The following is a 66,964-nucleotide window of genomic DNA, read 5'->3' on the forward strand; positions in this document are numbered from 1 at the left end:
TGTTTAGTCTACGTTCACTTAAATCACTATAATTGTAATAATTATAATCATAGTAATAAAAATAGTACATTTCCCGACGTGTTGGTGTATTACTTGGCATAACGGGTTAGGATCATATGTATAATGCTACTGTAGGACCTGGTCAGAAAACCAGACATTTTTATCAGAGACAAATAATCCAAAACAAGCTTCATATCTATTTACGTGATACAGTCGTTGCTCCATAGCGAGACAATTAGTGCAAACTAACATCCTGCAATTTAACCCATGAAGATCATTGGAATAGCGTTGACATGCTTGAAGGTAGCGTGGGAAACGTGACGTAACAGAGAGCTGCACTTTGATTGGTCGCAGGAAGTGTCACTCGCGCGTGGGTCTCTCTTGGGTTTGCTCGTCCCGTCAGCACGCGACTGTTTAGACTGTTAACTCTGTTTAGGCAAGTTTGTCTTGTGGGCCAGTGTGGAAATGGCAGCAAGCATGATGTTGACAGATTAGAAACAAAGTTGGATTTTTCTGAAGTCTGAAGAGTCTGTTTGTAAACAAATGTACCTGTACATACAGTCGGGTTCTACTTGCAAGAAGTTTCGAGTTTATATGGAATAACGCATTGTCTTTGGATCTGAATATTATACAAGTCAGCTGTAGGGAGAGAAGCGGATCTGCGGGAAAATGAATAATTTGTCTTTTGACGACCCGTCACTGGATAGCTTGGATCCAAGTTTATCCCTAAATGATCCAAGTGATATTGACACAGCTCTGCTGAACGACATTGACGGTAAGATGAGCTGTTTGAGTCAGTTTCCTAACCTACTTATTTACATTTTAATCGTGATTAGTTAAATAAATAGTCAAAGATGTATTGTGTGTTTTGACTTGATCAAGCCAAGTCAGCCTGGCAGACAATTACACGTCTTAGACAAATGCAGAAACAACATGGAGGGACGTTATAACGTACATGTTGTCATTTTAACTGTTGATGCGATTATTTTGCTTGCCCTTATCTAAATATTGTGGTTAATATGCGTTATGAAGGGAAGGGTCGTATGCATAAGCACCTCGTGACTGTCTACAATGCCTAGTATTGCAATACAGAACCATATATTAGTGAGCACACATGCACCTGTACACACAGGGTGTCTATATATCAGTTCTGAAACACTAATAAATCAGTTGGCGTTTGGATTTTAAAAAGGTTTCTCGATTAGAAATTAGAACTGTGTCATGTGTAGCCATTGTTTGAGTTATAAGTTGCGTTGTCGTGGCCACGCCCCCGCGAACTTACGCGCATGACGCCACCAGAGGTTACTTCCGTTCATTCCCCTTACTGTGTCAGGGTAGTTAAACACCATCGCTCCTTGCAATCATTTCTGCAATTCAGACATCCGATTTCACGCTGCGTTTATCATTTCAATCTGAATAATTTCCATTTTATTTCTAATGCACAAATAATTTGTGTACCTGATGGTCATTTTTTTAAAATGATGTCGCGTTTAAGATTTGTATTTTGGTATGGTGTGAGGAACGTATAATGTTTTTGAGTATACATTTGAATGTCTGTCTTTCTAAAATGCGAGCCGTTGCACACAATGAAGCTGGATAACCGTGAGTAACCCCAGTGTCCGATAGTAACCCGTTGTCTGTAGAGCTCAGCGCGCGCTCCTCCCACCGCCTGTGTTACTTTAATGCTGAGCTCGCGCGCTCTCTGATTGGTCGAGAGCGATCACCTCATCCAAAACAGTGGTGTACAGATTCCTATCAGGGCTGTGCACAGACCTGTGTGTGAACGACATGCTCAATACATGCAAATATAACCTGCATGTAGGTTGCATAAATAATAAACAGATTAATGAGGTGAATTGAGGTATCTTTTTAAGAAACAGTAGGGAAATTGTAATGTATACAACTTCTTCCATTATGCCAAATATACCTAATCAGCCAAGATGTGTCTGCTTTACTTTCGCACCTACATTGCTAATGTTTCTAACAAGTACAGAATCTAATAAAATAAAATAAATATGTAAATCAACATGAAACTACACTGTTATCATATCAATCATAACGGTGGCTATAAAATCTAGGGTACAGATATTGCTTGAGGTGGCAAACAATGTTCTTCTATGTATTCAGCTTCAGTAAAAGCTGTATTTTAGTCAGGGTCAAAGAGGATCTGGAGAATATCCCAGGAACACTATTTGAATATGCCTTGGATGAGACACCAGTCCATTGCAGGGCACCATACATACACACACACCCCTCTACAGACAATTTAGTGTTGCCAATCCACCTACCAATATGTTTTGAAAGGCGGGAGGAAACCAGAGACCCCAGAGGAAAATCAAACAAACATGGCAAGACAGGTGAGAGACACACAGGCAGAAATCTGAGATCAGGATTTAACTAAAGGCCCTGGGGAAACTATCAGGCAGCAACATTACCTGCTGCACCACAATGCCTCCTAAACTATGTACAGAGGAAGGAAATGATTCTGGCTTCAAGATGGCTGCCACTATTTTAAGTGACAGAAGCAAGTAAGCAAGTCCATTTTAGGTCACAACTCGATTAACCTTCAGATAACTTGGCTGTCTGTATGTAGTATGAACTACTTATTGCAGTAGGGGAGAATCATGTTAATTTAGTTTGACATTTTTTGACAGACTAATAGCTAATGCTTCATTTGAAATGAAACCTTAAATAATTTACATGTGACTCTTCAAAAGCTCTCTTGCAAGGCACCTGAAATGCCACAGCACTTGGGAATTCTGCATTGAAATAATTCCTCCTTGGAGTATTCGTCTGATTGTGACAGAGCTTGAGAAAGTTAATGAGCTTGGCCAGCCTGTCTTTGTGCCCTGAATGTGAAATGTGTTCCTGCGCTATTAGTGGGCTCCTAGCTTTACGCAGTAAACCAACATTACCTACCCCAGTGATCAGTAAACTGTTTACATTTTGCAGTAGTTCTGGTTATGTTTGTACTAGAACTTCACTTGGAAGTATCATACAGAATTTGAAAATTGATGAAGATTCTAGCATTTTTTTTTTTGGTTATACAATTGCATTTATATGTACACTATGTGGCCAAAAGTTTGTGGACCCCTGACCATCAATGCCCATATGTGCATTAAAATGGAGTTGATCCTCCTTTGCTTTTATAATAACCTTCACTCTTCTAAGAAGGCTTTCCACTGGATTTTGGAGCATGGCTGTGGGGATTTGTGCTCATTCAGCCACTAGAGCATTAATGACATTAGGCACTAATGTTGGGTGAGGAGGCCTGGGATGTACTTGATGCTCCAGTGCATCCCCAATGTGCTCAGTGGGGTTCAGTTCAGGGCTCTGTGCAGTACATTCAAGTTCTTCAACAACTTATCTTTATGGACATAGCTTTGTGCAGAGGGTCATTGTCATGCTGGAAGAAGTTTCGGTGAAGGGATATCTTAATGCTGCAGCATATAAAGACATTTTAAACAATTAAAATGTGTGCTTCCAACAATTCTAAACAATTGTGTGCTTCCAACTTTGTGGCAAAAATTTAGGGAAGGCCCACATTTGGTTGTGATGGTCAGGCGTCCACAAACCTTTGGCCATACAGTGTATATGTATGAAGTCATGTTTTACTAGTCCGAGTGAATATTTAATGTTATAGTAACCACAATTTCTCAACAGCTTGCCTCTCCCTTTTACCTCTCCCAGACATGCTCCAGCTCATCCACAACCAGGAGATGGAGTTTAGCAGCTTGTTTGATCACACCTCCTTTCCACCACCAGCTCCAACGAATGACCTTTCAGCCCTGGCTCCTTCCAGCTTGGCTCCCACTTCCCGCACTTCCTCCACCTCTTCTTCCACCTCGTCCATCCTGAGCAACAGCCCACATCTGGACGCTCTGCTGGGTCCCCCTGTCAGCCGCTACTCTGCCACCCCAGACAAGACCTTCCATGCCCCAAACTTTCAGCAACCTCCCTCCCCCCAGGTGACCTCTCCACCTGTCACCCCAAGCCAGGTGAAGCAGCCCAAAGCTCAAACAGCTCAACCTGTGCTTCACCCACCAAGCCAGGCTCCCCAGAGCCCTACATTCACCTTAAAGCCTCAGCAGCCTGTGACCAACTACGCAAACCAGAATGGATTCACTGGTATGGGTGCTTTAGTTTTATCATTTATGTTTAAACATTAAGCTTGAGAGATTGTAGTAGAATATCCTAGATTTTAGATCAAGTTACATCATCCAGCAATGATGTTCATCAACAAATCACACAAATAAAATCTTGTTTAGCAATTAGAGGTAATCATTTTTAAGATCTTACTATTCTGTTTAAACATGAAGCTCCAATCATGACCTTTCGATTACTACATTTAGCTTGAGTAATAACTAGGTGCATTACATTTTGTAATGGCAATTACCATCGAAGTGTTTCATTCCATCTTTCCTGATTCTTTCATTTCTTGTTTTGTACGTGTTCCTTTTATCAGTTGAACTTGACAATGGGTGTAAAATATAATAATCACAAATACACTACCAGTTCAAAGTTTGGACACACTAGATTACAATAAATATGTGTTTTTCATTCTCTTAAAGGCTTATGGTTGGAATTTGTTTCCAAGACCAATGTTAATATTGAAGTTAATGTCCATGTGTAACTTTATTACTGAATCAAAATGTATTTTTAACAAGTAGTTTTTTTCATGAAATTAAATTGTTTTCACTTCAAACTTAGTAGAAGCAGTGAGGAGCTTGGTCTGTTTCAGAACATTCTGAAGCTCCCACATGAAGCTGGTCGAGAAGATGCCAATATAAAGATTTTAAAATGTATAATAGTTTTGATTTATTCACCACTTTTCTTGGTCAGTGCATAATTCTTTACATGTTATTTTATAGTGTTAATGTCTTTTTAAAAAAAAAGAAAAAGGGAAAACCCTTCCATGAGTAGGTGTGTCCAAAGTTTTGACTGGTACATCATTTATATGTAAATTACCTGTCCTGTAGCAGCTGTTGAGGCTGGTCAGTCGCTTCTCCAGTACATCTGCTATAACTGTTGTTTCTATGAAACACTGAATTGACTTTGGGTCTGTAAAAACCAGGACAGGAGAAAGCACCTTCTTGTCTAATCTGACACTCCTGTGATAAAACAAAATGTTAGAAAGGAAGGCAGGTGGAGTGGCCCTTTGCTCCATATTGCTATCAAGCCACTGTGTTTAGCTTTCAGACCATCAGTGTATTGCCCTCTGTGTACCTGTCTGTGAGTCTCTGGCAGTCTGTTAATAACGTAATGCTTTTAAAATGTAAAGCGCTTTGAGTGCCTAGAAAAGAATGATATAAATCTCAGGAATTATAATTAGTAATTATTCTTATGTAGGTCAAATTCAATCTTGCCTTGGAAAATGGTCCAAAGACCACAGAACAGGTCAAGGTACACAGACACGTAGTTTGATCACAGTCTGAGTCATCATTGTAGTTGATATGACTGAGGTAAATGTAACGTGAGATGCATTCATTGTGTATTAGTCATCAAATAGAGAAGATGTAATGTTCAGTTGGATTTTTATATGATGTGCATGATTTCTTATCAGCAGTAATTGTGGCTTGATTATCTTAATATTGCATGTTTATTGTGAGTTTTATTACCACAATATGCAATAGAACAACTGCTCAGACACCTGTGGCCCACAACTACATATAATTCACATTTGGCTTCAGATCACTAGTCTTTATCAGGATATTACTTTTTATAATGACTTAAAAAGTGCTGCAGTATTTGTGTTTGAGAACTGTATAGTTCATATGGAAAATGTGTTTTGAAACATCTTGGGCCATATTTCATAGATTCTAGATCCTGAATATCACTTTATTTGTTTGCACTGATTACATTTTGTACAATGTTTGATTCAGAGCATTGGAGGTCATTTGCCTTGTTACCTCATCCTTTTAACTATCTGATTCAGCTAAGGGTTTTGCCCAACATATTCATAATATTCATTTAGCTACTGGTCTTAATAAAAGCCCCATGGTAGAGGTAACGGTAGAGCTCCAGTGCTGTATGTGACCGTAGGGTGTGCACTGGCAGTTTTTCAGCATCTGGAGTTTAGGTTTTATTACAGTTTAATCACTATCATTACTGCAGACCAAACCAAATAATACAGAATAGCAATTAAATGAGAAAAGATCTTTGTGAAATTAATTACACTGTTTACAATGAAACTCTTGAATCCTAATGGGACTCTAGGTGAGTGCTTTATTAAAGGGTAAAGCTGCTAAGCCCATATATAAAATATTCGGACAATGCTACTGTTAACTGTAAAACATAAATATGTATCACTCTACAAGCCCAAATGTGGAGTGATAGAGATGTTGGTGTTTGGCCAGTTAGGTTATTTGAGCTCCTTAAGTAGGTTATAATTTAAATAATAGAAGCTGCGTACTGTAGTACAGCTAAATTACATCCAAAAATATAATGTAATCTTATAATTCTTCTGAGTATAAAGTGAAAATTACATTATAATAATAATTGATTTATCTGTTTATTTATTTTATTATTATTATTATTATTTTTTTTTTTACAAGGAATAACATTTAAATTGTAATTTGCAGTAGTCCCTCAGCAGGGCTCTCCCCAGCCCGTGCCCATTGCTGCCAGCTCTCCACAGAGCGTTCAGCCGGTTGCCGTCCAGGCTCAGGTCCAGAGTCTGTCCACATCTCCCATCCTCACCACCTCCTCCAGTCCTCCAGCACAGACTCACGTCCAGCAAGTTCCTGTAAGTGTGAATACATGCTGTGATGTTTACTGAGTTCTGTATTTCACCATGTGATTTAATATTGTGTGTGTGTGTGTGCGCGCGCAGGTCTTGTTGCAGTCTCAATTCATCAAAGCAGACTCTCTCCTCCTCACCACCCTGAAGCCGGACGTGTCCATGGTAACTACAGTAGCATCTCCATGCATCACTTCTCTGGTTACATCCACAGCTCCAATGCAGAGCACCTCACTGCAGGTAGCGCTCCTGAACCTCCATCCAGTTTCTCACTTATTACTCATTACAACAAAAGCGAACAATATCCTGTAGCATTTGTATACCAATGCTTTGTATCGGTATTGTAATCCAGAAGACTTCTCACCACTCTTTCTAGAAACCTCAGTAGATTATATCACTCCCTTCACTATTACTAGATATTAACCATGAATAATAAAGTGAACTTTATTGCACTAATCAATAGGCATAGAGCAATAAACTATGAATAACAGACAGAGACTTTATTTTCTATTAGCTACTCATGATGCATATTGTTAACAATACATAATGCGTTGTAATAAATAGTGCTGTGAAGTTTAATACATTTTCATAAATAATTATAACAAATTGTATAATACCTTATTAATGAATAATAACATATGATGTGTTAATAGTATGTTATATTATTTCATCCACTGTATGTTACTGTGTAGCATGTTGTTTTCCATATTGTTGGTTGGTGTTTTATTTATATTCACTTTGTCACTTTCCTACCTCTCTCTCAGGCTCTGATGAATGGCGGGACTATCCTGACCACAGTTCCAGTCATGGTGGACACAGAGAAGCTGCCGATCAATCGTATAGCCATCAGCGGCAAGCCAGGTATGCAGATCCAAAAAGGCGAGAAGCGCACAGCACACAACGCCATCGAGAAGCGCTACCGCTCCTCCATCAACGACAAGATCATCGAGCTCAAAGACCTGGTGGCTGGCACAGAGGCTAAGGTCTGCCTTCTACTGCCTTCTTTTCTGTTCAAATATAATGTGTATCCTGCCTTCTCCAGACATTTGGGCTTCAGTCGGTGAATGAATCTCCCTGCCTGTGTTCCAGCTGAATAAATCTGCAGTGCTGAGGAAAGCCATCGACTACATCCGCTACCTGCAGCAGGCCAACCAGAAACTAAAGCAGGAAAACCTGGCTCTCAAAATGGCCAACCAAAAGAACAGTGAGTCCATCGACGTAACATGCATGCACTTCTGTAATGCTTCAGAAGTAAAGAGAATAGCTGCTTTTGTGCCTCAATTTCTGGTTCCACCACCAGGTCTTTACTATGGCTGTCTTAACGGCTAAAAAAGGCTGAAGCATACATGTAAAAATAAAAATAAAAACTATGATAGCTGCTAAATAGCCAGTGTGCTCTTTGTTATATTGCTTCAGTCTTCTTCATTCTACAAACAATAGAAAAATATAACTTGAAGAATTTTTTTTTTTTTTATAGTCAGATTAAACATGAAACCATACTATAAACTTTAGCCTGCTGTTTTTGTGCTTGTGTACAGAGTCTCTGAAAGACCTGGTGGCCATGGAGGTGGACGTGAAGAATGAACTTCCCACTCCTCCACCCTCCGACGCCGGCTCGCCCGAACCCAGCGGCTCCTTCTCTCACTGCAGCAGCGACTCGGAGCCTGACAGTCCCATGGGAGAGGACAGCAAGGTAGTACGTCTGTCTAGGTTTTTCAGCCTTGTAAATGTTCCATCGATAAGAGGATCTTTTGGTTTTGTTTTTAGACAGTGTTGATCTTGTGACTGCTTTCGGATTAGCAGTGCTGTCTGAAGGAATAACAGTACAGTGATGATTTCTGCTCTGTTCCCCTTACAGCCTATGTCCAGTGCTGAGAAGGCTGCTGGAGGGATGCTGGACCGCTCACGGATGGCTCTGTGTGCCTTCACCCTCCTCTTCCTCTCTTTCAACCCGCTGGCATCTCTGATGTGTGGGAGCCAAAGCAGGACTGGAGAAGCTGTTCCTCCAGGCCACTCAGGAACTGGCAGGACCATGCTGGCATTTGATAACGCAGGTACCGTCACCTGGAACATACAGGATGAATTCTGAAATCAAGTGCCGTCTCGTTTATTTACCGTTTCGATATATGTCAGGCTTTTACTAGACTGGATATGCGGATTCGTACACTTTGACATACACTATCAGCACTTATGGAGTGTGTATTCTGCAGCTGATTCGTGGGGCTGGATGGACTGGATGCTGCCCACTCTATTGGTGTGGATGCTAAATGGTGTTCTGGTAGCTGGTGTTCTGATTAAGCTATTGGTGTACGGAGAGCCTGTCACTAGACCACACTCAGAATCCTCCGTCCTCTTTTGGAGACACCGTAAACAGGCTGACCTCGACCTGGCCAGAGTGAGCCCCACACACACACACACACACACACACAGAAACACTTGTTTAGATCTGGTAGGGAGAGCATTTTAATACTCGTGATAATGATTTTATTAAATTTAATTAGATCTGATGCCATTAATATCACTCAGTTATCTAAATCTCCAGTGTTGTCTGTTTTCCTCTCCTCCTTTTTATGCAGGGAGACTTTGCCCAGGCCTCTCAGAACCTGTGGACATGTCTGAAAGCTCTTGGTCGTCCTCTGCCCACTTCTCAGTTGGACTTGGCGTGTGCTGTGCTCTGGTCCACCCTGCGTCTGTGGCTGCAGAGGCTGTGGGTGGGCCGCTGGCTGGCCTGCAGGGCTGGAGCTCTGCGTGCAGATCGCCCCCTGCAGGAGGATGCGCGCAAGAGCAGCCGTGACGCTGCCCTCGTCTATCACCGCCTGCACCAGCTGCACATGACCGGTGAGAGAGAGAGAGTCTTAGCACATAGCTGATATCCTGTTATATTCATGCAGGTGCTGCTGAGACTGAACGCTTCGTATGTGTCTGTAGGGAAGCTGGGCGGTAGTCACCTGTTCGCAGTGCACATGGCTCTGAGTGCGGTGAATCTAGCCGAGTGTGCTGGAGACTGTCTATCTGTGGCCACACTGGCCGAGATCTACGTCTCCGCTGCCCTGAGAGTAAAAACCAGCTTGCCCCGCCTGCTACACATCACCTCTGTAAGAACACTCATTGTGCTCTCTTCACCCCCACCCCCTCTCTCTCACACACACACACTCTGACTCACTCTCCCTTTGTGTCTGTCTGTCTGTGTTAACAGTCTGTGTAGGCTAATCATCCATTAATAATCAGATTTAATAAAAAATGCATAAAGCTAAAGTGGAACAGAATAAACTATTTGACATTTCTGTCTGATTAACCCCTTAAACACTTGACTTTATTATTCAGTTGTTCTTCTAAAAGAATATTATTCAGTAATTAGCATGGATTATTCATTAAAACACCACGCTAAAACACACAGGAGAGGTGTGTAGTCCCTGAGAGAAATGTAGAGGAATGTACAGTAAGTCTGGACCCACTGAGGCATCCTGGGGCTTTATGGAGGATATTATATTTAATAGAATACAGATCGTTAGTTAATACTAATCGAAACGCTAATCAGTAGACACCAGACATTTGCATCTGAATACTTGTGTACTTTCTGTGCATTTGCAGCATAATCACAATACAAACGGACAAAGCTTTCGGAGATTTTTAAACGAACGTGAGGTCGAATTTGTGAGGCCGATGCACACGTGTTGAACTCGCTGTCCCTCCGTGCACGTGCGTGAATTTGGTTTGTATAACGTATATGCAAACCGATTTTTTTTTAACAAGGGTGCATGTAAACCGTGCGTTCAGTATCAACATTTAGAGCAAATTCCTTTGTATTGACACACCTGCACACACCGTGTACGCAGCCTGTGGGACATTCACATCTCTCTCCTTGTCCCTGACTGTCCATGTCTCCTTTTGTCCCTCTCTGTAGCGTGGCTTTCTGAGTCGTGCTCGACAGGCCTGTCTGTCCCCCAGTGGCAGTGTTCCTCCTGCCATGCAGTGGCTCTGCCACCCTCTGGGCCATCGCTTCTTTGTGGATGGTGATTGGTCTGTACGCAGCACCCCTAAAGAGAGCATCTATAGCCAGGCTGGAAACACTGGTGAGCACTTTTATATTTCATCGTACTCTGTGGTAAAGTCAAAAAAGCAGCCTGATATCTATAGCTCAGTGGTGGCGAGGTATTGTGAAGTGTGCACTTATAAAGGCTCACACTTCTGTTTATATTCTGTGTTCGTTTCAGTGGATCCTCTAGCTCAGGTGACTCAGGCGTTCAGGGAGCACCTGCTGGAGAAGGCTCTGTACTGTGTCGCTCAGCCATGCGGAGACAAGAGCCCCAACGAGGGACAAGGGTGAGTCACGGCAAGCTCTTTTTCACAGTTTCTTTTTTAACTCTCTGCACTCCAGAGCTCAGCGTTTTACTCCCCGCTTTTCTATCCGAGGTGTATTAGGGCTATCAGAACAAGTTTCCCTGATTGGATATTCATCTTTGTTTATCTATTGGGGGAAGAAAAAAACATCACAGGTTTAAGAGCCCACATTCAAGAGATATCACAAGCTTCCAATTTACGTTCCCGTCCAACTCAAACTAGTAATTAACTAGTTTTCAGAAAGCTCTGACTCAACAGTGTGTGATGTTGCATTTATATATATATATATATATATATATATATATATATATATATATATATATATATATATATATATATATATAAATATATAAATAATAATAATAAAAAAAAGGTGGCAGCTTGCCTGTGCCAGGATTTAACTCTGTACATGTCTTACAGACATTCTTTATCCTTTTACTAATATTGGCCGAGTGGAATCTTAAGCCTTCGTGTCGTAATTACTGGAATTCTAACATGATGTGTGAGCACAATGATGCGTTTTGGTTAAATAAATTCATGCCTGCTGTGGTTTATGCAGTATTAAAATTCAATGCAATTTTTAATGAATTTGATAGGCACTGTTTGCTTATACGTACGTGCACATGTTCTTCGGTGTGAAGGTGTAAACACATAGCTGTGTGTGGTGTTGTGTGGATGCTGTTTGAATCGTATATGTTGTCCCACAGTGAGTACTCGGATGCCCTGGAGTACCTGCAACTGCTGAACAGCGCCTCTGACGCTGCAGGAGCGACCACACAGGCCTTCGCCATTGGCTCCAACATGGCCACCATCACCGGTCAGTCACACGTCAGCTATTTTCAACAAAGCCGAGAGTGACATGTTTTTATCAGTCAGGTTAATTGAAGTTTTTGTACGTGTGTTTGGCATCTAGGCTGTGACCCTCACTCAAAATGGTGGTCGTCGGTTGCCGTGGTGATTATTAACTGGCTGCAAGGAGATGACGTAGCGGCAGAGAGGTTGTATCCAGCGGTGGAACACCTTCCACGCAGTCTTCAGTCAGACGAGTACGTATTTCTCTCTCTCTCGCTCTCACACACACACACACACACACACTCACACGCGTGCATATCAGTGCTTGAAAATTTATATGTACCTCTTTTTACTAGGGAGATAGAATCTTATTCTAATCATGATCATGATTATTGGCTTCTTCAAATAATGAAACATAACTTAGTTAAAGTTAGTTGGCTAAAGTCTGATATCAGCATTGACTGATGCTGTTGTCTAATTGTATTTATATTTAGCAGTTAAAAAGTGACTTAAGTCTGGGGCACATTACAAATGGATGCATCCTAACCAATGTTGAGAATGTGAGAGACCTCTGTATCATCCAAATCATCAAACCACTAACACTTCAAAATCTTCCCCGAATAAAACACCATACCACTGAGTCACAACCCGGAATCTTGTGATCTTGTCACTGATTATGTAAAAGGAATAAACCTGATGGCAGAGTGCTGTTATAGAAAGCTAGTCAGCGATAGGGTAGTGTGTCCGTAACACATTTTTATTAATTAAAGAACGACATACTTTTTAATCCATGTATCTTTACATTTAATGTTGTGGAAAGTTCATTAAAGAAAATGAATCAACTATTTATGACCAGTCAGAATTGAGCATTCGACAGCACTGTGGTATAATAGTCTTTATACAGTGTTTGTGATTTATAAAATGGATAACTATAGTTGTAAAACGGCTGAGCTCCATTCAAAGCCATTGTAAAATCCTTGGTGTGTGTGTGTGTGTGTATATATATATATATATATATATTATGCATGCTCAAGTTTGACTGCATCACACATGTTGCTTAGTAACCAAAGATTACTCTAAACAGACTACATTTACTGTGTTACTGGCACAAAATATAAAATAATCCTGCTCACATTTAAATCACTTCATGGTTTGGCACCTTTCTGTCTCAGTGCACTGTTTCTCCCCTCCAACCCGACCTGCTCTCTCAGGTCCTCTGAGCTCAGACTTTTCTCTGTTCTTAGATTTCGTCTTTCAACCATGGGTCTTTCAGTGTTGTAGCACATAAAATCTGGAATTCTCTCCCTCTCACTCCTCGCAGTATCACATCCATCTCCGAGGTCAAATCCCAATTAAAAATGGATCTGTTTTCTCAGTGTTCTCTGTCCTAATCTGTTATGCTGCATTTTCTGAGTGACTGTACTGTGTATTTTTTTTTTTCCTGTGTTTGGTTGCACTTTGTTTGTCACATTGTGTGTTTGTCCACAATTGTTCATTGTTTATGTATTGTTGTATTGTAAAGCGTCCTTGAACTCTGGGAAGGTGCTGTGTAAATAAAACATATATTATTATTATTATTATTATTATTACTGAGGAATTGTTTATTGTAATTTTTATTCGTGATAATAATTGAAATCTTCACAGTGCTTTTTATCATGGGTTTTATAATTTTATCATAAGGATGCTCTTGCCCATGATAAAATCTCTGTAAAGCATGCCCTAATGGCTTAATGCTTCAGTTTCAATCTGTGAGTAGCTTGGAAAAGTTAAGATTGGACTTTACAAACCCAACACCACAGGATGGTCTGGAAAGATAATTGTTTAAAACGAGAATAAAAAGGGGAGGTCAGGAGGGGCAAATCAACATCAAAATCCTGGTGACCATTTTAGACTTTATTACCTGTTCAACCAAAAAGGCCTTGTAATTCTTGAGATTTCGTGTTAATGCCCTCAGTGCTGATTCTCCATCAGACATCACTTCATCAGACATCACTTCAACAGAACATCACTTTATCCTTAAGCTCTGTATTTATGTCGAGGTCTTTTGGAGTGCACCGTATGTCTGAGCTGCTTTGTTCTCTGTCCCTCCTTCTGACTCTGTGTGTGTGTGTGTGTGTGTGTTGTTGTTTTTTGCAGAAGTTCACTACCCAAAGCCTGTTTGAACATGTTTAAAGCAGTGCGCGCCCTGCTGGCCAAACCAGAGAACAGACAGCTGAGCCTGAGCTACTGTGAGAAAGCCAGCAGCCTGTTCAGAGACAGCCTCAATCTGGGGCCACACTGCAACAGCAGCACTTTAGACAAGGTACCGCTATACACACGCACACACACACACACACACACACAAGCTGGGCTCAGTCATAACTAGTGGAAAAACCCTGGGGAAACTCGCTCACTATACAGTATGTGTGTATTTAAGTAGGACATCAGGAGTTATGAGTGCATGTACAGTTAGAGGTGAACTCGTCCTGTCTTGGCCTGAGCTGTGGTGCATTGTAGTTGCATTGCATGTGACTGAACAGAGTGCAATGTTCTTGCAGTGCAACACAGAGCTGAGCTGCTGCATAGGTATCTGCCACTCTCAATGGAGCATTTATTGAACACACACACACAACAATTTAAACTGTGTTGAAATATCTATATTATAAACATCTTGCACTATCTGCTCTTGTTTTTAAAATGATTCTTATTATTATTGTTCTTGAGGTCTGGATCAAGTGAACAGTTCAGTGAACTGTTTAGGCTTATAACTAAACATATACTTAGTTTGAGAACCAAGATGCTGCTTCTGATTTCATCCAAAGACACTGCTAACAACTGTGTTTGACACTTGACTCTTTCTCTTTCTCTCTGTCTCTATGCCTGTAGTTGGTGCAGTTGTTACTGTGTGATCTGCTGCTGGTGACGCGCACCAGTCTATGGCGAGAGCAGCAGATTTGTTCTCCAGCGTCCCCTCAGCAAAGCTCGACTTCGGCCGCTTCTCCTGCCGAGCTGCAGGGCTTCCAGCAGGACCTGAGCTCTCTGCGCAAACTTGCCCACAGCTTCCGACCCGCCATGCGTAGGGTAAGACACACACACACACACACAAACATGCGACTCATACATACACTGTAAATACACAAGTATACACGAGCACACAGATCTGCTGCTGCTCCACTGCTGATGAAGGATACCGAGACGAGGCATGTGGCCACAGCTGGACACAGTTGGAGCGGATTCCAGCTCTTGATCTGGATTTAGTGATTTAGAGGCTCTCATGCTGACACGCTGGTATTTTCCTCATGCTTAGCGCTGAAATAGGCCACCGCTCTGAAAAGCGCTGAGTGCCGGGGAGCTGTTTTTAACCGCTGTGGCTTGTGTGAGAAGTGGAGTTCTACATCAGCATTCTAGTCAAAAATAGTACTTGCAAGGCATAATTTGTCATCCTCAAGATTTTGCAAACTTTTCCCGCTTATGTTCCGTTTTGCTCCAATTAATTGTCTTTAAAAAAAAAAAGAAAAAGAAAAAATTAACATGGGCAATTGATTTTTGTAGTAATGTATGAAAGTTAGTTTATTTCCTGAATGGGCAGAGAGTACTGTACTCTGTGTGTTACGTTGCCCTGTGATGCAGCATGAGCAGCAGTTTGAAAAGATGCTGTGCTGAATTTTATTAACAAAATTTTAGATCCGGTAGACAACTGAATGGAATTTTGTACTGATATTGATATTATTTCATCAGTTTAGAATTGATAGTGTTTTCTGAAAACACTGTATCGTCAGTATAGTAGTGTTATTTCAAGTTGAATGAATGAATGAATGCCTTTTAATGTCACTATACACATGTACAATGAAATTAAGAGCCACTCCTTTTTGTTCCATGCCAACATGTACATCAAATAAACAAGAATAAAATAAAATAAATAAATATAACAACAGGAAATAAGTAAATAATAAATAAATAAATAAATAAATAGTACGGGGGAAGGGGGGGACTATAAAATGCACAGTTTTGAGACACTATATACATATACTGTGAAATCAGTACATGTATGTGTTTAGAATGGTAATAGCTTTTGGGGAGAAAACTATTCTTAAATCTATTAGTCCTTGTTCTGATGCACCTGTAACGTCTCCCTGAGGGCAACATATTGAACAGATCAGAGCCAGGGTGAGAGCTGTCCTTAATGATGGTTTTTCCTCTGCTGAGGCAACGGGAGGGGTAAATATCCATCAGGGAGGGGAGAGGGCAGCCAATGATCTTCTGTGCTGCTCTTATTATTAAGTTCAAGTTCAGGTGGTTTTATTGTCATTTCAACCATATGCAGCTGTTACAGTACACCGTTAAACGAAACAACGTTCCTTCAGGATCATGCTGCTACATAAAGCAACACACTAAACCACGAGACGACATAGAACTAAATAAGAGCTACACATTTCTACACAAAGTGCACATGATAAAACACAGGACAGTATCGTAACTATTAAAACAGGACACTAGGTACAGTAAGTGACCGTGTAGTGCCGACCAGTACACAGTTCTATTGTTAGATATAACAGGTAGTGCAAAAGATAGGTGCCAAAGAGTAACAGTATAATTTAAAAATGCTATAAATGTGAACATAACATGCTATGATTTAGTCTTCAGCAGATTAGTTTATACCAAATGTGGGCCTAGCAGTTATTGTGGTAGCAGCCAGGTAAAGAGTATAACAGTGACAGTAAATTAAATACTATATTTTTATAAATACAGTAGCAGCAAAACTGCAACAGACTCAATGCAGGAATGTGCAGCCTTCTTGCTAATGAAAAAGCTTTGGGGCCAGGAGCAATCACGATTGGTTTAAAGCATGGCAATCAATGGAAAAAGACCGGAGACAGAGCTTACTGTACTTTCAGTTAAATGACGCGTCTCGTCTTAACGTCAAAAAAGGAACTGATGTCAGTCAGATTTACACATGATTGACCTGTTTGCGTATGGTTCCTTACGGATTTTATATGTAATATGTTTCTTTTGTAATCACACCGCAGGACAGAATTACTGACACATAGTTCATATCGAGGTTCTGTGTTGCATATTATATTGTAATATTAACAGTTTGTTATATTACTTCAATCTAATAAGTACTGTAGCAGAGCAGAGGACAGAGAGAGCTGCTGGGGAAAGTGCTAGATAGAAGATGAAAGAGTATGAGACAGTAGAGAGCGGAAGAGACGTGTCAGCTTCTAAAGGAAGGATTAACCCCCATGGGTGTGCTGTCTGCCAGCTTGTTAAGCCTCTCTCTCTCTCTCTCTCTCTCTCTCTCTCTCTCTCTCTCACCAGTTGTTTCTGCATGAAGCCACTGCCAGGCTGATGGCAGGAGCAAGTCCAACACGCACACACCAGCTCCTGGACCGCAGTCTGCGCCGGCGTGTCACACCTGGAGGCAAAATCGGTGAGGACTTAGATGCTGAGCGTGGGTAGATGTGTTTGCATGCTTGTTTTCAAATATTCAGCCACAGAATTGTGTGTGTTCATGCATGCAGATGTTTACAAGTACTATGGAAAGAAGAGAAACCCCATTAACTCGACTCGCTTCTGAAAGAATTCGAGAGCAGATGGCAAACAATTTCAATACGTGACTAGATCATAAATTCATACCTACAGGCATTATAGTCTAACTGGTCTTAGAACGAGACATGAGAGACTAATCAATACTGTTCTTATATAGTTTTATCTTTCTAAGACCGGCACAAAGGAGTACAAAGTTGTTTGTTTGTTTGTTTCTTTATTTATTTAGAAATAATCTTACTTACACTTTCCCACATGACTACATTCATAACACAAAATTCATTGACATCCCCAACAACTGCCCCCGGACTTCCATTATAAGTAGGTAAACGGATTTTCCATACAGGAAGGAAGGTTAAATGATGGACTAGAGCAACTGAACATTAGACTGCAGATATAGTGAACAGTAATTAGAAAAACAACAGAGTATTCCTTTAACATGCTCAGTCCTTGTCCCCCGTTACAATAATGAATCTATTTTCATATGTGGGTGTGTCTGCTTGTATGTTCTGAATATTCATTCAGTACAGATGTGTTTTTCCACCTATGTGATGTGTAGATGTTTAACATTGATTGTAACATACATCTGTATTTAGAAATCTATTCAGTGTCTCATGGCTGTGTGTGTGTGTGTGTGTGTGTGTGTGTGCATGTGCGCAGAGGAGTGTGAGACACGGCCAGGCCAGCGTGAGCAGGCAGAGGCGGCCATGTTGGCGTGTTGGTATCTGCCTCCGTCGTTCCTGTCGGCCCCGGGCCAGAGGGTGGGGATGTTGGCCGACGCTGCACGCACTCTTGAGAAGCTGGGGGACAAACGCACGCTCCACGACTGCCAGCAGATGATCATCAAACTGGGCAGCGGGACTACGGTCGCCTCCACTTAGAGACAAATCAAAAGACTTTCAAACTCAATATCAGTTTCAAATTTTCTGTGCCACATTTTTCTGGCTACAGGCATTGGCCTTTATCAATTAACCAGCTCGTTTTAGTACGTCAGATTCCCCCCCTTCCTTACTTTTTAACATCTCCATTTTTTTTCTTTACAGCTATTATTTAAATAATTTAATAATTTAATTTGTTTGTCCTGACAAAATGCGGATGTTATTATGGTTAATGTTTTACATCTTACTTGAAGGTGCGGTCAGTAATTTTAAATGCAGAAATAGTTTTGTGAGATTTGGCAAAAGTTCTCATCAGGTTTTAAGCAGCAGACCATTAACCATCGGCTCAGAGGAGAAACTCTGTTCTCTGTGTTGCCGCGGGAGAAAAAATAAAACCGTATGGACACCAATATTGGTCACCATTCAGTCAATCAGAACCATACATGTGTTTCTGCTTCCCTGTTGATCCTGAATTCACACTAGAATTCAGGCTTTCTAGCCTGTGCATGTTTTGGGTGTGTGGGGTTTTAGATTCAAAACTACCTTAAGCGGATTTCTCTTAAAATTACTTAGTACGCCTTTATGGTAATGTTTCACATATAGATGCAGTATGGGCCGTTGTAGTGTTCCTGTAACGAGGTGCTTTGTAAGCACCAGCTTTGTACACTAGATGGCATTTCATTGAGCAGCATTGGACGCTTAGGAGTGGCGTTACAGGGTGATTGGACATGAATCATTGCAGTTCCTCTCAATGTGTAATATTGGCTTTCCACACACAGAACAATCCTTGTCTCCAGCTGTAATGATCTGGTAGTGCATGTACATGTGTGTGTGTGTTTCTGTCTAAAGCAGTATCTCAGACACTTGTTTTTTTTGTCTGCTGAGTCTACTGGTTTGGTACAGCATGGCCAGGAAATCAAGGCTTAATCTGTGTGCAAGGGAACTAGGCGTTAGGGGGCATGATGAGTGTGATAAGATTTCCTTTTCATTACATCTGTACAGACCTTTCTAATCTGCACTACCGTTACTGGGACTGACTTCTACATGATTGAAGAGCGTATACAGCTTTACAAGATTCTTTTCTTGTAGTGTTTTCTTTGTATATATTTTTAAAGATGTGTATTTATAATTTTGTCTAAAGATGTGGGTGAACAGTATTTTCTAGGAACAGAGAAAATGGGAGTACTTGGATGTTTCATCGGAACAGAGTGCTAGAGCAGAAAACATCACTTTATAAAGAAACAGAATAGTGGGGTTAATAAAGCTGACTGCCAGACTAGTCCCATATATGTGGGGGGAAAAAACTTCTACAGGGTGCTCATTCTTGAAGAGTCTTGTCCGATTGCACTACTGAGCGAGGTGGCGGTTACTATGTGAAGAGCGCAGCTTCTGAACATACTTGGTGGTAAAATGTATGGATGGATTGACACCATTGAACGGTTACAAAAATATCTGAGCCAGTCTGTTTTGACAAAGTCGACCTTTTTGAAAACCCGGGTTTTTAGACGCGAAAGTTATTTGAGAGAGCCCCGTCTGCATTCCACTTTCAGTCACTGTAATGTTTCAAATGCTCTTTGTTAAATTTACAGGCAAGTTTCAGAGGTTGTATCGCAAAAGACTCATGACCTGTATGCTAATCAGTGTGTAGTGCTCATAGTCCAAATCTGAACAGTCTGTCCAATTGTCAGCTCTTTGATTTATTCTTGAGAATGTAAATAAAAGTTCTTTTGTAACATATATGTATGATCTCTTGTGTGGTTCGTGTAACACTTAAAAAAATACATAAATAAATAAAATAAATAAAATAAAAAAAAAGGATAAATCCACCCGTAATTCGCTTGCATATTATTTATATTTATAATGAACATGTTAACCTAAAGAGAGCGATGCAGCAGCGCTTTAGTCCTTCAGTCTGTTCAACTCTGTCGCCTCCTCGTCTGTGCACGCCGCTCAAACAGTTCAGGTTCTGAAGGTTCAACTTTCATGCTGACTGCTGCTGTCAATATCCTCGTGCATCTCGTAGATCACTAACTAGCTGAGCGACTGCAATGAGTACCTGAAGTGAGTTCTGGAATGTGGAGGTCTTCATAAACCTCTCCAATTATTTCAAAATGGCAGAGGTGAGCTAGTGTGCAACTCTTTCCAACGATCCCATAATGAGTTGGACATGGGTTAGTTTGTGAACTAATGCAGAAGATGCATGTATATCACAGAATATCCATAGTATCGCTAAGGCTACCTAGATAGTGTGCACGTGTTTCACCAACGGGGCTCCGTCAGTCAGTGAGCGAGTATGGTTCTTTTAATAAATAAATAAATAAATAAAGTTTGAAATGTAAGTTTTGCTGTCTCATCTAAAGAAGATTGTGCGTGACATCTGAATGAATTCATCAGCAGCTCTAAAGGCAATGGGAACAGTCATTTTATTTAGTTTTTAAAAATTATTTGAAGTTTTTAATATTTAACATTCCTTTGTCCTTATTTTATCTCATATCTATGCAAATGTTTGCACTTGACTGTATAACTTGAACTCAGCTAGCAAACCTTTCACAAGGTTTGAGAGAATCACATAGCGCCATTATTTTACTAGCTTGCTAACATGACATGCTAACATTGCTAGCATTGCTAACATGACATAATGTGTCATAACATTACAGCGTCAATGATGCTGTATCAGCTCCTTGATTCTATCTGCTTTTAAATGTCATTTTGACTTTTTAGTAGTGTGCTGGAGATATCTTTGGAGGATAATGGCTGTGGATTGTTTTTTTTTGTTTCTTTCTTCTTCCCAGAATCACAATAGCACAAGAAGGGAATATAAACCACAAGTTGTATCTCAATGGCAAAGACACCGGCGGATGTTCACAAATCCAGTGTATTTGATGGCAGCAATACAAATAACATTCCAAACATCTCTTAAAACATCAAAACATTGCAATAAATCCTATGGGTAATGTGGACAAATACAATTCTGAAAAAAGGCATTTGAATTCATTGTTTTTAATAACATTTTAAAGGCAATAACATATTTGTTTTATAGAAAATAAACATCTCTAAGAAATACTATACACCATTATAATAGTACATCACATCTTACATTTAAACAGCAGCAAATACTTATATACACAATTACTTTGAATTAATCATTGTAAGAATAACTTTAACTTAATCATTTGTGGTAATACTGTAATGGGCTGAATGTGGAGTAACATAAAATAGCCTACAATATTGTGTTTGTCACGTACAGCATAGTGGTGAACATAAAGCGCTTCATTTAAGGTTCTTTAGCGTCGTTCTCTCCGGCTTCATTTTCAGGTCCGGTGACTTTCACGTCAATGTTAAAACGAAACAGTCTTCAGTAAAGAAAGGCCCTTAATTTGTTTAAGGTGCAGACCTGTACATACTGCTGCATTGTTTCTGGAGAACACAGATTTGGACAGATACCAGCGCCGTCTAAGTGGTGCCATGTGTTTGCAAACGCACATCAAAATACATCTTGGAAGAGCATCATAATAAAATAATATTTTGACTTTTTCAGAATATTTAGACCTGTATAGCACACCATGTACATTTTTTTTAATAACACGTAAGCAGATATTGAATTACATCCAGTGGGTGCTTGATGCATGACATCTTCAAATCTGAATGCCTTTCAAAATCACCAGGCATGCCTCTGTGCCAAACGGTGGCAGGGCTCGGGCCGCTAGAGAGGGCCGCCAGCCAAATCTGCCTCCAGGTGTCTCCGACTGATAGCATCCCTTCCAGAAAAGAAAGATTGGGGAGGAAAAAAAGGAATCAAACGGATGAGTGGCACATTCAGGTTTTTTTTTTGACCAATGGCTCCTGTTTATTTATTTTTTTTCTCATAGAGGAGCTGCCCAGGCAGGCGGTAGATGCTGCAGGGGACAGATTGTAAGCGGGTAGCTCAGGGCCTTGTAGTTTGGATGCAGAGATGATCTGGTCTCAGGTCAGTATTGCTACAGTACCTTGTGCTTCAGCTGAAGCCAGTTTCAGTTTCAGTCAGTTCAGTGTTACGCAGGCAGATGTACATCCGTGCTTGTTAAAAGTCTTTGAACTCCTATATTACATAGCCTGGCAAACAAAATGGACAGGTTGAATGAAAATAGGCAAGCAGAAAAGGCATTACAGTAACGCATATCAACCTATCTATTTTCTTCATGCATAAGACATATCCATAGTGCATACTGTGTAGTGTGGCTATGAGAGGGCAAGACTATAGTGTGTGTGTGTGTGTGTGTGTGTGTGTGTGTGTGTGTGTGTGTGTGTGTGTGCGTGCGTGCGTGCATCTGGATCAGCATCAGCAGCCTGGTGTGAGCCCTCTAATTGCCCATGCTGAGGCAGTAGCCACTGTGCTAATGTGAAGACTGCACCAAGTGGGCCAACAAAGCTGGCCAGCTCTTCCTCAACCACCCAGCAGGACTGCCCCCTAATTGTGCTGGCGCAGAGCATTTTTTGCACAATATTTCTTCTTCTTCCACCTCCTGCACCAACACTGCCTCTGCTTTTCTCACTCTTGCATCCTCTTTGCACTTATCCACCCATCCTTCTGGCTAAGGGCCAGGATCTATCTCCCTCTGTATCGAGCCATGATGTAAGAACAGCCCCGATTCCCTTTGAAAAGGTGCGAGCCAAAGGCCTGCTCTTGTTTTCCTTGTTGCCTCGACTGCTTTTGGCCCGGTCTAAACCGATGGTGCAGTAATCCAGGGTTTTGCTCATGCTGCCACGAAAGCCCCCACTAGAAAAAGGGTCTATGTATGTGTAGGCACAGAGAAAAAGAAAAAGAGGAAGACATTTCCTGGGAGACCTGCATGGGGGTGGAATATCTACTGCTTGCTTTCATTAAAACAGCAAATTGGCATGGCTGAGACCTAAAGCCTTTAGATCCCTGAGTCAATGTGCTTCCAGCTTGTTCTGAACTCCTCACTCTCTCTCCCTCCCATCCTTTTTGTCCTTTGACGTAGGACGGGAAAGGAGATGGGAGGGAGGTTTGATCTGTTGCCAGGTTTTCAACTACCGCTCTACCCCTGCACAGTCTCTTGCTCCATACTTGCTTATCACTGCAAAGCAAGCCGGAAACCTGTAGGCAGTTTGCAGCCTTGAGTAGTAGTCATATCACCTAGATTTACATCTGAGTCAAATATCAAGTGAGGAGCAGTCAAATCTGGCTACAATTTTGAGTCATTGGTTACATGTCTTGAGTCTTTTTTGGCTCATTCTCAAAGAAAAGCATCTTCAGCGACACTTTCAACCCTAAAAATCTGACAGTATCCGTAATGCTAATTTAGTCTTGTGGGGGATAATAGGTGTCAGAAAGCCAAGATCAGTGAGCATCTAATTAGCATCCACTGTGCAGGCATGACTATCGCTGGAGAGATGGCTCATCAATAAGGGCGAGCTCCTTGCTAGACTTGTCTGTTGCCCTGGGAGATGGAGCTGATGAGCGGCTGCGCTTTGCACCTCCATTCACTCCCTTTGTTAGGGAGGTCAGCAAATGTTTCAGCAAGGCCATTGATGTGCACGGCATAATAGGCATGTTTCTCAGATCAAAGATGTGCTTTTATGTTCTGTAACGGGCTCAGACACTTACCTGGTGTTTTGGACATTTTATCGAGAAAGTGTCTTCATCGAATGTGCAGCCTGACAGTGAAAGAGAGAATGGAAAAAAGAATTGGTGATACAAGATGCTCATGTTGAAAGTCTGTGCTTCTTCAACTCGAGTCAATAGACGTGGTGGCATTATGTAATGAGAGCTGGGGAAAATCTATACATCATTAACACCATGTGGCGTCATTAGCCTGACATAAACGGATAGATAAAAAGTCTTAAGAACTTATACTGTATAAAAAACTCATACACATACTATTTGTGTATAGTGTGTACACAAATACATACTATATGTATTCTTAATGCCATACCTGTCTCTTTGGCGCAGACATAGTGGTATTTATGAATACAGCTCTTCCAGCTGCAGCTGATGGAGGCTCCTTCACTCTGGCACTTAGAGCATTTCTGTAACAACACACACATTTAATCAAGCAGTTCCAAAGTACATGAACGTTATATTCAAAATATATATTCTTCTGATCATGGACAATCACTACAATTCAATTTCTACGTTCGATTGTTTAGATTATGCTGTTTACTGTATCATGTTCATTTCAAAATAGGAAAAAAAGCAACTATGTTTGACTTTAAAACAATCAATATTAATAAAAGAGCTTGTATTTCTCATGGTTTTTCGTTAATTTCAGATTCATTCTGGGGCTTATATTAATGAACATTCTTGTATGGCCCAGACGTGTATCGGCAATCACTTGGTAGCTAGTAGCGAGAAGGTAGCCATTAGTGCCTGATGCACTGCTAATATGGATCACTATGCGGTTTTTAAAAATAGAACCTTGGTGATGTTAAAGGAGGATGTATTTTCATGGCAAAATTATTTCTGAAAATGGCGATCCAATATGTATCATAGCTTTTGTGATAATAAAATGACGTTCCAGAGAATAGCGTAGAAAACAGTGGCATTTTTTCATATTTTGGTACTGAATGTTTGATTTCTAGACTCTAGAATTTGTGTGGTGAAACAAGTTAAAATTTAGCTGTTAAAAATAACTGTATGAAAAAATTTGTGTTAGCCAAGAGAACAAAAATAAATGAAAAAGCTGTTCGCTTGTCAATTTTCATTTTGAAATGAAAAACTAATTAATGCAATATACATCTACATCTTTTCATGGACATGCACCTTTATCACAGATGTTAAAATTTTACATAATTATATTAGAAAAATTATATTGCCTCTATGCTTACTGTGAGTGTAGATTCCTGTGCAGCTTCCTTAAGTCCGCAAAGTTTGCCTGCGATGAGGATCACACCACTGGTCCAGACAGCGCAGGACTCATGTGCCCAGTGCTCATTAACCTCAGCCTCCAGCTGTAACCTCTGTAGAACAGAGTAAGAGCCCTCCTCACCAGCAGGGGGAACTCCTCCACCAGCTCTCCCTTGCAACAGCTGCAGTCTTTTGAACCTCGTCCGCAAGCCAAGATGACTTTTAAGTTGTGCCCTTCTTTCTCTCATCACCTGCCTGCAATCTCCTTCACTTGTCCCTTCCTGAAGTAAGTCTTTTTCTCCCCCTCTCTTCATATCATTGAGTTGCTCAGCACTGCATATGGCCACCTCGTCTTGATCTCTGTCTCTGTTTTGCCTGAAGTCTTCATGGTACGTTAAAGACAGTGTTTTCCGTGGTATGTTGTTCTCAGAGTAGTATGGGCCACACAAATCCCCAAGCTCTCTGTAATTTGCTGGCTTTCCACACAGGCAGCATATTAGACACCTGTCGGTTAGGCTTCTGTTAACTAAGGGGCCCTGGAGCATTATTGATGAGTTTGGTATTATCTTGTTTTTTTCCAAGTTCTTTTTTCTTGTCTGGATGAGCAGATGCTCTTCCTCAGGTTTGTTTATGATTGTGCAAAGGGAAGCAAGCTTTTTGGAGCTGTCAATGCGTACATATGGTTTGAAAGAATGCTTACCTTCACTTTCTTGCATTTTTAAAAAATCTGACACTATCCCTTTCACAGTAGGAATACATTCCTTTTTGCATTTTAATTTAGTCTTAAGTCTCTTTACGGTGACCTTGATGGTGCCGTTGTTATTCTGTTGGATCTTTTTTTTAGGTCCAGGCTTTTTTTTTACCTTTAGACCTTCTTCATTTCCTATTTGCTGACTGAAGTCTTCCTGTTTCTTTTTAAGTGATGGCCGCCTGCCTCTTTTCGGTTTAATTACTGTTGAGCCTATTTCTATTGAAAGCTGTTCAATCTTTGTCTTCTGTTCTGTGTTTAGAATGAATGAGGAAGTTGGTGGTGGTGATGGTGGAGGTGCTGCGGGAGAGATGAACACATTAGTCTGCTCATGTGTTTCCACAATTGGCACACTCTTTGCAAGCTCGGTGCTTTTTCTTCTCTTCTTCCGCTGCTTCAGATGCATCTCGTGGTTATTTTTAATGGCTCTCTGTTTGGCTAGCCTTGGTGTGTTGATAATGAGGCTCCCAGTCTCCAATGCTATATCTGGTGTGTCCGTGCTCTCCACTGTGGCCCACTTTCTGCGCTTCTTTCGAGGAGTTTGGATACCTGCTGTGTCTGGAGTCTCCTCAATGCTTACTGTGCTCTCACCCTCCTCTGGTGTTACCATTGTAGTGTTTACTGTCTTTCTTTTTTCTGTTACATGTAGTTCTGGTGATGGCTTTGTTGCTAACTCTTCTAGCACAACATCTGGTTGGATATTTAGAGGTTGTTTTTTGGATGCTGGGGATGTGATTTTCTGAACCATTGCTTCATATTTTAGTCCTCTGCCTTTCCTAGGAGGCAGATATTTTGTTTTAGTAGGACACTGAGGAGCCACACAAGGTGTGTCACTGATATCTTCCAAGGGAACATTATCTTTGGTCAAAGTGCTGCAAGCAGATGGTTCTAATTTAATGCCTCGCTTTCGCCTTCCCTTTGATCCTTGGGCTTCCAATACTAACTCCTCTGGGTGAGGTTCCTGTGTTTTTGTTTGACTAACTTTCAGACCTTTCTTTTTCTTGACAGGGTCTGGGACTTGTAAACTAGATTTTCTCTTGATTGAAACTGACACAATCTGCTCATTAAGTTGACTAAGTGAATCTGTGCAGATATCCTCATAGTTGGATGATATTAAGGTTGATGTTAGGTTCTCACAGGGCTGAGCCACTTTCTGTATATGTGACTCAATGGGTTTTATTGCTGATGTCTCAGTTGATGTGTCTCTCTCTTTCTCCTTGTCTTCTGTTGTCTTTTCCCGTGTTTGCTTCCGAGATCTTAATACCATGGACTTCTGATCCTTTGCTACAGAATTTACAAAAGAAACATCCAACGCAGTGTCCAAAGTGGAACCTATTGTGCTTTCTATTGAAGTGCACAAAGTAGTACCAACAACAGTTTCCAGAGTGACTGCAGTGTTTTCTTGTTGTTCAGGGTTTTCACTTATGCAGCTTGTATCTTCTATATGTTCTGTGATGGCATCTATATTATTTTCATATTTCATTGATTTGATCCTGGAGGTGAGGCCTTTTGGCCGACCAGGGCCCTTAGGCGTTACTCCTTCTGTGGACTTTAAACCAGGTTTTGGACTAGGCTTTAAACCAGGTTTTGGACTAGGTTTCAGAGCAGGTATAGCAGCAGGCTTTGGGCCAGGCTTTGGACTAGGTTTTACACTTGGCACAGCCACAGGTTTTGGACCTGGTTTTGAGTTCTGTTTTGGACCAGACTTCAAAGAAGGCTTTGCACCAGGTTTGGGACTTGGCTTTGGTCCTGGTTTTGGTCCAGGTTTTAGGCCTTGTTTTGGACCTGGTTTTAAAACAGGCTTTGAACTAGGTTTTAGGCCAGGCTTAGTGACAGGTTTTGGTCCTGGTTTTGAACTGGGTTTTGGACCTGGTTTTCTTCTCTCTTGAGAACAAACCTTTGGGGTACTTTGCGACCCTAAAGAACGAGTACACATACGGGATGGTAAACCTTCTGTCAGAAGTTTTGGTGTTTGACTGCTAATGTCCAGCTGAACAGCCTCCATCCGATCAGATAAGATAGCACTGTTACTTGAGAGCATGCTGGGCTTTTGAGGAGATGGTGGAGCCTCATCCCTTTCCACACTCCTCATCCCTGCATTTGAATGAATTAATCTTCTCCTACCCCTTGCATGCTTTCTGCCCAATAGTCTTGGATGTGCAGAAGGGGCCATGGGCTCTGGTTTTGTTGCACTGGGACAGCTTAAACCTGGTTCCACATCCTCATCACCTTTCTGTGGGGATGGTGGAGTATCAGCCCAAGATGGTGCGGAAGATATTATTGACTTGCCTGGCAACTGAGGGGAGTCAGGCTCCAGCACTTTTGCATCATTGTGATCAATGTGATCCCTCGCCTGATTCTGAGGTGTTGTTTTCTCATTGAGAGCTGAGAAGCCACTCCTGACAGTGTGAGACTGAGGTGCAATGTCACATGCCCTTTCACTGCTTCTGTGGGCTATATCTTGGACATGGGTCTCAGCTATTTCGGTGTTGACACGAAGTGGTCCACTTGCTGTCTCCCCTTGATTATTACAGGCCTCTGAAGAGAACTCTTCTAGTTTTGCTTTATTATTAATCACATCTTCATTGGATGTCAGACTTCCTTTCTCTCTTACTTTAGAGACTGAATAGGATAGGGCAGACTGTTGCTCCTCAAAGACATCATTCTGTCTCTCAGAGGTTGACAGTCTTTCCTTTGAAGATTCACACTCAGAGGTGAGATGGGTTGTTTCTGAGTTTTCCTCTTTCCTAGGCAAATATAGATTGGACTCAGGCACATCTTTTGAAATAGCTGGTGATGCTGTTATAGGGTCCTCGCCATTATTCTGTGATTTGAACATTTCAGATTTCTTTTCTGAATCTTCATTTCCTTTGCTGCTGGTGTCACAACACTTCCCAGCAAAGTCATCTTCCTCTGTCTCATATTTGGTTTTCAGTTTCTGATAGATGCTGTCTTCTGTTTCATAAGAGTAGCTTTCATTTGACACTTCTTTATTTAACTTATGAAAAAAGGTGGGGCACTTCTCATCCTCTAACCATTCCTGTCGTTTCTCAGATGCCTCAAAAACTTCTCCTTTGCATTTATGTTCTGTGGCCAGCTTCATTTTTCCAAGTTCTTTTTCATCAGTTATCCTCTCAGTCCAGGCAGATTCCTCAAAATTCTCCTTCTGAGTACTCTCAGATTGCTTTATGCCTATTGGAGAATTACTTTCCTGCTTCATTGGGCTTGGAGCTGTTACACTAATCGGGGACCTTTCGTTTCTAATGTTTCTAAGAGAACTGTGCTGCTCCTCTCCAAATGGCACTCTCTGCACCCTAGGGTCACAGCTAAGATTATCTTCAGAGGCGGCACTATGTATACTCCGATCTGAGTCACCTGACCTGACAGACATGTCATCTGTTGAGTTCATGGAGCAGGTAGAAACTGCGTCCAGACTCAATTGAGAATGTGCTGAAGCATGTGTTGGACCTTTGCCCTGACCAAAGTAGTAGTAGTTACGTTCCATCTGATCTTCAGTGCTGCTGGAGTATCCTACTTCTAGTAGATCAGCTGGCATAGATCTAGGGGTGCCATAAGAATCACTGGGGAGAGGACCTTGTTGACTATCAGGACATGGAGAGTCCTCCATTGCCTTTAAGTTACCCCTATATTCCTCTCCCTTTTTTGGCTGATTTCGCTTGTTACCTTTTTTGTTGGCCATAAGAGCTTCTGAGAGCAATAATTGTTGGACATTGTTGGAGATGTTCTCTACCTGAGATGTCAGAGCATTAAGGCTCCACAAGCTCGGGTTAGAAAAAAGCTTCTCAGAAAAACGGTCCTTCATAGAACTGGAGTAGCTCTGAGATTGGTGATTAACACTTGGGGATGGGTGGGTGTGTGGAGGCATTAACATGCTTGGATCTTGTAGATTCACAGAAGAAGAGGAAGGGTTGATTGGTTGGCCATACTGGAATGTGTCAGGATTGGGCATTAAGGGAGAAGGTGTGGAGCTATATGAGGGTGACCTACCCACAGACCTTGCAGGTGAGTGGCTGGAGCTTGGACTGCAGTTCTGGTAATACTGTTCAGGTGACCTCACAGAAAGATCGGTTATACAGTAGTTTTGTTGGGGCTGATTATAATGTGGGAACTTTTGAAGACTCTCTGGTGTACCCGACATTCCCTGCAAGGAAGCCTGCTGTTCAAACCCACCTCTTGAAGGAGGCTGTTGGTAGCCATAATTATTCTGTGGCCGATAGCTGCTCTGCTTCAGACTACTGTGGTTACCCATCTGCCTTGAATACTGGGCATTAAGTGGCATTCCGTAGCCACTTTTGTAGCCATGAGGAATTGGATTGCATTTCTCCAAGTAAGATGATGAGGTGGAGGAGGGTGGTTGGGAGTGTTGAGGGAAATGAATGTGGCTCTGTGGGTACATTAATGGAGATGGAGTAGGATTGGGAGGATGACCTTGCTGATGGGGGCTTGTATATACAGGTGCAGAGGGTTGGGAGGGGAGATGGCACTGGCTTTGAGAAATGGCTAGCATGTTCTGCTCAAGGTATTGGGATGCACCACTGGCTCCAGGCTCAAGATGACCCACAATGTCCTGTTCATACTGAGATATCTGACCAGACTCATCCCACTTCTGTTGCAAGTGTCCCTCACTCATGTACTGGGATGAATATCCAGAATTCATGTGGCTACTGTAGCCAGCCTGCAGGTGCTGGCTTGGAGCTTTTCCTCCTCTGTATGATTTCTTGCTCTGAGCTGAACTGCTGCCATAGCTGGGGTAGGGCTGCTGCCCATAACAGTCCTTAGAGCTTGTTCCTGCTGTTGGCATCCCTGCAGCAGAAAGAGCGTGCACCTCATAGCCCTGTCCGGTCTGGCTGTGATGTCTGTAATTCTCAAGGCGAGATAATTCATGGGGTTCCTGCTGATAGCAGCGCTGGTTGCCCTGGAAACCACCCCGCTCTCTGAAGGACTGCATGTCTTCAGCTAGGGTGCTCCTTTGGAGAGAGAGAGAGAGAGAGAGAGAGAGAGAGAGAGAGAGAAATAGAAATAAGACATGGAGAGAGAATACTTGCTGGCATGCTTTATCTTTTCTGTCTGATATTACCCAGTTATATGTTGCAATCAGTCACATATGACAATTTTAATTTTAATACAAACATAGTTTACTCAGCCATTCAGAAAATCAAAAATCTCCATTTTTAGCAACACAGAATGTCATTTTCTTACACCAGCAGTACTCAATCATCAAAGCCCTTCTTTATATCTGGGAATTTCAACATTCTGCATCAATTGTCATTGATTATGTATTATTGTTTCAAAATATTAAACACATGTAGTGTACCTGAAACATCATGGTATTGACAACATCTTTATGAGTAACTTAATAACTACCGAATAAATGAGGAATATTAGATCTGAAAACATTCTAGACTCTGGATCCCAGTGGTCACCTTGGGCATAGTTTGAGAACTGCTTCTTTAAAAGGATCATCTATTAATTAAACATTTTCCAAAGCCTTATAACCAATACACCTTCTTATGGGGTTGTCACTAAAGACATGCTACATAATCTCAAATGTTGTTCAGCTTTTGTGTAGTACACAGGTAATAACAAAAGCTTTTGTCCTGAATAGCATGAACTGTCATCCAGATAGCCAGGAACAAGTGCTTGTTTTATGGTGGTATTGAGGCACTATAAAGGGAAACTTGTCACCTAGAGACAGTGCAATAGAAGCTCTTCACTTGCTGTCCTCCAGCACTGGGAGCCTATCAAGGGACAACCACCTGGTCCCATCAGATGTTCGCATTACTCATCTCACTAGCACTCTGTCTGAAGTCACCAGGCCCCTGAGCTTGCCGTTCAGCAGTGCCATAGCAGCTTCCCAGGAGGCTGCCAGCCATCTATTACTAGTTCAGTGATGCTGCTGTGCTTGTTTACACAATGACCCAAATTACATCACTTGGGATCCAAGCTCCAGGACCTCTAAGATGCATATGACATGCAGTGAAATGTACAAGTGGTGCATTTTTGTTGCATATTTAAATAGGCACATCCAATTAGACCTTTCCAAGAAAATGTAGGTCTTGACCAGCACTTTCTATCCTAGCTATATTAGATGACATCCTAGTTAACCTAACAAGCAGATTTTTTTTTGTACAGTTCAGTGCTGGATAGTGTTTTTGGATATCATGCTACTTCCTATAAAAATAATTTAAGTAATTTCTTTTCAAAGAAAATCATAGACGTTGATTTTGCTTTCCACATGTCAGCATATCATAATGTTCCAAAAATAGTAAATAAAAATAAAATCTTATAATATTAAGAATATTATTAGTTATAACTAAGTTAGTAGAATAGGGACTTAGTACAGTAGCTCTGCACATTATGCTTTGTAGAATAAGTCTAATGGCTGGATATTGAAGGGGATTATATCTCTGTACTAACACAAGGCCATAAGCTAGGTATTATCCTTTAATTAAAATAATCAAAGCAATGGTCACTTCATAAGAAAGGCCATTATGACAGTTGTTCTTCCCCACTGTGCTGGGTTTGAAATCTAATAAACCAGTCCGATATTTTGGTATTCACCATTCCATTATATAACACCTGGGGTTATGGAATTAGTGAATAAGGACAATTTACAGGAAATGCAACCAACATCATTTTACTGAAGAAAGAATACATGTAGTGACAAACATATAGGAAACATGGTACACAAAAATAAGATGCTGTTTTTTTTTTTATTGTTAAAAAAGCCAGGAGAAATTAGTTTTGACAGGGATGTGTATGAAAAGTGTGTGATAAAGGAGTTTCAATGAGTCAGAACCATCTTAACTTGGTTTCAGCACCATGGTCAGCAACTTAGCACTTCACATAGCATCCAAAACACAAACAATGCACTTCCACCAGGAGCAGTATCCAACTGACAATGGGTGGAGAAAGTTGACAGTTGGAAACAATTCACTAAGGGGCTTGTTATACTTCATCAGAACTGCCGAGGGAAAGCCCTGAGGTTTCGTAGTCTTCAGAACATTAGGAAGATCATAGCTATCCATCAAAAAGGGTGTGTAGTAAACAGCAAGGTGTGATTATATGAAAGTGCACATTTTATTGTTGTCCATTCAAATAAAACAGATTGTATGTTGACACAAGGATAACAATGTTGCCATTTTAGCTGTGGTGGCCTCATCCAAGGAAGATGCTCGGAGTTGAAAGGGGAAAAGTTTGAAAAATTTATTAAGTTAATTCCCTGTAAATATCTGCACTGAAATATTTGGATTGATTTGTAATTCATTTCATGTATTAGCCAAATATAATGCTGTGGAGGAGATGGAAATGAGATTGGACACTTTCAACTGGCTGCACTGTCTTGGCCAAGTGCAAGGTCTGTTTCCCACATGTCATTTTGACCGACAGAGCTGAAGGTTTCAATCTGACCTTTTGAAGGAACTGACCTACACAACAATTACTGAGAAAAGAAAACCTTTTGGACACTGGCCACTTGAAATGTTCTGGAACAGTCTGTTCTGATTTAGCCTATTTCAAATCCTGTTGGTCAGTTCTACGATGAATCTATTTAGTACGGATGTTCTTAATTAAAGAGGGTATTACTGGACGATAGACGGAGAAATGCTTCTATTTTTGGTTTACTGGTATTAAAATGTGCCCTGCTTTTTTCTTTTTAAAGAATCACTATTGCGGAGTAAAAAATTGGGATGTGTTACATCAGTGGATAATTGTTTTATGTTGGGTTTTATAATTGATTGCTACAAACACAAAATCTTTCTATGACACTTCTGGCTGAATGCCAGCAGTTAGTAAGGTTCAGACAACTTTCTCCATTAGAGGGTTATAAATGTCGAGCCCGGGTATCACTGGCATGGCGACACTGAGTGGAGTGATTGCACTTACTTACTGTCCCTACTGAGAGGAGGCTGTTGCCTGTTTCATTAGTACCAGCAGTGTCCATGGCATCACAGCTCAACATATGGAATGAGGGAGACAAAACTCAACCTATGGTCGTTTAAGCTTTCTCTCTACCAGCGATTTTTACTCCCCTGCTTCAGTGTGTGGGCATGCAGAAGTGTGCATAATGTGCATGTTTGAATGTGTGTGTTAAAAGAGCAATGGAAAGACAAAGACATGTCCATAAGTGTGTCCAGTTGCATCCATACTGACCTAATAAGTGAATATGAACTACATGTTTGAAGCAGGGAGTGAGCAGCTTTGTGGGACAGTCTTGTAGACTAAACAGAAATAAACACACCGTTGCTGGCATGCAGCATCCAGGCCTAATAACTCCCATTTTTACCATACTGAAAAAAGTACCCTGGCATGGGAGCCAAATTTACATATGTAACCAAGAACTCAGCAGCTGTCTTGGGAATTTCAGAAAGTGTGTGTGTGTGTGAGAGAGAGAGAGAGAGAGAGAGAGAGAGAGAAAGAGAATGCTTTAAATTAGGGCAGCGGGCTGATTGATTTTCTGGTGCACAAGCAGAGAAAGGAAGGTGGTAGAGTGAGATTGAAAATGAAAGAGGGTGGGATCTTAGCAGGTAAGACTGCTATGCTCTTGTCTCTTGGTCCTGCACTCTACTGAAGTAGTGGCCACACTTTCTCTGCAGGGGCGTTCCAGCTGGGCCCATACACTCCCACTCTCCTGCACTGCACCTTGTACTACTGCTGCATTTTCCGTGCCAAAGATTGCTTACATTGATCTCTCAGGTGGAATGAGGAGTCTCAAATGCTGCTTGTGCTGAGGGATTATTTTCTTTGAGACAGACTTCATCAATAATACCGGTACAAAGGCACAATGACATTACTGGCCTGAAATGCTATATGCCTTGCTGCGTTCAATAAGGGCACAGTCATTTATTTCTTCCTGTGAGGCTCACTGCTCTGCTCGCTCTCCCCACCACTTCAACTCACCTAATTGATGATGCAGAACGATTGCAGTGTCACTCACGCTAGCTCTTTCTTCCCCACCATCTTTCTCCCCTCCTCTTTTTCTCTCCATTCATTTCAATTCTCTTTTGTTCACTGTCTCTACCTCTCTCTTACTAACACATTCTTCTGTTACACAATTTCTTCACTCTTCTGTAGTCTACTTTAAATACAAATTGAACTATTAAACCCACTCACCCCACCCCAGAGGACATGATGGTGATGACCTTGGGAATCTGGCTGTTGCTGTCACATGTGATTTGCAATACACAAACTTCCTTGAAAGATAAAGGTGATTCTACTACTACATTCAAGTTAATGCAGTGCTACCAGCTCCAAGCCCACTCATGTCTGAGATTACAATTTCCAGGATCCCTGACTATCATGGTATTGGGTCTGCATCAATAATCCAAGCCACTTTGAACCGATTTATCAGAGGGCCTTGCCAACTGAAGCTCGTTTTTGTGTAGCAGTTGAACCACTTTAAATGCTTGGCTCCTTCCTCTTGTGTATGTTGGTCAGAAATAAGTCTGAATAATGGAATTGGCTAAGATTCAGTCTTGCTGCATACAGAATGTGAGTTACATGGAGAAGGGGCAGTGGGACAGGTTTGTTTGTTACCCAAGGACAAGACTTGGGAATATTTGTTCTGAAAACCCATTTCTGCCAAACCTAGCCAACGCTAAAAGCCCTTGTGCCACAGATACACTGTGTATGTGAAATCAGAGCAGGGCCTGGATAAATCACAGGGAACAGGTGAGAAGGAGAGAGGGACAAAGAGGAGGGGCTAGGTAAAATGGACGAATGAGGATTGTTGATTGTTGATTGTTGTCGAGCAATTTTTTGCAATAATTTTTGTTCTTTTTTCCCCCTTCCTGTTGCCACTTGAAAGAAAATTGATTTGTCAAAGCTTCCTATGCAGTTAGCAAATGCCATTTAAGGGTTTTGTTAGACTGAATGGTAATTCTTCTGTAATATAGTACTTGAGTCCACCACTGGTAGAGAAATTATATACCACTCTTACATGCGCCTTATATGTTACAAATGTAAAAATGGACAGGAAAGCATGAACGTTGTCTCTCTGATAGGAGTGGTAGAGGGTTGACCAATGTGAGCATACTTTTTTTAAAAGGATCCGCTGATGTGATTGCACTGTCAGACATGCTTTCTTTGATGCCTGGGAGAGTCAGCAGTTTGGAGGGTGAGGCTTAAGACAAAGGGATTCCAGAGCTTTAGCTTATTTATTCCCTTCCTTCTCTCTCACACACTCCCTCCCTACCATATCCCTCCCTACCTTCTGTCTGTTGTGTGGACTGGCTGGGGACAACGTCTGGACAGGGATGGGTGAGTGTGAATGTGCTGGTGGAGCACAGCCAAGCCAGCAGAGGGAGATGAGGATGACAGGAGCCTTTGTTCTCTGTTGATGAAAAGCCATACTGGATCCCCGCTCCCGCACAGACAGACATTAGGGCACATCACAGGCAACCAGTGCGGCATGATTAGATTAAACCCAGGCCAAAATTACTCTGCTCGCCCTAATTAAACTTTAATCTCCAATACCACACAGATTACCTGCATCATAATTGAGTGTAGGAGCGGAGGGCAGAGATTTTTAAAGAGGGCTTTTTGAGAGAGAGAGAGAGAGAGAGAGAGAGAGAGAGAGAGAGAGAGAGAGAGAGAGAGAGAGAGAGAGAGAATTTAATGCTGGCTGAAGGTCATGTCCCCCTGCAGGGAAAAAATCTTTCTCCTTTTCACCATTTTTTCCCCCTTTGTGGATAGAGGACAGTCAACTCCACCTATGGCTGCTGTCAGACTGAGTGTCCTCTACACTTGGGTCTATGCACCTCAAGTCTACACAATAGCACTGCAGTCCTTTGCCTCCTGCCATCCCACCTTCCTGCAGGACTCATGGCCTCATTCTTCTCCATTTTAGAAAAGCATTCAACATATTTCCTCTGTAGAAGTGTGTGTGAGTGTCCGTGTGCACACAACTGCATGCAGAACTGTGATTGATGGAGCTGATTCAGAGAAAGGACAGCAGGTGTCTACTCCCTCCCCCATTTCATGCCACAGTCCAGAAGGTTATGGGCGATATAAGAGGTGCAATTTTCTATCTTAGAGCCTGCCGATGTCCTTTATGTCCACAAAGGTCCCGTTGCCACAGAGATGGGCTGCGGCTGGTTGAACACAGGTTCTGAAAAGCACAGCGGATCAAACTCCTTGCCAAATCTGGCGTTCCTGCCTAAAAGCTTCACAAAGCTCTGATTACAGTTTGTCTGGCTTGCCTATAGACTCTCATCAGACACTAATGTTTTTACATGCGACTTTGTCCAGTGCGTTAACATGGGTACAGGCAAATGTGAAATGGTGTGCATTATACAGCCTAACTGAGTAGTGTACTGTTTTCAAGACAGAAGTATCAGTTTGAGGGAGCAGAACATGTGCGTGTTTTTGTCTGTGTCTTGTGCATGATATGCTGTGCAGGGAAAGCTACCTGAGGGTCTGCATGCCCTTCAGGATCCTGCCTGGTTATCCTTTGGATGGCTGAGCAAGAGGACTGGGCCAGTTGAGCCTTGCTGGAGTCAGCAGCATGTGGCCAGACTCCATGTCCACTAGAGCTCATCACATCACTCATATAGCTCCAAAACACAGCATTACGAAGATAAAAACTGGAAAGACATCTGTTGCACCCTACTAATTTCCATAAAATAAAAAGGTTGATGCAGTACCAATAAAGACATAGACTAAAATGTATTTTGGTACACACAGATCTTTGATCCCCAGATGATCGACTCACAATGAAAAAAAGATTATCTACAAACACCATGTGCATTCCAAATCTGGTAAATGCAGGCACCAGGATCCTCAGAGATTAAGCTTTGGAAGAGGCAGCAGTGGCAAATTGTGTGCTGTGTTGCTTTAACATGGAGCATCAGCTCAGCCACGCACACACACCTAGTCTGACAGCTCAGGGCTTTGAGGCAGGAGAGCCATTTCCCCCTTGCACAAGAGACAGCATGAGACGAAAGACAGAGAGAGAGAAGGAAACGAGTGTGAGAGAAGAAAAAGACAAGAAATGGAGGAGGAAGAAAAGAGAGCAGGGAAAAAGAATAAACAGAGGGAGGTGGTGTGGAAGGGGTGCTTTGTGGCTCTGAACCGTGAAAGCAAATGATGCTGTCGCCCCGCTAAGTCTCAGAGCAGAAGGCACACGCAGGCGTGAGGGAAGAAAGCGGCTCAACGGCGCATGAGAGAGTTCAGGGCTGTAACGCGGTTCTGCCTCTGATCGGCTCACCAAACATGCCGTTGGCCAGTCCCAGCCATAACTGAGAGTGCCAGTGGTTTGAAGAGAGTAGTATACAACACCTGCTGTGGAGGTGCAGCACGATCTCCATAAGCCTGCGGAGTCAGGTGCACACCAACCCGTGTCAAGAATTACTGATTGGAGCCTGATACAAACAGCGCACAACCCCCCATTTGCATCAGATGCCTGATTTGCATGCATACGGGGTGAAAGAAAGGACTGGTGCATGAGATACACACTGTCTACAATTGAAAGGAGAGAAAGAACATCTTTTCAGCTGGTGTCATTCAAACCTTCCGTTCTGCCTCAGTCCTGTTCTTGCTTGGTTTTGATCTCTTTCGTGAGCATAGGCAGCACTTCAGAGAGCTGCACTGAGACCTCCATTAAAATTCTCTCACCCTGCTCTCTGCATAAGGAATAGGTGATGACAGGGAAGTGTTTGTGTGCGCGTGTGTAAGTATTTGCTTCAGCTGGCGGTCCCTCAGTTCAAATGCATTAATTTCCTCTAAAGCATCCATTCTCCCATGTAGGCCTGTCCATAATGCCTCCTTAGTTCCCTTTCTCAGCACATAGGGAATATACTCTACATACAAAAACAAGAACATACCGCTGGATATGTAAATGAATAGCCTACATACATAGACTCTGAGATTTCTTCAACCAGTCTATCTTGTTTATTGGGCTTATAAATCCACCTTCATACTGTGTTTTCCTTCTGTTCTCTTTTGTTTCATGTCTTTGCCCAGCTGACAACCCACATCTGACAGAGAATAATAACCCTACAATTGGGCACACACACAAACAATATACATCCACTCTTTCTCTTCTTACCCCTACCACACGCAAAAATATGTGCATAGACCTCCCCCACTGCCTGTAAGCTCTTTCACCCTGGCTGGAGAAAACAATATTTGCATGTGCCCATGTGCAGAACTCCATCAGTCTCCATTGGGGACTGTTTTCTGGCTGTAGGAGGCAGGTCTCTCCCTCTCCCCCACACTTAAAGCTCATCGATTCTCTCTCCCACCTCCAGCCTGCGTTTATTAACATGCCCCATCACCGCCAAATCGCTCCTCATCTGTGCTGGCGCAGCTCATGCAATTAGCCGCCCGCTGCCTCGGGGCCGGTGTGAGCGAGCGTGTAATACTGATGCCGTTCTCACACCTTAATGACACAGACTGGACACCGAGGCATGAGGTGGAGGCCAAGAGAGCTAGCCAGGGTTCCAGTTGGTTTATTGGGCAAGATTATTTTGCTTTAGTCAGGTGCTGCTGAAAACGAACCGGGGTTGACATCAGCCTCGTTACCTCAGAGACGGGGTAGGGGGTGGGGAAGAGGGGGGGTTTAGTCTGATGCATGTTCGCTAATGAGCTGTGACGGATTGATCTCCTGGAAGATTCTAGAAAAGGGAGAGAAATGAGACAATACAGTCTGTTCACGCGAAGATGTGGGGGTGTGCAAAATAGGGCAGCGGTGAGGAGCTTGAGCTGAAGAGGATAGGTCTGAAGCTCCTAGGGAGGGACGTACTGCGGGACAAACCCGTTATTTTTAGGGGTGACTCAGAGTGTGTGTTTACCAGAGAGAGACCGTTATACTGTTTCGGTATAACCCCTTGTTTCGTGCCGACGGCACATTTGCTAAACATGCCTTCTCCTTTACCTTACCTCTTTTCAAAGGATTCAAACATTTTTGCCTTTCATCTTGTCATTATTATCCTTCTGCCCCACACATTGAGCACTGTTTAAAAAATGCTTCACCCTTCAGCTGGAACAGAAGAGGACAAAGAGCATGTGAGCTACGTCCAAAATGTACAGCCTACTAGACGTTAAAACACGTACCACAATAACTATAAGATCATATTAGTACGTGTGAAAATCCGGCGCCTAGACTCACCCACGCCAACAACTATATACCACACACAGCTCCTGGTTGCCTGTACAAGCTCGACTGCGGTCATCTCGCCTCTTCGTTTTATACGGCGCTTATTTTTGGCTGCTTACGTCATCGCCCGGGAGTGTGTGAGCGCGCCAATCACTGCCGCCGTCTGACAGAACGCCTCAGGGTGCTAGCGAGTTAGCTGAGGTGTTTCTTTCGTCGCGCTGCCGTTTTCGTCTCTGTCAGAATAACTGTCGCACTTACGTCGCTATCAAACTCGTAAGTAGGCTAGGTGGGTCGATTTTTATGACCTGAGGGCGACATTAACAGCGGCATCAGAGCGTCTGCTTTGCCGCTTCCGCCTGCCTCGACCAGAGATAAACAAGCGTGCTCACGACTGAGGGAGGGAGAGGTAACCATGGCAACCGGCGAGCTCTTTTTTTTTTTTTTTTTGAGCTGCTTGTCCTCGAGGCGGCACAATAACAGGTTTCAAGGCCGATGTCACCCACTCCCTTATTTTCAAAGAAAGCCAACAAATAATACTAAAACCAACCAAACCAAACTTATTATGTACATAAAAGCGATGACACGAAAGGATTATGGAGAGGATCTGTTTCTGTGAACACACTTAGTATTCACTGGGGTGTGGGTTAGGGTTAGGGTTTTAACTTCTTCTTCTTTTTTTTTTTAAAAGACATTTGGTGGCAAAAGCACACTCATAAAATTATGAAAATGAATAAATAGTGTTTGTTCCCTGGGGCAATATGAATACCTGCTCTATAGTTCCTATTAATCAAGGGATTTGGTCGAAACTGAGAACCACAGCCGTGACCCTGTGTAGCCTGCACACTTCTAGGCAAGGCAATGGCTGAAAATTACACAGCGTCATCTCTTCTTTATACGTCCGGATTTTTGGGTGCTCTCTCGGCGCAATCAATCTTCGAAGGCGAAATGGACACTCTTTTGAGAGTAAGTCTAAGAGAGCTGTCTAGTTGATAGTCTGACCAGCCGTCTAATGGTCAGACATCAGAAACATTGAAGAGCACTCCATCCTCATCAACAGCAAAATTGAGACTCACGACATATAGGAGGGAAGATATTGAAAGGTGAGGGTAGAAGCAGGGCCTAGAAAAAGGGGAAGACAGAGTGAAACACAAAAGAAATGAGGTACATGTATAGAAGGAGAATGATTGTGAATTCAAGGCGAGTAGTGTACAACCTGCAAGCCTTATCAATGCATCTGCCGTCCATCCAGCCGAGCGGCACAGTCTCATCTCCGCTGTGATTGCGCCCTATCTGTCCTATCCCTCTCTTTCTGTAATGTCTGGAGTGAGAGGGGAGGGAGAGGATGACAGGGTGCACATCACCAATACAGCAGGCAGCTCTGAGGGAGGCCAAGTCAGAGACAAGGCAATAAAGCAGCGCACCGCTTTTCCAATGCAGAATCCATATACGTACCTCTGAACCCTAACATGATGAAAGCCAGCGCAGCAGGACCACTCTCATTAAAACACACCAACGTTAACGCTACCATTATTAGCCTGCTTGAGTCACCCGTTCGCTTTTTATTTATTTATTTTTTTTATAACTACCGCCCACAATAAAGCTTTAGTGCCTTTAAAGGGATTCTGGCAAAGGACAAACATAAATGTCCTATTTAGGATCCAGTCTAATGTGTTTGTCATTGATGGGGGTTCATATCCACTGACGCTAATTAGCATCAGTGCAGAACCACCCTCTTTTCTCTGGCACTGACATTCGATTCAGAAGTTAGGATATGGGGGTGTTTATTGACATCTTCGCTCATGTAATGCTGCTAGAAACTGACACAATGCCAGGTGTGGGCCAGAGCAGCAGCGGGGATCAGTAATTAACCTCCCTTCGAAAGAGAGGGAACACAAAGGTGACGGTAATACACTTGAAACCACCCCCACAACACACACACCATTGTTTCAGCATTCATCGATGAGGCACAACTGCAAGGAATACTAAACAACTGGGATTTATATGAGCTATGAGGTGGTGTGTTGCTGATTTGAGATCAGTTGTGTTTTGAAAATATTACACTGAAGGTGCAATTTCTGCACAAGAGGGTGACGACCTGGAGCGCCCTCTTACTGCTCAGGAAGAAAAAACAATGCCAGAGTGATCTGATGGATGACTCATAAATAGTCTGTGTGAATATGCACACTCTTTCGCTTTCTTTCTCTCTCTCTCTCTCTCTCTCTCTCTCTCTCTCTCTCTCTCTCTCTCTCTCTCTCTCTCTCTCTCTCTCTCTCTGTGATGATGATGATGATGATGATGATGATGATCATGGGAATGGCACGCCGCTACAGAGCGGAAGTTCCGGTGTCATCGATGAAGAACTCTATATATAATATAAAGCTGAGCTTGAATAACTAAGACCATCCCTACTTCCATTCTTTTAGGATTTTAGGAACATACTACTGCTAGTCCGTCTTTCTCATTTCCACAAGGGGAGTGAGGTCATCCAGATCCTCAAGCTGTGGAAGAGGAGTACGCTTCCCAAATGTACCAGTCTGAACATCAACATCCCCCTCCTCTCATTTGTTCTCTCTCCGGGGGCTTGTTTTTGAGTCGAGGAGGCGGTGCTGTGGACGACCTCGTTACCTCATCTCCATATTCAAGTGCAGCCAGTGTCATTGTGCAGCGCCGGAAAAAATCAAGAGATTTAATCAATGGAATGGCCCAGGAGAGAGAGGGAGAAAGAAGGACAGCGAGAATGAGACAAGGGGAGAGAGAGGGGGAGAGAGCGAGGGAGAAATTGGATTGAGATATGTATGCTGATGTGGATGATGTAATGCACCATGCATACATTGATATTTCTGCTCTTCCCTTCTCGATAGCTCACTTTTCAATAAATGGGTAAAAAGAAGCGATAAAGAGAAATAAGGACAAAAGCCCCAAACATCACGTTTCACACTTGAGAGGCAATCAGGCACTGAAATCCTGGGTGATAACAACATCTCCAGTGGATTGACAGAGAGCAAGAGAGAGAGGAAGAGATGGCAGGGAGTGCAATAAAAAGAGAAGTAGTGAATGAGTGCGAGGAGGGGGGTGAACAGTAACACACCAGCCACACTGACAGCACTTCCAGGCCTCCAACAGAGCAGCGCAAGGTCTACATTTCTATAGTCCTGTTCTGCTATTTAAAACATTTTTTTTTTTTTACACAATTAATAATAGCCTATGTGAAGCCTGATCTTGAAAAATGGTGTCAAAAGCTGAAACTTTGGAACGTCTCATTATGCAAATGTTTACATGAGACCTGTAACTGTACTGCACTAGTTCTAATTTTGTGTGTATGTTCCTTATGTCACCCTGTCCAGGGTGTACCCTGCCTTGTGCCCGATGCTTCCTGGGATAGACTCCAGGTTCCCCCGCGACCCTGAAAAGGAGTAAGCGGTTGGAGATGGATGGATGGACGGATGGATGGATGGATGGATGGATGTTCCTTATGTGTATGGAAACATCCATATAAGCCATTCATATTCCCCATATTCTCCTTATTTTTCAATAAGGAGGGAATATAAGCAGATCTCTGCGTTATTATCCCAGCCAGTGGCATTAGACTCCCATCGCAGGAGACTGAAACAGTGGGAGGATGGAGTGTGTGTGTGTGTGTGTGTGTGTGTGTGTGTGTGTGTGTGTGTATGTGGGGTGGGGGTGTTCACTGTTGATTGATGAAAATGGGTGGAGGAGAGGGCATTAATGGTTGAGTGAGATGCAGCTGCCTGCAGACACTGAAGGACAGAGACATGACACCGAGAGAAAGTGAAACAAGGTGATCTTCTCCTTTCATGCACCTTTTAATAGATGCCTTCATTCTTGGACTGCTCCAGAAAGTAGCTCATCCTGGCAATCCTGTTCGACAGTATAAGACCTCTGCAGAGGAGAACGTTGCCACATTACGCCTCTTAAATGACATAATTAAAGCGAAAGTCAGAGTATAACGAAGCGTGAAATCCTCAAATCCTAATGAGAGCACTGCGATTGAGCTGTCTCATGCACACACACGCACATGCACACTCTACTAATAACAAAAGATGTTCTTGTATATTCTCTATAAAACCAAAGTGAACTCCATATATTATTGAGATTATTCATACACTCCAAGATTAGATGCCATTCATAGACGAGTTTACAGTGTCTAAATAGCGTAATGTATTTTCAGCTGCAATGTCATTGTGCTCATAAGTTCCTAATGGTTTTAGCTGATAGATGTAGAAATATAAATAGATATTAATTACATGATTTCAGTGTAAACACAAAGCTAACTGATGAGTCTCAGTGACTTAATGACCTGCAGTTCAACACGAAGCCTGATAAACCCTTTCAGCCCTCTTCAACTACAATGTATAGTAGATGTATAAATCATAAACCAACTGCGATTCTGAAGCATCATCAGTGATGACTGTACACTATTGTAATGACTTCCAACACTCTCCCATGATTCACTGCTTACAGCATTACAGCACTGCTTAGAGCATTAACTGTCATATTCTGTATACATGATCTCACAAATGCTCTAGATTGATGCTTTACTTCTCCTTGGAGCTTTATGCACTTGTGACTCACCTTCTGCTGCTCTGGATGGTCCCACCTTGGTACCATAAAAATTTTTGCACTTTCAAAAAATGGTGTATGCCCAAGTCTCACCCTTTCCTTAGTGGATAAACTCACCTGGATTGAATGTGGAGAGTTGCCTAATGAAACTGAAGTGAACCTGTTGGTCACAATCATTTTATAGCTACAAACTAATGTACTTTTGGGTTGTTTGAATATTTATATAAATTCAAAACCCACTGAAGTACCATGTTCATCATACACTGATGAAAGCATGTAATAAATCATCTTCCCTTTTTTTTTTTTTTCATTGTCTAGTCTGTACAAATAAAGTCTAATAAGCAAAGACAACAATTGGAAATTTATTCATATGTATTGTATGTGCCAGATGAGGTGCGTGGACAAGCATCTCAGTTTAAAATGTATTTATTTAAGCATTTACTCATTCCTAAAGTTTCATTACGGTCAAAGTGATTTCATGTTGAAACTATAATGAATAAAATTCAATTACTCCCTCTTTCTGGGATCAATACACATTTATCTTCCTGTTTCCAACTCCGTTAGTTTTGAGCCATTATAATAAACATACAGTAGTCAAAAAGGTTTGGTCACTTTATCAGATAAGTAGAGAAACACAGACCTGGTGCAAGGTTCACCTTTCAATTAGGCTCACAATGGATTGGTGTTTCAGAAATACAGTGTGGGGACATAGCCATAATACATTGCATAATGTTTTATATTATAATGCCTACAATAAATTATTATAGGGGTTTTTATTGCTGAAGTTTTCTGCAAACCACAAACACGTCCATGTTTACTACATGTCCAGCTGCTGAATAGGTTTCATTCATCTGATGATGACGTGACGCTTCTCCTTCAATGCATTCACTGTTCCCTCTGGTATCAGTTAGAGTCACATCACTTCAAATAGCAAAATGCTACAGAAAGGCAATACGGCTACATTTTCATGCACATACTTATGTTTATCTATACTTATATGAAGGAGAGATAGAGAGGCAATAACAACTTGGGGGTGTTAAATGTGCAAGATAGTCCTATAATAGCTATGTAAAAGCTATTTGTCTTTTTTTCTAAACAGATGAGGTAAAAAAAAAAATATTGTGATTCCTGAGAGCATTAGATTTAGGACTTCCACACCTTTAGACTTCTGTAAAATTATTATAACATATAGGTAGTTGATCCAATAATGTTGCACAAACAAGTGTCTGTGTGTATGTGTGTCAAAGAGAGAGTGAAGGAAAAAACATTGTGTGTGTGTGTGTGTGTGTGTGTGTGTGTGTGTGTGTGTGTGTGTATGAGAGAGAGAAGTAAAAAAGATAAATGCTCATGACTTGGAATAAAATAGAAATGCAGAAACGGTTGAACACGGCGACAGGGAGAGGAAATATATGAGCGTGAAACAGACGCGCAGTGAAAGTCTCAGATGCTAAAATAGACACACATTGCAGGAGAGGAAATAGACAGGGAGAAAGAGATTCAGTGTGAACGTCATGCTGTGTGTGAGCGTGTAAGTCGGTCAGGATAAAGGTTTGGGGCAGAGGTTCTTCTCTCTGCAGTACACCCAGGCTGAGTGCACTCTGTCTCTCCAGCTCACTAACATAGTAACTACCTTTTTTCCATTACTCACACTAACACAGTGGGAAGATTCTCCAAGATATCGCTCTCTCTCTCTCTCTCTCTCTCTCTCTCTCTCTCTCTCTCTCTCTCTCTCTCAAGCATCAATTGGCTGTGAGGACAATGTCCTTCCCAGTCTGATCCTGTTCCTCCTCTATGCGAAGAATTGAAACAAACACAAACGGCACAAAATACAGAATATATTTTAGTATATGTGTAAATGCTGATGTGTAAATAGTGACAGGTATAACTACAAGGAAATAAACGGTTTGTCCTCTGAATTATATTACAATAATTTTTCACAATCATTTATAGAACAATCCCATAGTTCTATTATTGTACCACTAAAGCATTAATCTGTGCGGGATAATAGCTCTTTAGTAACATTATTATTATACATTAAACGTGCACTGTGTGATAGAAAGTTAACTGCGGTCTGACTGTGCCAGTGAGTAAAATGATTACAAATTGCAATCTGGAAGCTTATGACGACCAATTAGCAGAACGCAAACTGCTTGCCTAAATCATCACACACCAGGCTGAAACCACATTTAGTTGTTAAGTAATCTCCAATAGACCTGCCTAAGTGCTTTCTGACACTGTATGACAAACCATTATCTATAACAAAGAGTGAGGCCTGAGAACTGGCAGCCATTTTTAACCCCCTAGTTAACCCCTTTAAGTCTTGGCTTATTAGTCAGTTATTTATCTCAAATGACATTATCCATTAAATACTATGAATTATTCAGTAACTACTGTGAAATTAATCGGAAAAGTAGAGTAGTTACGAACGTGAAGAACGTAAAAGTCTTCAGGACAGAGGAGATTTAAGCTTTCTGGTCTCTCAGTAAAATAATAAGAAAGAGAAAAAGAGATACTGGTGAGGGAACTGGTTATCGTTAGCAATAACAGAAACGAACTTGTCTTGTGGATTAAAAAGTGTGACGTGTTGTTCATTAATAAATAACACAATTGTAATAATTGGAAAATCACTGTAGTATAAGCAGAATAAAACACTTCACACCATGCTATTATATGCAAATTTGCGTCGGGCTGTATCACACCGTCATGGTGTCTGTTATTTTTGTAGAACAGCATACTCACAGCATTGTGATATTCCTTACTTATGTCACGGCACTGTTCAATGCTCAGTTCTGATTAGTCAGAATTTCTTGATTAATTTTCTATAACAGAAGCTCTGAAAGTAGTTCCAGCATCAAGGTTTGTATTCAAACAAGTTCGAATACACGATCGTTTCTCTAGTTACAACTTACACAGGGACTTGCATGTATGGTGAATACTCCATGTAAATGGATTTAAAAAATTCTCTGTGTAATTACTGATTTGGTGAAGTTTTCGGTGAGGAAACAGTCATTTTCTCCTTTTTGGAAGGACTCTACTTTGTCAGTGGTCTGTAACAGTTAGAGGTAAAGCTGTAACTTTTGTAAAGTTTTCCAACATTGGGATGTGATGTTATTGGAACTTTTGGGCAGTAGCATATCATGCCACCCTGCCATTGATTATTTCCCTTTAACAGCATGTCGTTTTATTCTTTGCTTTGCCAAACACTTGGGTTCGAGGTTGCATGTAGTTTGATGAAAGCTAATTGTTAGCCATAAGCGTTCATTCGTTGGTAGGGATGTTAGCAATGTCGTTAGGAATCTTGTTAGCTTTGTACAAAATTCCAGCACAAAACTTTGGTCAAAAACATTTCTTGACTGATTTGATGAAATTTCATGTATGCAGTAAAGTACTGTTAATTTAACTTCCTCTTGTACAATTACATTTTTAAAATCATTTTTAATTTTAACGATCTTTTAATTGCTACTGTGTTGTGATTCTCACAAACTTAGTAAGATTTAGTTATGAAACAAAATTTTTTTTATTCATGATGAGAAGTAACACAAACTCACTTTTTCACACACTGATGCTATTTGTTATTTTCTTTACTTATTTGCACTCAATTATAAATAACTTGAAGTGTCTGAAGTGTCTCTTACATGAAAAAATAAGATTAATAATGTATGGAAATTAACTTGGATTATTTGTATACATTTTATAAGATACTTAATCTGCTTAAAGTGTTTTAACATACATTTGAACGATAAACTCTATGAAAAATACATTCAATATTGCTTTCATTATATATTTGCGTGTGTGTGTGTGTGTGTGTGTGTGTGTGTGTGTGTGAGAGAGAGAGAGAGAGAGTGTGAGTTTGTGTTTATTTGTTATTGTAGTACTGATTGTGAAGCTTCAGCACGATTCACTGCAGCCTCGATAATGCAGTCTGCTCAACACACACACACATACACACACACACACACGGACGCATGCGCACACACACAATTAATTTTGATAAATCCACTCATCTTACTCTTGCTCCACACTAAGATCTCTGTGGACACACACGTGCACAAACAGTACCATCCCCACCTCTTCAGCTGTCTGAAATGCTAATGTGTGTTTGTGTGTGTGTGTGTGCATGCATATCAGAACGCCCTGTCTGTGATGGTGCATGAGAGTGCGCTCACATGTTTGTATTTATTGAAATCGGACCAAGCCTGGCATGTGTTTACACGTATTATTTTCTGTGTGTGTGTCTGTGTGTGTCTGTGTGTGTGTGTGTGTGTGTGTGTGTGTGTGTGTGTGTGTGTGTGTAAGCAAGCAAGAGGTTGCACTTAACACCTTGCAAGATGAAAATTGTGAGGCGATGATTCATACCCTGAAAACACACACACGCATACATACACACACCAACTCTCTCTCTCTCCCCTGCACTCAATTTCTCTCTCTCTCTCTCTCCCACTCTTTCTCTCTTGTCTCTTTCTTTACCTCACACATAGCAGCAGCAACAGCATCATCTGTCCCGCAATTAGAGATATGTGTTTGTGTTTGTGTGTGTGTACTCGTCTACATGCTTCACCGCAGTTCAGGCATGTCTACTGCGAAGAGAGAGAGATGGCAGTCTGACTGTACCTGCAATACTGCAAGTATGAGCTGGAGCAGGTGGAGGTGGACTGGAGCATATCTTCACTGTTCTTCTATGTCAGACTAACGTGTTCTCACAAACATCTATATGTTCTTCCTAGATAGTCTGCTTCCTAGACATAGTGTGTGTGTTACAAAAACTGTTAGCAGCCTCCTGCTGCTGTAAATTAAGAAGTTATGTGAAAGAGGTGAGAGACCCAATAACGTTTTCACACTCAAAACCTAGGTGCTTACTGATGTACCTACAGTATACTGCAAACGCTTCAGCTTTGTGTCATTCAAATGTACAGCTTCCCTGTGCACAATACACCTTCTACATCGTAGGATAAACAACCATTGTCACCTAAACGCCATTGTCTTCTCTGTTAATGGTAATGAACCATCCCAGTAATTTCTCAGGAATTGTACTAGGCCTTGAGTTTGGCTTGTGTTTGCTTGAGATTGATCACCACCAAATTCCTGTGTACAAATGCATGTGTGAAAAATGCTTAGTGTGTGTGTGTGTGTGTGTGTGTGTGTGTGTGTGTGTGTGTGTGTGTGTGTGTGTGTGTGTGTGTTTACCATCAATTTTCCAAAACTTAACTCCTCTTTCAGTTGTGGGACTTTCCAGATGCACAGCAAAAAAAAAACAAAAAAACAAACAAGCAAAAAAAAACAAAACACACCAGGCGTTTTCATATCAAAGTCAAATCCTACAGCCTCTCTACTATGAGTGTAATCCAATGTCACTATTTGTATCTGTATCTGTTTAAAGCTCCAAATATCTGTTTCTTGTATATGTATCTGTATTCGGATTTAAACCAAAAGTAAGTGTTGTTTAAAAAATTGATTATTATTATTTTTTAAATTAAATGTTAACCCAATTACTATGTCACTGTAAACAGTATAAAATAACAGGGCTGCTGTATAAAGAAGTCATTTTACATAAATGATAACAAAAAATGCCAACATGCTGAACATACCTTTTATTGATCTCAACCGGACCGAGTAAGCTGGGGGATGATCTTTCAAAACAACAGTGCATTTTGACAACTGTAGCCACCTAATAATATTTGATCAAATTCATTTAATTTTTAATTTTTTTGCTGGACATATTTTCAGAACCTGCTATGAAGCTGTGCTGCTGCTAGTCAAAATGGGATCCTTTTAAGCAACATTTCATTACAAAGTCTGGATGATTTTCAGGTAAGATTTTCATTTACTAATGATGAAGAGTGATGAAAAACATGTGCTATGTACATACAACTTAATCCCCCCCCCCCCCCCCCCCCCCCCCCCCATGAATTAAGTTTGTCAGGGACCCCAGTAGCATATTTATTTTGTGAATGTCAGGCCAGTTTCTATAGAAATATGAAAAAAATAGGGTTTTATTTTGGAACTCAGTAAGGCAGTGTTTACTGGCTGCTATTGGAGAAAACCTCTGATGATAGAATAAACAACAACAATGAAATAAAAGCACCTCCTTTTCAGTGTACCTCCTTTTACAACAATTACACACAGATAGATGTATATGTTTAAAAAATATCTTATGTATTTATTATATCTTATGTATTTATTTTATGAGTTTGTAGCTTCTCAAAGGATTTTGTTAGCATTAGCATGAGCATTAGCAGTGTACCTCATTGTATACAGTATACAATTGTCAGTAAAACAGTAGCTTCCTGACCTGGGCTACTAATTGTTAGCTGTAATTTTTTTTTTCACCAGTAATCCAAACAAACCACTTACACTGTTTGCATCCTTTTTTTTAATGTCAGTGATGGAAATAACTTCTTATAAGCTGTTGTCATGGAAACAAAAATGATGCCACCTCAAGCCTCTGACGTAACTTGGTTTAACATGCTTGGTTGCACACAAGGTAACATGGTCTCACGCTTGCAAATGCATAATTCATAATTCATGACTCAATTTATGAAAAATGACATGTTAAAGGTTAGGATTAGGGTCAAGATTAGCATTCATATATTTTCTTATGAATTTGTTACTATGAAATCTAACTAAATCTAACCACCCTCCTCTTGCTTGTTGATCAGGTTCCAACAGCAGCAGTTTGGTGCCAGAATTGAATAGATTTTGCCAGCTGAGTAGAAAGCTGCAGAACTGTTTTAGCCTTTAACACTGGCTTGAGGAAAAGGGTGTGTGTGTGCGTGTGTGTGTATTAGTGCCAGATAATGTTGGGATGCAGAATGCTGTCTATGTTGTGACTGTGTGTTTCTGGAAGTGTATATGGGGAAGGCATTGTTTCATATCTGTGTGTGGAACAAATGCTCTGACAAGGATAGCAATATTTGACAGTTTTGACCTTGTGGGGACATTTTGCTGGTGCCCATAAGGAGAACTGTTTTTCTACAGCTTTTTTTTTTTTTTTGATGGACCAGTGGATGAGGAAAGGACCGGACAGGTGCACACCAGTGAAAGTGGGCTGGGCACCACTTTCTGCTCTTTTTTTCTTTCTTTCTCTCTCAGAGAGAGAGAGAGAGAGAGAGAGAGTGAGAGTGCCAGCGGCATGCCTACACCCATTATCAGTGCCGCTGGCATGCCATGCCCATTGTCTTTACTGCCGGCATGGTAGCCTGGCCATTGTTCCCTGTTGGCAATGCTCATGTAACACGCACATACACACACACACTTTTACACATAAAGAGTACTACTCCACTTTTAGAAGCCTTCTGATGGCTTGCCATGGAAGATAATGCACTATGCAATTCTATTTATTCTTTCTCTAACTCTCTCTGTGTTTCTCTCGCATTCTCTCTCTTCTGTGTTTTCCACTGTGTACCTACTCTCTGACATTTTGTTTTGAATGCTAAAATTGTAATCCTTACCCAAGATATATGTGCTGTGGCCCTGTTGAATCAGGTGTGTTAGATCAGCATATGAATCCTCAGGAATCAAGCCAAATGCATTAAAGGAATACTCCAGCATTTTTCAAGCGAAGCTCTATTTACCAGAACTGGAGGTAAAGTGTGATTACCATGGACGTGGCTTTTGATATGTTTCCTTGTACTGAGTATAAAAAAATACAACAGAAAAAGTTTAGTCAATACTAATAACAATGGAAGTCTAAGGGCAGTTGTTGAAATAGATTTTTGTAGAATGCTGTGTGGGTCAGAATAGCATAAGTAACAATAACATTACTTATGAGTGTTTATAGGTTGGATTTGGTCTTGGACAGTTCCCATGCACCAACCAGCTTTCCCCTATCACACAAGCCTATGTCTCAATCAGCTCCCTTGCTCCCTAGGTCATGAATGAGTATATAGTGTATATGAGTTTGGGAACTGGTAAGGACCCTGGCTTATTACACATTGGTACTCTGATAACACAATTTCTGGTGACGTGATTACGTACTTGCGTTGTAAAACCCCACTAAAAATGCAAGTTTTATTTGTCATATAAATTTGTTAGCTTAGTCACATGCATTTCTGTCATGGTTCTTCAAGCAGGATTGTACACTAGCTAGTGGAATTAACAAAAAAATCATTAAACACTTAAACATTGTAAGACTCAAACAAACAGTATATAGAACGTCAAATGAAGTTAAAAATTGCTAAAGTACATAATAATTTGAGACCTATAATAACAAGCTACTTACTTTTGTAGACAAAGTTAGCTTAGAGTTTGTCCGGCATTTTTTCAGAGCTAAGAGGCTTCAGAAAGCATGACGTCATTTCCAGTAAGGGAACGTAGTGAGCAACGATGCTCCCTGGTTTTTGTGGAGCACTGTGGGACATTTTAGAGAGTGAACGTTCCAGTGCACTGGAAGGAGTTTGTGATTGAGACAGCCCTTAAAATAGCCGACTCCCTGATCGGTGCCCTGAGTACTGAGATTGAGACACACCCACAGACTACCAGCTCAAGAGGGTGTGTCCTAACACGTGCTTCCTATGAGACACAGGAAGCCTTCTCACTGCTACATCACAGGGAAGCGCAACACACTCAGAGGAAAGTGTTATTCTCCCTCTTCCACATACATGAGCTCACAGATCCCCATGACTGACTAGTTTTGCTGTGACTGACAGGGAAGAGAGAGTTTGACAGCATGGCCAGTTTTGCTCTCTGGGATGGTTTCACTGTCAGGATTTTAACTCATGATCTCTAGAAGATACTGTGACTAGGGATAGGGATATACATCCGTATATGGGGATTAGGTTGAAAACTGCGGGTGTATTCTTTACTGAGACACAGCCTTGAAAGAGCATGGCAGCGATAAATGCACAGAGAGATGAAAAGTGATGTAGAGTGCTGTGTCCTTACTGAAGCAGTGAAGGGCTCATCTGGACGCAGCTAGAGGGCTGTTGTCATGGCCCACTTTACTGTGCTGTGGAAGCTAGCAGCTACATACTGTCCCCAGAGAGAATACTTCTGTCCTCCCCCTCACACAGCCCAGTAACCCCATCAAGTGCACGCACATGCACACGTGCCCACTCGCAAGCTCAAACTCCTCTCTCGCTCACACGCTGAAGAACGTAGACGGAATACAGACGCACCAACAGACGTACGCATACACACTCGCACACCCTGCCCCCACCAAGAGGCTATTTGATGCAGCACTACTCAGAGTCAACCAATCATGGCCAGACTGCAGAGAGAGCCGGAGCTCCATCATTCTCACTGAGACAAGACACCCGGCCATACCTAATCCCTCTCTCGCGCTCTCTCTCTCTCTCTTTCTCTCTCACACTTAGTCACAATGCATACAGATTCACACTGCACGCCTGCGACGTCTCAGTCAGTGGCATGCTTTATAGTGTCAGCTCATATTAGTCTCTGAGTCTCTCTGCTTTGGGGTGTTAAAGGGTTAATGACCTGCTCCTCCTGAAAGTCTCTACAGCACCTGTTAAGAAAGACCGAGTCTCATTCTGGAGGTGGGGTTGATGCTTTTCACAGGGCAAGCTCCCACTCCCCTTCTTGTCATTCGTGGCATAATTCAAACAACCGTTTGAAGCTAGAAGAAAACTTTTCTGCTCTGATCATGGCAGGAGGAAGAGAGAGAGTGCAGGAGAGGAAGCAGGGGAAAGAGAAAGGGAGAAAGAGAGAGAGGCTTGCCACACAAATTTACAGTCAAGTTCTCTCCTCATCTGCTGTCTGTCTATGCTCTGATAAAGGCTGTGTGCCCCCGCACTGCCTCATCTCTTCTCCTTTCAACTAAAGAAGGGGTTCTCAGCTGCTGTGCCCTCAAAAGTAGTGCGCACTAGTGGGACTTGCCGGGTGTATGCTAAATGGGGCTGTGCTGCTGTGCTCTCTCTGGGGAGGTTATATGGATAATATAAGGCTGAGTAACTCTGCTAGAAGTGGGACACAAATAAATCATGTGGATATAGAGCTCCAACCAATGCTACAAAAACCTGACCCTGAAACTTAATGCAACGTTACGCCCAAAGTGAGAGTCTCTAATGGCTAGAATCTGCTAGGACCTTAAAGTGAGTCATTGGTGAATTAGCAGTCATGGGACTGAGTGGTGTGGAGGTTCTGCTAGGATGTATGGTGCTTCTTTGATGCCTGACATTTTAAGCATATCTCTTAAAAAAAACTTTGATAGACACAAATTGACACTCGTGTCGTCAGATGTTTTAAAATGAAGGAAAAGGATTTCAAGAGGCTGTAAAGCCATGCTGCAGTCTCTCTCTCTCTCTCTCTCTCTCTCTCTCTCTCTCTCTCTCGTTCGTGTGTGTGTGTGTGTGTGTGTGTGTGTGTGTGTGTGTGGTGTGGTGTTGCAAGGTGCAGGCGTTCTGGGCCAATGAGCCGGTAAATACAGCAGGCTACAGAGAGGAAATGAAGGCTGGATCTATTTGGAGGAGCTGCCGATGACCTTCCACTGAGCTGGATGACATCCAAGTGATTTCACCGTGCTCTGCGCCGCCACTGACGGCATGCACCAGCATGCTAAACATGCACTCTCACTCACACACACACACACACACACACACACACACACACATACACACACACACACACACACACACACACAGCCATGCAATCTCTGATGCACACATGTAAGTGCCAATATATAACACATGTGCTTAAGGGACATGGAGCAGCAGGTAGCAGCAGGTAGAGAAGCTTATTAAGAACTAAGGATTGAGTTTCATTATGTATTTACATCAGAAGTTCAAAATTATTTATCAGGGAATGGAAATGTTTTGTTTTGTATGATTAACCCTAGAAAACATACTATATATGTGTTGCCGTCATATCAAAACATGAAAGACTGAGACTAATCACATACCCAAGGGGTTGTGAGGTGTCACTGTATTGTTTACGAGCCGGGTTTTGATGTGACTGAGCAGAAATGTAGTTGCACCTGTGTTGCTTCCAGGTTGCTTTGCCCTTGCAAATCTGTTTTCTGATCTCAACTAAGCTATACTCAACTATAATCTGTCAAAATCATATTTTTTGTATATATCTTTTGCGAATTGTACTGTGTGTAATTTGTAGTGGGTTCATACAGCGGGTAATGTGTCCTGTGTGAAGCTCAGTGTTCCCTTTTCAGTGCTAAAACCTGCAAGGGATTACACTTTAAATGTTATATTGACCAAACGTTCAAAAGACCAAACTGTCATCTCAGTTCATTTATCTTGTGAAATTCCTGTGCATTCGGCAAGGTGAACGTGCAGCAAGCATTAATGAAGGCAGTGAGTACAAACCCCCCTGCTGTGCTGCTTTGCCTCTCTTCATTCCCTTGTTTCTGTGTTCCACAGCATGCTTAGTGAGCACAGAGGGAATAGCATCTGGACAGAAATCATCCCTCCATCCCTTCCTCCTCTCCTCTCCTCTCTGTCCTGTCCTGTCCTGAATCTGTTTGGATCTGTTTAGAGTGGTGCGTCACTATGCGTGTGTGCTCTACACAGAGATAAACACCTATCTCTCTCTCTCTCTCTCTCTCTCTCTCTCTCTCAAAAATAAATAAAATTATATATATATATATATATATATATATATATATATATATATATATATATATATATATATATATATATATATATATAATCTCCTGTCATCTTGTATTACCGCTCTCCATCCATTCCTCTCACCTTGCCTTGTGTGCTAATCTTGTTTCTGTTTCCTCTCGTTCTACAATGTCCTCTAAACTCATCCACCTCTCTTGCTTTTCCCGTTCTCTTTCTGCCCCATGCTGACCCTCAGCAAGGTGGCAGTTTCAAGTTGTTGCATCAGCCCTCATCCCCACCACTACTGAAAGGTATAAAATGCAGGCTGTTTAAGCAGTCACTAAATGTTCTGGGCTTCTGCATGTGAGCGATGGTGCGTGTTGAATGTGCTACCTACAGCACTGACGTGTTTTAGATGTGAATTTGGTCTTCTCGGTGGCTATATTTTTATTGTTGACATATTCAGCGTGTTGTGGCTGTTGCCAGATTTCAGCCTCTGCACTGGCTCTAATTCACTCATGCATCGATTCTGTCTTTCCTCCCTCCCTTTTTCTCTTCACTCTCTTTCGCTCTTTCTCTCCCACTCACCCGCCTCCTTCTGCCTCACACCTCTCTGTTCTCCCACCTCCATATCCCTCTCTTTCACACACAAACATACACAAACACAGAACCACACACACACACACACATGAAATCGTTTCCATTTCTCCCAAAATGCAGTCTTGCGGAGCAGGAGGCTGTCTAGAGCATCAATATCACTCAGCTGTGACACTGCAGTCTCGGTGCAGCGTTTTATAGGTTAGGGCTGTCGTAGTCTCGCACGTCTTCCCCATCAAGGGCACAGTATGTGTGCGCGCAACAACACACACACACACACACACACACACACACACACACACACACACACGTATTACTATCTTAATGGGTTGTACTGAGGTAGATTATAACCTTACCCTCAGTTACTAAATTTAACTCCTTTTCCTTTTCTAGTCCCTCTTGGAGATCAGCCAGACGTCTTCTGAACATCAACATTATTGCATATTTCCATCAATATGCTGAAATTTGGTCTTTACAACAGGATAAATGCATACCCCTAAAACCCTCCACATAAATATTCTCAGTTCTAACACAAACACCTAAATATAATCAATAATGCAGTCTTGCAATAACAAATCTCACACTTTGCCCTTGGTTTATGTTTACACCTCTATGAATCACACCACTTGCACCCTACAGGTTATGCGTGGTCCATGTAAACAGAAGTCTTGAGCTCAAGATGCAAGCAAAGTTAAGTGTCAGCCTTATGCCATAGGAATACTAGCTGTTCTCTGGAAAGCCCTAAATATAGCTCTTGACACATTGTGCATCTTTCTGCGTGAAGCCAGTAGCCTCCCGGGACAGCAAGGCTGACACAAAACGGAGCTGATCGTCATCAAAACAGACACATGTCCAGCATGCTACCTTTGCCTCAGACCTTAAGTCTGCGAACAACATTAAAAATGAGAAAAATAAAACAATTCTCTGTGCATATGAGTGCAGGTGTGGGGATGAGGCTTTCTTTTACATCAGAAGACAGAGGAATTAAAGGAAGCTGATCCTGGACCAGCCTCCAGATGGATGCATGCTCTGTCCTCCAACACGCCCCCCTGTATCAAGCGCATCTTGCCCATCGTCCCTGAATTCTCCACGTTCATTCTGCTCATGAGGCTCTTGGAATGAGGAGGAAGTAAAGGTGCCTACCTGCTATAGTGCTCTTCCCAGATCCTGCTCCTGCAAGCGCCTCCTGCAAGGCGAAAAATGGCAGCAGATATTCCCTGTCAATGGCAGACTCCTCTCTCTCTCTCACTCTCTCTCTCTCTCTCTCTCTCTCTCTCTCTCTCTCTCTCTCTCTCACTCACACACACATACACATACGCACACACACACACACACTTTCACTCTATCTATCTCGCTTTCCTGCTTGCTGTCGCTGCCATGTTCGGAGCGGGGCGGGTGGAGGGGGTGTGTCGGTTGGGTGGACTGGGGGGTGCTGTTGTGGGGAGAAGTGAGGAGAGCGAGAGAGAGAGCGAGAGAGAGAGAGAGAGAGAGAGAGAGAGAGACTCTTGGGATAAGAAAGCAATTAGAAAGCAGCCCTTACTTCCACACTGAATGTATAATGGAATTAGCTTGAAGGGGGGGCTGCCTCTGCCAGTGAGTCTCTCAGGCTGTCTACAAACCAATGCACAAGAAGAAGAGGTAAAGAAGAGGAGAGAGAGAGAGAAAGAGAGAGAGATGAGCGTGAATGTGTGTGGTTGTGATAGCAAGAGGAGAAAGGGGCGTCAGTCAACACAGGCGGCCACCCACTCCAACACTGTCAACTGAGGAGAGAGAGAGAGAGAGAGAGAGAGAGAGAGAGAGAGAGAGAGACAGACAGACAGAGAGAGAGAGAGAGAGAGAGGGATGGATGGATGGATGGATGCCTGTTTAAGGTTAGGTTCAGAGAGAGGGTGCTATATGTTTGTGTGTGTACGTGACTGTGCATGTGGGAATGTGTATATTTGCTGATGAGTCAGACTGCACTGATTTAAGGATTGTAAAAAAAAAAATTGAGGGCTGCCAGTAAGGAAGGGTGTGAAAATGCAAGTGCAATCACAGTATAGTGTGTTTGTGTGTGTCCTTGATTGTGCCATGAATGAAAATGAGGAGGCGGAGAACAGAATCCTTTAATCTGTCCTTCCCTTACCTCAACAGCAAGCCTATACATTCAGCGTGCTTTCATACCCCTCCAGATGCAAGATGTCTGTGCATTTTTCCTCCCTTCAGAATAAAGAGAAAGCTTTTGGAAGACCCTTGGAAGGTGTATATCTTGCACGTTACATTCTACATACTCCTCCATATTCTACAGCTCCTTTAATGCATCTTTTGAGATGCTGTGTGCTGTGCAATATTCGCTATATTTAATAGCTATTTTCACTGCTATTCTGACACAAAGCCCTATTTTGCATCAAAGACTCTGACCAGCAGGTCATAGGAACTCATTTGGGATTTCTCCCGTCTCCACATGCTTTTTATACGAGACGACATGTAATCATCCAACCTTGACAGCCGCAATCGCACACCAGGGGGCCAGAGATTGGCTGGTTGGATGTACCCAGCTAGCCCCAGCGGTCAAAGAGTATAAAATACAATATATCAGCAAAAAGCGTGTTTCCCCATAGACCTACATTCAACAATAGCAGCATTTTTTGACAAGACAAAGTCTAAAGCAACATTTATTTATTACAGTAATTCTATTGCCAGTGCTTTTGGGCCTATTTGCTTCATAGTCACAGGAGATGTCGCAGGCAATCAGCATTGTTGGCATATATTTGAATCCCATGTTAAGCATCATCCTATCATCAGGTTATTGTGTGAAATGTGTATTTAAATATATTCACATTCACACACATTTACATGATTAGTTACCACTCATTAGCTAAAATATATGACCTCTTTCTGGTGACATCAATTGCAATGTTAGATGTGATTATTTGTGCATTGGGCATGTACTGGTGAAGATTATGGATTTCAAAGGTATCCAAAGTGGCTTAATCGTTAGCATGTTCACTTCACACCTCCAGGGTTGGCAGCGATTCCTGCTGCTGCTCTGTGTGTGTGGAGTTTGCATGTTCTCCCCGTGCTGCAGGGTTTCCTCCGGGTTCTCCGGTTTCCTCCCCCAGTCCAAAGACATGCATGATAGGCTGATTGGGTGAATGTGCCCTGCGATGGATGTCCAGGGTGTACCCCGCCTTGTGCCCGATGCTCCCTGGGATAGGCTCCAGGTTCCCCACAGATAAGGATAAGCGGTATAGAAAATGGATGGATGGATAGAGTCACTTGTGTTACTTTAAGTTCTCTTGTAGGCAATTGCTTAAATTGGAACTCAAAGTAGTAACTAACGTTGTGAGTGGAGAACTGAAGAACCCTTGGACCACAAGTGCCAGTGACTCGGTCTGAGGAAGGTTTTGCATTAGTCAGTTTCATACCTAATTTGTGTAGAATTAAAAGAAAAAAAATACTCTACTCGCTGTTGCTATGGAGATGGAGCCTCCATATCTCATGACCTGCTTTATGTTGATTTAGGTTACAATGTGCTGCAAATAATTCTGTAATATTTTAGGCTAGATTTGGTAATGAATCTGATCAGATTCCGTATTTTTGTTCCTCTGATATCAAATCCAGCATTGTTTTTTTTTTTTTTTTTTTTTTTTTGATATATTGGAAATCGAATTTATTAGTCATTTATTAGGCTAGTCTTCCTTGACATGAGTCTTTAACATTAGTCTACCAAAAACAAAAAGAAGGAAGGAATCATTTCCCAAATTTACCAACACTATTTACATGCTTTTATACATGCTGCAGACTTGTTGAGTATCTCTATACAGAACAGAAACCTCTTCTATACACCCACAAGGCAAAATCCCCTGTGCTGAATTAACACCTACAGTGTTTACTGTCCATCTGGACACAAAATTAAGAATATCAAAGTTAATTCAGCACTATGCATGTTAATTCAATGCTGGGACTGGTGTTTATAATAATAATTAACACTAGCCATCACAACCTGAACTCAATTAATGCACAATTCTCAAGGTGCAAACTTGTTCATACATCAATCAAACCCTCTGAATGAATTAAAAGAACCACAAGTGAGTTTGTATATGGCAGAAAAACGAACAAGTAATGTGGAAAACACTGAACTAAGATTGCAGCTGAGAGGAAGAGAATGGATACTTGTCGCTATTGTTGCTCTAACATTTCCTTTGGTGTTGAATATTTGATTAAATATGTGGGAATTTTTTATTGGAGCAATGTAATATTGACCCTCGCTACCTAGTTCCTCAAGCATCTATACATTTTTAATGAAATAAAGGCTTGACCCATGTTTCACAGATAAATATGACTTCAGTGAGTCATTTCTGCCTGGTGATACACTAGCGGGGTCATCAAGCGCAAATTAAACACGTCTCTCACTATTGTTTGCTCACAAGTTACCAACATGAAGGAAGTTGTTAGTGAGCCCCTGCATTTCATGCATCCTGTCATTTTCCTAGAAAGAACATATGGTAAGATCGCAATCTGAGACCTGTAGTGGGAAAAATCCTAAGCCTGAAAAATAGATCTGTCTAGTCAAGTAAATATAAAATCGATTTTAAAGTCAGCAGCATCACAATTTTTAACTGGTAGTGTGCGTGAAATGATTAAACAGTGCCTGAAGCTGTAGTTCCACAAGTCACCAGCAGACAGTGGCTTCAACTAACCAGCCAAATCCTGGCCTCCTGTGGCTCTGATGTGCTCATGATCAATGGAGAGCAAAAGCATGTGTGTATATGCGTATGCAGGATGCTCAGTGTTGCTATAGAGACAAGCGTGGACATTGGTCAGCATGCAGAGAACATTTTACCAGCTTATAAAGCACTGGAAAAGGTTACAGGCATTAGAGGTGTTCATGAGCAGTGTTGAGCAAATTAGTGAGGAAATGTCATTCATACCAATTAAAAATACCTAAAGGTTATTAATATAATTTTTAAAAAAATAAAAATTAATTCTAAAGCCTAATTGAAATAAGCAAGTAATAGCATGGAGTTGTTTTATATTTTGCCATTGTTGTGATAGATACAACATATTTATTTGGTGGGTCTGATGGTGCATGGCTTTTATTGTCTCACTAGCTAGTGTCAGACACATACATGGGTTTTTGTTGTATAAACAAGCACATACCGTTTAACATCTTGTCAATCAAATAAGCCATGTCCCAGTAAAGTCATAGCCCATGACCTGCACCAGACATATGCTTGGACTGACCTGGGCTGTAGCCAGGGTTGCCCAGAATCTATACCTAATTTTTTGGAACATGGTGGCAGGTGGATTTTTTGTGCTGGTTTAAAATAGTCCAAGGCTACCAAGACCTTGGTTTAAAGCAATTAATCAAAATGAAATCAAACCAATTTCTGCAAATATAGACTATGGTGAAAACAAAGGTAAAGGGTGAGTTTATTATCTATTTAGAACATTAGATTTTTAAAAAAAAGTAGAACATTTTTTCCAGTCTGAGTATCTGTATATGTGTCACTGATAATGTCTATAGCATGCACCAAAAGCATCAAAAAATTAGCAGAGAGAGAGAGAGAGAGAGAGAGAGAGAGAGAGAGAGAGAGAGAGATGGATGGATGGATGGATGCCTGTTTAAGGCTGCCTCGCAGGTCAGGTTCAGAGAGAGGGTGCTGTACAATGTATAAAGTTTGATATTACAAACCACCTAATTTCCACATCTTGCTGCATAGTAGGTAAGAAATGCAAACCACTCTAACAAAATACTGTACACACAGGCAAACTTCGAAAGAGTTGAAGTGAATAAATATGTGAATGTGTGTGCATGGTGCCCTGCGGTGGACTGACATTCCATCCAGGGAGAAGTCACCCACCCAGTGTTTCTGGGATTGGCTCCGGATCCACCGTGACCCTGACAATGATAAAGCATTTACTGAAGATGAATAAATGAATGAAGGTTTTGTATGATAGCAGCCTTGATTTATTCTGGTTGGGGCAGTGGTAGATTAATGTCATGGTGTAGGTGTAGGGCCCCAGCAATTGTTCAAGCCCGGGCCCCCCACCGGCCTAAATCGGCCCTGCACATCACTTAAGTATAACATCAACTCAATGTAAACTTTTTTGATGACATAGTTATAAGAGACTTAATTGAAATAAATAAGAGATTTCAAGATAGGTTTCAAATAATGTTTTTGTTATACATTCAAATAATTCCACTGCTGCTATTTATTAAAGCTCAGGTACACCCTGAATTATCCAGTGACTAAATAAACAACATTTTCCCAAATTGGAGTGCAAATGTAAATATTGTATATTGTTTCATGCCAGTCACAGTGTAAAAAAAAAAAAAAAAAAAAAAGGGGGGGGGGGGGGTTTCAGAGAAACTGCCCTTTTGATGATTTTGTTTTGTGGCAACAGTTCTCAATCAATTTTATATCAATTAATTCAAATGTCCTACATTTGTAACCTACCATACCAGCTAACATAACATAGTACCTAATGATACTTTACAAGCATACCCACATGTGGTGTCACTGTTCTGAACTCTTTCTGTCAGTGCATGTTAATATATGCCATTTTCTTTTTTTCATCATCAACATATTGTCTAAAATGAACCATGACCTTTGTATTTCAAAACGTTAAGCTCATTACTAATTAAACTAGTAGACTATGTCTGTCTGGAAGACAAGTGACAGAATGGTCATAAAAGAATACTACTAATTCCAGCTAACATCTGTAGATTATAGGTTACTATAAACTCATATGTTCATCAAGTGTTATTTCTCTAAAATATGTGTGGACGCTTTAAGAGAGACTATGAGTCATTGTGACGTGTCACGTATTGGTGCGTGGTCTTGGTCAGGAAGTCAGTCCTATACTGTGGTTACATGTGGTGTAACATATGCTGTTCATTCTGGATATTAAAAGCATTGGTTCAACCAATCCTTGTGTCAGAGAGGCATAATTTACGATATCTAATCAGTGTGAAAGCACAGATGCTGTATGTAAGGAGAACATTGCTAAAGGGTGTGCTGCTATAGGAAAATAATCAGTGACAGGGTGGTGTGATGTGAAACAGAGAGCTGAACCACCACAACCCGGACCAGATTACTGAAGATGATGAAAGAAAACATCATACATCACTGTATTTTCATTACAAGGATGACAAACTGATTGTTGCTGAGTCATTGCTGCTGCTTGTGGACTCCATTTTGTATATTCTTACTGTAGGTGATAAAATATGCAATGAGAAAACGTTTTTATGTTACATTAAAAAAATAAAATAAAAATAGTATGTTTACAGGCTGGTCAGATTTTTAATGTGTCACTAAACAGATGTGAATAACACAGTAACCACGCCATCTAGTGTATGAACTGTGTGGAACTGACTCAAGCTAAGAATCTCTACAGAAGTTCTGCATCTCACATCTGAATAGCTTAACATCTGTTAAGCAGAGTTAAACATCTGTTTCTCGCTTAGCCCACACTGCACAGGACTCAGTGCAACCACTGAAAAAGTATTTGCAAGTATTTGATTTCATCTGTTTTTGTGTATAACTCATACTAAATGGTTTTAGATCTTCAAACAAAATACAACATAAAACAAAGGAAACCTGAGTAAACGCACAATACGGTTTTCATTAATTAATTTTTTTTATTGAAACAAAAACACCTATCACCAATGTGAAAAACTAATTGCCTTCTTAAACTTAAAATCATGTTGTGTCAACTTTAGCAGCAATAAATGCAACCAAACGCTTCTGATAACTGGAGAGCAGTCTTTCACTTACTTTTAGGACTTGGACTTACTCCTATGCTTTGGATCATTGTCTTGCTGCATAATCCAGTTGCGCTTCAGTTTCAATTTACAGACTGAAGGAATTTCTCCTTTAGGATTTTCTGGTAGAGAGCAGAATTCATGTTTACCTCAATTATTGCAAGTTGCCCAGGCCTTGAAGCACTAAAGCATCCCCACACCATCACACTTCCACCACCATGCTTGACCGTAGGTATGGTATTCTTGTTGAGGAATTCTGTATTTGGTTTATGCCAGATGTAACAGAACCCATATCTCAAAAGGTTTGAGGATTGACAAAATGTGTTTTGGTAAAATTCATAAAGGCCTTATTGTTCTTCTGGGTTAACAGTTGTTTTTGCCTCTCCACTCTTCCATGGATGCCATTTTTTCCCAGTGTCTTTCTGATAGTGGAGCCATGACCTTTATTGAAGCAATGGAGGTCTGTAGGTCCTTTGATGATGTTCCATTCTGCTGACAGAATGGAAATCGACTTATGAGACATTTTCAATCAGTATAAGCAAATGAACAATTTTATCGCTGCAAGTCTACTATAAAATTAGTCAGGACATAGTTGGGTTTCTGTGTGTAGAGTATTGTGACTCGGTGTTTAGCTGCTAGTGAGCTGGGTGATGGGAAAGGAGAGGGATGTGAGCCCACTGCTAGGCAAACAATTCACACCTCTCCACAATAACAGACAAAACAGAAAAAACAGACAACACAACTAAAGCTTTTTGGTTGTAAAACACTGTATACAACTGTCAGAATAACATTATAAAATTTAAACCTTGTAGGCTAGGTTAAAAAAAGAAAAAAGTTATGAAAAACTGCAAGTTCTTGAAGCCCTGAATGTCTACAGTACTTTCATATGAGCCATTAACCACTACTGTGGAATATGACCATGGAATATCAGAAATAAATTCACTGCTGAACACAGGCATTTGTGGTCTCTGGTTAAAAAAAAAAAAAAAGTGTTAAGCCACTACCAGCCTACAGACTAAAGTGTTCCTCTTACCAATGGGTCAGCCTTAGTTCTAACCTTCACATTCTCTCTAGGAGCTCTTTTAGTTCCTAGTGTTTCTCCAGCTTCTTTATCCCTTCCTTCATTCCTTCCGCCACATTTATCACTGTTGTTAGTCCTGCTCCTTATGTATTATTACTCTGTCTGTTTGGTTTACTACTACCTGTTTTTCTTTCTATATCTAAATTCAAATTTTATTGGTCACAAAACAGTAAACAGTACAACATGCAGTGGAATGCTTTTTTCAACTGTCTGCGACATAAAAATAGAATTAACATAAAGCAGAATTTACTTTTATATAGGTCGGAATGGAAGAATATAAAAATATAAAAAATATGATATAAGGGATACAGTAATCACTGGCAGAAACAGATGTTCCTGTATATGATCCCTGCCATGATTATTGCCTCTGTTCTATCCTACCCTGCCTATTTCTACAAGTCAGACGCCAAAATCTGTTTATCGGATATTCCATGGAGAGCCTTATTTTACTTTCTGGGCTGGCTTGGTTTAGCTGGTGGATGGTGTAGTGGGTAAAACCACTCCCCCGATGGGCCAGAAGTGTGGAAACAAGTCAGCAACCAACACAGTATAATGTAAGCTATTATTTGACATCTACGTTGTTTAATGAAATTAAGCAAGTTTTCAAACTGCATATAGATATGATAGGGTTGCAATGTTTATTAATTCAATTACACATCAATTTATATTTCTGGCTTCACTATAGGCTGAATGCAATTTCACAGAATCCAATGAGTTTGTAGTGCCATCTTGTGGAAAATTTAAATGCCTCTTTTTCCAAAACATAAATCCTATACTGCCACCTAGCATGTACTATAGAACACAGTTTCACAAACCCTTGTACTGGATCATATTTCTATTACATTTCAATCCTCTATTTGGTATCTCTACCAAAAGTCCAACAAACCATCTTATCTGTACTCATATCAGCAGATGTTTATTTATCTTTAACATAATATATTCAATCATTGGAGTATGTTACCTATGCAAAGTATGTTGAGTATCTGTGAAGTGAAAAAAAGGACAGCTTGCTAATCTATAAAGTAGCTAATAAACCTCCCCATAAACCTTAGAATTAGTTGATACACTGGTTTATAACAAAGACCTGACAGGTAGAGTGGATAGTGGACTAGCAGCATAAAGATAAAATGTAAAACTGGTCAATTTGCTAATTCTGGGATGATTTCATTGTCTTTTGTGATTATTGTGTCTCATATTCACTGCACCATTTAATATATTGTACAAATTTACAGTTAGTTGAAACAGTCCAATATAGAGTATACTTGCTCGGCTTGGTGTTGACTCATTTTATCCAACCCAAAACTAATTTTCACCAGTGTCAGAGAAAAATGTGCTTTCTAGGATAAGCGGGAAAAAGTATTACGAACACCAGATGTATATAAGAGGAAATATGTATTATGTAAGGACATGATCGTGTGATGCCATTAACACCCCAAAATTTGCTATCACGTTCTA

General features: G+C 41.4%; 2 protein-coding genes across 5 annotated transcripts; one reads left to right on the plus strand and one right to left on the minus strand.

Moving 5' to 3' along the window:
- The first annotated feature begins 373 nt into the window (after positions 1-373).
- srebf1 (sterol regulatory element binding transcription factor 1) lies at positions 374-20,013 on the plus strand. 2 transcript variants are annotated; one of them, XM_017452596.3, is made up of 19 exons: positions 374-775; positions 3,664-4,128; positions 6,582-6,745; positions 6,833-6,979; positions 7,504-7,722; positions 7,829-7,943; positions 8,278-8,432; positions 8,598-8,793; positions 8,950-9,134; positions 9,316-9,577; positions 9,668-9,834; positions 10,644-10,812; positions 10,954-11,062; positions 11,788-11,897; positions 11,994-12,126; positions 14,009-14,174; positions 14,738-14,932; positions 17,171-17,282; positions 18,059-20,013. In XM_017452596.3, the coding sequence occupies exons 1-19, from the start codon at positions 670-672 to the stop codon at positions 18,277-18,279; spliced, it is 3,396 nt and encodes a 1,131-aa protein (XP_017308085.1). In that variant the 5' UTR covers positions 374-669; the 3' UTR covers positions 18,280-20,013. The 2 variants fall into 2 exon arrangements, with proteins under 2 accessions (XP_017308085.1, XP_017308089.1); XM_017452600.3 differs by having other exon boundaries at positions 375-775; positions 3,691-4,128.
- A 701-nt stretch (positions 20,014-20,714) lies between these two features.
- On the minus strand, positions 20,715-57,938 carry LOC108274279 (retinoic acid-induced protein 1). Of its 3 annotated transcripts, XM_017484369.3 has the most exons (6): positions 40,000-40,392; positions 39,771-39,870; positions 25,105-30,859; positions 24,213-24,306; positions 23,885-23,934; positions 20,715-22,368 (listed from the first exon to the last, which is right to left on the minus strand). In XM_017484369.3, the coding sequence occupies exons 2-6, from the start codon at positions 39,791-39,793 to the stop codon at positions 22,360-22,362; spliced, it is 5,931 nt and encodes a 1,976-aa protein (XP_017339858.1). In that variant the 5' UTR covers positions 39,794-39,870; positions 40,000-40,392; the 3' UTR covers positions 20,715-22,359. The 3 variants fall into 3 exon arrangements, with proteins under 3 accessions (XP_017339858.1, XP_017339867.1, XP_017339851.1); XM_017484378.3 differs by lacking the exons at positions 39,771-39,870; positions 40,000-40,392 and adding an exon at positions 57,822-57,938; XM_017484362.3 differs by having other exon boundaries at positions 39,771-40,392.
- Between the last annotated feature and the right edge of the window lie 9,026 nt (positions 57,939-66,964).

This window comes from Ictalurus punctatus, chromosome 2, assembly GCF_001660625.3.
Source record: "Ictalurus punctatus breed USDA103 chromosome 2, Coco_2.0, whole genome shotgun sequence".
In the NCBI taxonomy this organism is placed as follows: Eukaryota; Metazoa; Chordata; class Actinopteri; order Siluriformes; family Ictaluridae; genus Ictalurus; species Ictalurus punctatus.

Coding starts and splice junctions, on each gene's coding strand:
- srebf1 (XM_017452596.3), top strand. CDS start 670: ATGAATAATTTGTCTTTTGACGACCCGTCACTGGATAGCTTGGATCCA. Junction 8,433..8,597: donor CCATGGGAGAGGACAGCAAG/GTAGTACGTCTG, acceptor TTCCCCTTACAG/CCTATGTCCAGTGCTGAGAA. Junction 14,175..14,737: donor ACAGCAGCACTTTAGACAAG/GTACCGCTATAC, acceptor CTATGCCTGTAG/TTGGTGCAGTTGTTACTGTG.
- LOC108274279 (XM_017484369.3), bottom strand. CDS start 39,793: ATGTTTGAATCCTTTGAAAAGAG. Junction 24,307..25,104: donor CACAGGAATCTACACTCACA/GTAAGCATAGAG, acceptor GTGTTGTTACAG/AAATGCTCTAAGTGCCAGAG. Junction 23,935..24,212: donor TGTCTGCGCCAAAGAGACAG/GTATGGCATTAA, acceptor TTTCACTGTCAG/GCTGCACATTCGATGAAGAC.